The 72,089-nt window shown below is 43.3% G+C and overlaps 3 protein-coding genes across 4 annotated transcripts in view; 1 reads left to right on the top strand and 2 right to left on the bottom strand.

The window, feature by feature from the left end:
- shc1 (SHC (Src homology 2 domain containing) transforming protein 1) overlaps positions 1–11,958 on the bottom strand; it is a gene marked incomplete at its 5' end in the record, with an annotated part of 20,491 nt that extends 8,533 nt beyond the window's left edge. Inside the window, 3 exons of one of the 2 annotated variants that reach the window (XM_079227652.1) lie at positions 343–413; positions 652–843; positions 11,931–11,958. In XM_079227652.1, coding sequence (XP_079083778.1) covers positions 343–413; positions 652–840 — 260 coding nt within the window. Of the gene's footprint in view, positions 1–342; positions 414–651; positions 1,273–11,930 lie in introns of those variants that run through there. The other variant, XM_079227651.1, reaches the window with a different exon arrangement.
- A 2,102-nt stretch (positions 11,959–14,060) lies between these two features.
- Positions 14,061–20,178, top strand: flad1 (flavin adenine dinucleotide synthetase 1). Its single transcript, XM_079228175.1, has 10 exons — positions 14,061–14,133; positions 15,427–15,595; positions 15,976–16,353; positions 16,763–16,876; positions 16,954–17,221; positions 17,500–17,647; positions 17,965–18,063; positions 18,231–18,420; positions 19,495–19,568; positions 19,676–20,178. The coding sequence occupies exons 1-10, from the start codon at positions 14,084–14,086 to the stop codon at positions 19,809–19,811; spliced, it is 1,626 nt and encodes a 541-aa protein (XP_079084301.1). The 5' UTR covers positions 14,061–14,083; the 3' UTR covers positions 19,812–20,178.
- Positions 20,179–30,900: 10,722 nt separating this feature from the next.
- On the bottom strand, positions 30,901–59,733 carry efna4 (ephrin A4; the record flags this gene model as incomplete). The annotated part of the gene is made up of 5 exons (XM_079227295.1): positions 59,620–59,733; positions 41,204–41,502; positions 37,150–37,218; positions 31,612–31,638; positions 30,901–30,983 (listed from the first exon to the last, which is right to left on the bottom strand). The coding sequence occupies exons 1-5, from the start codon at positions 59,730–59,732 to the stop codon at positions 30,901–30,903; spliced, it is 591 nt and encodes a 196-aa protein (XP_079083421.1). The 5' UTR covers position 59,733.
- Positions 59,734–72,089: the final 12,356 nt, after the last annotated feature.

The following is a 72,089-nucleotide window of genomic DNA, read 5'->3' as shown; positions in this document are numbered from 1 at the left end:
AACATCCCTACGGAAACCAGAAGAAAACCACCAGGATTCCAGAACATTCTAATTTAGGGGCTGCGAGAGCTGCAGGCACACACAAACACACACACACACACACACACACACACACAGACACAGACACAGACACACACAGACACACACGGGAGAAACAAGCAAGCGAGGAAAAGAGAGCAGCAGCGGGACAGAAAGCAAGGTAAGCAGACAAAAATATAAAAGAGGTGAGTGCTGTTTCTCTAAGTCTGAGCACACTTCTATCGTCTCGCCCCCACGTGCAAAACTCAAGATCACATGAGAGAAATGGCAAGCCAGCAACAGATGAGCTGTGTGCAATCTCACCTGGTGACCTGAGTCCTGGTGTTGAAGTCCAGCGCTCGCATTGACTGCAGCACCTCCACGCAACCCATGTACTGCACAGGAAACAGGAAGGCGACACATTAGAGTCAGACATTTCCTGCATCCCACTCCATTGGACAGATGGAACACAACAGAGGAAGAAAGCAAAGACTGTTCTGTATGCATTTCTGCGTCGGTTTCTAAAAATGTGAGAGGAGGGTGTATATATGCAAAGAAATTGTCTGGAAAGAAGGATGTGTAATTATGTATATTAGTAAGGGGGCTTAGTGAGAGAGCGTGCCAATCACTTACGCGGACACTGTAGGAAACGCCGGTGGTGCTGACCACACCGTCGGAGTGCAGCCAGCCGCGGGTGGGCTTGTTGACAAAGGAGCCATGGCGCGTCCACTCATCTCCTCCCAGCTGCCCTCCTTCCACCCGGGCCTTCCTGGACGCCCCTTCCGCCCGGGCCTTCCTGGACGCCCCACCCAGCCGGTTCATGTCCTGCAGAGGAGGTCGGGGAGGGGGAGAAGGAGCGGTTAAAGGGGGAACTGGGTGATGAAGTGGAGGGGAGGAGCTGGAGCTGCTCCGGTTGTCGCCAGAGAACTCAACAGGAGTGTTGGGCTGCTGCGGCCTGCTGGAGGCCTTGAGTCCTGGGAGAAGAGTGGCAGAGACACCCAGGCGAAGGGATCCCATCCTGGGGAAGAAGGAGCAGAGGGTGGTGGGGCTGTTCTCAGCCGGGCGGGGAGAAGAGGGGGGCAAGATCGGAGTGAGAGACGAGGAGGAGAGAGAAGAAGGTAAACCAGGGGAGGGAGTGAGCGGCGTAGCAGGACTGGAAGGAGGGAACGGTGATGGATTGGAGTTTGTGTCATCAGTTGAGCTCAGCGACTCACTCCGAAAATGGGTGTACTTGGTTTTTGGGACAAGCTCCATAATGAATCTGCAGTGTCCGTTTTTTTTTTTAATATCCGCACAAGTCCACACGGGCTCTAGTGATTCAATCAAAGTCTCTTTGTCTCAGTATTCAAGGTTTTTCTCTAAAAAGGACACACAGCCATCTGTCTGTCTCCCTCAGTGTAAGAGCTGCATCCATCTGTCTGGTTGTCTGTCCTCCACTCATTACCAGGCGGCCAAAACCAAACTGCTTTAAAAGCGGCTTCGTTCACAATGAAAGCAGGATGAGGAAAGGCGCAGAGGGAAAGTGGGGTCTCCCAGGTAATGGTAGAATGCAGATGAACAAAGTTTTGTTTTAGTGCACCAGGGCCGATCATGTTGTCCTCAGTTCACTTTTTAAAAATCAGCATTACTGTTCATTGTGTTCCCAGGGACTGATGATGAAATGGTGTTTTTAGCTCTCAACAAAGTGTTAATTTTGCCATAATGTAAAACAATATCTGGGAGTTTCTTGTCCCAACTTAATAGTAAGGGCCAGTTATCCAGCTGTCGACAGCACCATGGAGAATCAACACAAGTGATTGTCTCTCAACGCCTCCACCCCCCCTCGCATGTGTCTCACTGCACTGAGGGGTGCGCTCTTGTACGTGATGTGTTTACATGTGTGTGAGGAAGTCTAAACCGTCCCTGCCCACAATGCTTCTCAGATTATCCGTGTATGTGTGTGCGCAAATGTGTGCATGTGTGAAGCGGCTCCCCTGGGCAGCTCTATCCGTCTTGACGTGTGCCCATAAAAATCCTATTAGCGGCCAATGAGGGGATCGCAAGGGGGCTGCACGCACAAACACGGCAGCAACACACACACACACACAATTGCTCAATACTACAGTGAGCACCTGCAGAGTTCAATGAAGCTCAGAACTGCTAAAGAAGAGAGGCTTACTGATGTATGGCTCGTATCCAACGCAGCACACTTTCTTTAACACCTATCTTCTCAAATCTTTCACTCCCTCTCTCTCTTCCTCCAAATGATTTCATGTCCTCTCTGAATGGCTCTCGCCGTCCCGGCGTCTCCTTCTTCCTCGTCTTCTCTCCTCTTCCAGATCACTTCTGGTACTTTCTCTGCACTCTTTCCTCCCTTGTCTCGGTCTCCTCTCTTCTCCTGGAAGCCCTCTCTCTTCCTCCACACAATGTACTCTGACAATCTCTGTCTCTCCAACGCCTCCGCCCTCTCCCGCGCCACCACTTCCTCTCTCCTCTTCCAGATGATCTCTCCCTCCCCCCCTCCCTCGTGTGCCCGCCCGTTCTCCAGGCTGTCCTGTTTAACACTCCCTGTCTAATGTATTAACGGGGATCCCTGTCTGTCTGCCTCCCTCACGTTAAAGGATGGCTACAGCCTAGGCATGGTCACCTATATAGACACCAGTAGAAATCAGAAAGACAAATAGTTAGTACTTAAGACTGGGCCGGCAGTGTTGGGCCCGTTCCTGACAGAAGTTCCTGATATGGCTAAAACAAGCGAGGTTCAAGTGCGTTTCCTCAAACTGGCCACCTCGGTTAAGATATTGTTTTTTTCTTTCTAGAGCACCATTAGGTAGTGATAGGTTGAGTCTGAGATGTTGTCCGTGTCTGGTACAATGACACACACTGTAGTAGCACAGTAGTGATGCAACACCGGAGAATGTAGGTCATTGGCTGATGACGACTACCGGTGGGCTTGTTGTGATGGTAATGAGACCTGATTTGTCGGTTTTGAACTCCCAACCTAGGGTTCCCTGAACGGTGCTGGATGCTCAGAGTTGAACGTGAACTCACTCACCCAGCTGGAAAGGCTCAAATAAAACTGCACTTTGTTGTTATGCTGATCTCTCTATGCACCTCTCTTCTCACGCCGTTGCGCGTTTACTGCCTGGTTGAAATACCTGAGAGAAGAGCGTTGACACAGCGCCATGTGATATGACCAAGCCAAGTGTTATACTTTGGAACCGCTTCCTTCCTCATGTAAGGCAGGGCTTATCAAGCAGCAGGTTAGCTCTCAGTTCTATTACAAACTACTCAACAGACACCGCATAACATCTCATATTCTGCATAGTCCGGCCTAGAAGGCAAACAACAGTCTGTTGACAGTAACAGTCCCAACGTAGCACAACAACCGTCTGCAACCGTTTGACCTCAGTAGGAGGCAAGGCTACACCTACAGTCCTGGAGCGAGCACCGAGGCCGACACCTCAGTGCCGTTTAAGCACTCGTCTTATTTACAATCTCTTGACCTTTACTCCCTCACAGGAGAGCCAGGTTTACACACACCTTTCCTCGACCGCTTACACAACGTTGTAAATTTGGCACCGAAGTTTCAGTGACGCAGAGCGAGGAGGTTGATTTTTCCCCGCACACTAACATTTTAGAACATAACCCTGTCTGAAGTACAGAAAACCAGCTTGTAGTGGGCGCTGGACGCATGAAAAAGGAACAGTCGCCTCCACCAGTCTAGCACCACAGAGGGACTTGTCTAGCAATTCTAGCTAGTCATCCATCTGGTCTTGGCCAAAAAGCACCATGGAGGATCCAGTCATACTCACATGCTGCCAGACAGGCTGGGATGATCTCCAGAAAGCTGGAAAGAAGTATGGCTGGAAAAGTCACAAAAGACACCCGGTATTTGGACAATCAAAGAGCATGTAGAACAAACAAAACAGTCACACCGCTAATAAAACCAGAAACTAGTCTTGAGAAGGAATTAGAATTTTTTTTAAAGGCAAAAGATCCAACAGAAATGGACATCAGAGAGGAATATCCAGGTGTGTTCTCATACACATGGGGGCTGAAATGCTCTTTGTGAAGAGTTAACCCTCTCCCTGCCCGAGGATGCGTTAGTGCACAGAACACAGTGTAGGTCAGGGGACTGCAGAGGAAATGACCCTCGACATGAGGAGAAATCCACACACAGACGGTAAAAGGAACAGACTGTCCCAAACGTAGCACCTCTAGCAGAACAGAGTGATGGGTACAGGTGAAACCAGTACGATAATCTAATTTATCCAGTCGTTCCTGATAATGGCACATCAGCTTGACTGATGAAGATGGTAGTTGCCAGTGACAAAAGGTGAGATGAGGACAAGCGAGGCTGCGCCGCCTCACACAAGACTACACAGAATGGGGAGGGGGGAGACAGGTGACCTGAAACAACCCTGAATCTCAGAGTCTGCCGAGCTCCGCATAGACAAAGACCGTCTAGTAAAGAAAAGAGCAACCCTGTCTCAAGGAGAAAGTCTAAAAACTGCACACAATTATGGACTTAACAAGTCTACCGCTTATTATCTACTAAATATATACAGTTACCTAATGGAACAGCACCGGTTTTAAAAGACAAGGGGAAAAAAAGGACTTTACATCTTGTTCCGTCTGCAGCTGCTGCCCGTTGCTATGGCAACAGACATTAAAAAGAGATGCCTGCGGAGGATAAACACGGAGAAGTCCTGACAACTGCAGAAATCTTTAGACAAAGAGATAACTGCTTTGTCAAATCACATGACAGCAATTAGTTGCTGCATCAAAGGCTCCACGTGAGAGTTTTTTTTTTTTTTTTCAGACAACTGCAGGAAAAACTAAAAGACTAACAGAAAGATCAATAGGTTTCAGGAAATGATCAAAGTTTGACTGGCGGCGCGCCAGCAATAAAACCCAATCAATGTTGACATCCCAAGACGGCTGCATGCACTGACTCCAACTAGGGAATGTCAAACTGGACGTCTGATATTATTTAAAAAGTACAATAGTCACTTTTCTAATAACAGTATAAACAACAACTACACTCACCATTTACTTCTAAAAGACAACACCATGTTTAGAAAACTTGCAGAAAACCCTGAATATTCTATGCAGCAGTTTAACAAAGATCAGGATTGTTTTACATCCTGCAGAATATGCACTTAAAGAATACAAAAATCAGAAGTCACAAAGAGAATCTATATTTACAAAAAAACAAAAGAAAGTTATTTCAATTGTTTGGTATAAAGTGAGTCTAATCAATTTCCATAAGACTTTTTTTTAATGAATGGCAAAGCATAAATAGTTCTCGTTTTTGGTTTAAAAAGCATACAGTTGATAATCCATGGTGCTTCATCTAAAGCTGGGCTCCATGTTCACATGGGAACACGTTAATGTTTAAACAGCCTCAGACTGTCCGGTCATCCGTCCTCTCCTTCCTCTTTCTGGCTCTCCGTCCGTCCACTCCCTTAAAAACGTGCTTCTCCTCTGATCCTCTCTTCTGCTCGATTAATTCACAAAGTCACTGCCGGCAGCTCCTCTCCATCTATCCTCTCCTCCGTTTGGCTGCCTCCTCTTCTCTTCTCTTCCCTCCTCCCTCTCTCTCTCTCTCTCTCTCTCTCTCTCTCTTTCTCTCTCTCTCCCTCCCTCTCTCTCTCAGCAGATGGTGAAATGGCAGTGCTGCCAGGATGGACAATGGCACTCCTTCATTGTGATCCTCTTCTCCCTTCACGTCTGTCTCTCATTCCCACTTTCCTCACCTCTGTCTGTTAGAGGGACGGGCACGCTGTCTGTCCTCCCCTCCTCCCAGTCTGGGTGGGTGATGCTGCCTCCCAGTTTCTCCCTTACCGCCTCTCTCTCTCTCTCTCTCTCTCTCTGTCTCTGTCTCTCTCTCACACACACACACTTCTGCCTTCCCCACCTCCTTTTCTCCCATCCTACCTCCTTCCTGTTTCATCCCCTTCCCCCCACTTCTCTGCAGCCTCACTCATTTAACAGTGTACATGTGTATGCACACTCCTGCACATTAATGCACACACTCCAAAGGGAGATGGAGATGTGGAAGGAGGGAGGGAGGGAGGGTGGGGATGTGTGTGTGCGTGTGTGTGTTGGGGGGGTTATTCAAGTCTCCTCCCTTATTCATGTTTGGTAACCTGAGAAACAGAGTGAATAAGAGAGAGAAAGAGGGAGAGGGAGGATGGAGACAGACAGAGGAAGAGGGTTCACCCTCCCTCTGGGCTGAGCAGAGTGTGACATCAGGTCACTCTATAACCTTGATGAAAGTGGACAAATTAAAAGAAAGAAAAAGATTGTCATTCACATGATAAACATTCCCTACTGGTTGTTACTACAAGGCTAGAGCTCTCTAGGGGAAGAGGACAGGTTCTTACCAGGCGAGCACAGCGACAACAACAACAACGGAGTGAATCTAAAGCAAACAGAAAGCAGAGATCCCACTGATAGGTCCCGACATTCAAGCGTATCTGATGTGACGGCAGCGCTACGGAAAGAGGAGGAAACCACCCATAGAGTGACACAGGAACACAGCACAGTCGATAGCAAAGAGTCCTCAAATGACACCCCGGGCACACAGTCGCTGCAGTACCACGTTTGACCACTACGCCGCCATCATGTAGTCGAGTGGTGCACTCAGGGGTGTTTTAAGGATAAAAATCAGAGAACTGCAGAGAGTGTCATTCGAGGTAACATCACCGTACGCCACACTGGTATGAGAATGAAGAGACCCGTAACTAGTGAAGCATTTGATGGCACACTATGGCTTATGGTTGAAAATAAGATCATGTTGTATTTAACAATTTCATATATTTTGGTAAGTAAAAGATATATCAAAAATCTGATTGTTTATTCGGTACATCCTGCAGCTGATGCAGTATAATGCAATCAATTGAAGCAACATTAGAGAACACTTGTAAAAGACTGCAGAAGTTTTAACCAAGTGTCCGTCATAAACTAATAACCACAATACATTTACATGCACACGGCTGCACGATCATACACTGGGACTTCAGCTTTCAGTTGGACATGACTGTAGAAGAAGAGCCATATTTATATTTCAGACTGCTGCAGGGTAAAACTTTTAAATGGGGAGTAAAAAGGGTTTGTTTTCTCAAATCATCGACGGGGGTGCAACAATATAATGCATCATACTGTATGTGCTTGACTCCATACTGTGCTTTGTTCAGAAACTGTTGAATTATATGCCCGTTTTCTGCTGTTGCTGAGAATCTTAATGGAGCACACAGAGCTCCAATATATATATATATATATATATATATATATATATATATATATATATATATATATACACGTCTCAAGAGTATATTTCATGATATCTTCACAATGAATAATAAAACTGCAGTCATATTCGAAATAACTAATTAAGAGCATTTTTGCTGTGATCGTGCAGCTTTGAATTTACATGTCATTAAGTTAAACACCAATATTTAACCTCTCACGAACATAAGTGGGAGGGTAATTATATCTGTCCTCTCATGAATCTCTAAATACTAAACAACTCATTTACTTTCTTTTTGACATTATATTGTGGGGAGAAGACGCAACTCCTTTGCCAGGCCGTCACACTGTGCTTTAGATTAACAGGTCGTATCATTTAAATGTCTTACCATGTACTCCATTGGCCAGCACAGGCTGCCTGTGAGTCTGTAACCCTAAAAACACCAAACTGCACATCAGCATACTGTATACACAAAAACTGAAGGAGCCAATCACAGCACGCTCCAATGCCGCCCTTGCAAATACTTGACTCCCAGCATGCTTTGCTCCCAGAATCAGCCGTGGAGAGAGGGTCACGGGACCTCCTTGATATAAAACGGCCCCGTTGGTTTATCACACAGAAACACAACGCTGACGTAAGACGGAGAGCGCGAGATTGAGGGGTAGAAAGTAACAGGAGCGAGAGAAGAGAGGCAATACTCCAGCGTGCATGTCGAAACACACTGAGGAATGAAAGGAATTAACTGAAAGGACAAACATGTGTAGGATGGTTGTGTCTCGGCTTGTCCAACGCGAGTCAGCCAGTGAGCAGGAGATGGAAGAACTGTGGGAGCTGCAGCGAGTCAGTAGATCATACAGTCAGAGACTAGACAGAGATCTGGATCTAATGCACACGCTGCAGGCAGGGCCATGTCTGGTCTTATCCTATGTGCGTGCGTGTGTGTGTGTGTGTGCGCGGGTGTGTGAGTGTAATCTGATTTGACCCGCCTCAGTCACCCCCTTAGGTACACTAGGCCAAAGACATTTGTAAACGGGCCTAGTTGTCACTGACCTTTTCCCTTCTGGACTACCGCCAGCCTGAGACACTGTCCAACATCAGTTCACATTATGGAGACAAGAAAAACAATAATGATGACGATGAGCACAGAGGGAGAGACGCGTGACGGACAAGAGAGAGCCTCCGATTGGAAAAGACGTGCAAACACACACACACACACACACACACACACACACACACACACACACACACACACACACACACACACACACACACACACACACACACACACGTACATACGGACAGAAAAATGGCAATTAAATTTTAAAGAATTAGGGGTGAGGGTGAACATTAGATTAGACAGGCATTCAGCAGGAGGCCTTTCTGCTGGTTTCATAGCTCACCACGCACACAGCAAACATGTGAGCTGGCTATTTTGGGTCGTGCCAACCCCCCCCCCTCATCCCCTCCTCCTCCACTGCCTCTAACCACACTCCCACATCTCTATCTCCTTCCATCATTCTCTTCCTGTTGCCACTCTCTGCCTCCCTCCACTTACAACTTCCCCCCCCGGCTGCGGTTTATTTGTCATAAACCGTGTCGTTTCCAAAGTTCCCATTTGTACACAAACACTTTCTGAGTAACAATTGTGTCAATAGCATAGAGTAGTGAACTGGTCAAGTGCCAAAAAGTTGGAATGGAATGCTTTATCGGGTCTTGTTGACATTTATCTCTGATTAGTTATAACGTTGCCAATTTGATCCTAAGTTTTACTTTTCGTGCGGCGGCTTGTGGTAAAACATTACAATGTGTTGTGTTTAGGAAGTTTGGCTTGATTTGTAAACAAAAAAAAAAATGAAGGATGGCATTAATGTTGCTCAAAGCAAGATATAAAAAAAGTACATGTTTGGTATAGTTACAAAAATCTGCGTATATTTACATCACATTTACTCATTTCTGTCCGAAGCGAAGTGCAAAGGAGGAGCAAACTAAGCCACAGTGGATCAAGGAGATGCCGTGCCTCAACACTGCGGTATTGCATTGGCACCGGACCCGGTGTGAGCCTACTTCCACATTAACTATTAACCAGGCTTTATTTTACCAGGTTGAGGTGAACATTAACATAACTCAAAGAAAACTGAAGGGAAGCGGTTTCTGTATGCAACACTAAAGCTAGCAAAAAAGTAAAAGTCCCAGTTCTGCAAACAGAAAGAAAGTAATTCAATAGCGGGATTCTTCGGTTTTTGCCATCCTACACACTGCTTACATCTTTTAGATTGTGTTATCTCATTTAAATACATCTTGCAGTATCCCAGATTTCCAAATATTTTTATTTTAATAAAAAAGGCTCCAGACCTGATATTGACCAAACCCTAAAGTGATCGTTCTTGGCAGAGGTACAACTTCAGTCTCACACCCAACACATTAACTACGGCTAGACATGGGTGGAGGAGCCCTGATCTGCAAAAGAGAGGTGAACTATACAATTACAATCTTCGCCAGACATCAAGACACTTTCAATTTAAATGACACTACTGGTTCATACGTATAATCTGTGTGTGTCAAAACCAATTATAAACCAATCAAAGCCAGCCAATCCAAAAGGACCATTGACTTGAGGTCTGATTTTCTTTTTCTTCATAATTTACACTCATTTCTCCTTTTTAACATTGCAGGACAGGATTTAAATCAGACTGCGGTTAACATACTGTGCAGAACACTGAGTGCAGGAGGACGCACAGCTGAGGCTCCGTTCCATTGTGTAGAGGGAGAGCCGGACAACCACATGCTACGACCTCAAAAACAAACTCAACAACTTGCTTCCAGAACACACAGCCAGACACAATCAGAACATACAGCCAGACACATCCACCCACACACACCCACCCACACCCATCCTGTCATCAGCCCTGACATGTTTAAAGCAGCTTAGTACCTCACCACCGTGTTTTTATCAATAGCCAAGTATCACAAGACTAATTCAAGGCTAATATCAGCGCTAACATTCACCTCTGACAAAAAATGACTGTGCTTGTCTGAGGGCGGGTGTATGGCCATGTGCATAAGCACGCACACACACACACACACACACACACCTGTCAAAGAGAAGCTGTAACAATCACAAGTGTCCCGCTGTGCCGTCACTCTGGACGAAAGCTTTCACCTCTGACTGATACGGTTTGAGCAGAACTGGACAGATCCAATTTTAATCAAGTGGATTTTGGATTGTGCCAACGGTGTGATAGAGTGGCCGAGATGCTTCGCTTTGACTGACAGATTGCGTCTTGGACTGTGTGTGTGTGTGTGTGTGTGTGTGTGTGTGTGTGTGTGTGTGTGTGTGTGTGTCTTGTTTGTCTGGCTCCTGACACATGTCTGGTCTGAAGCTACCATTTTTTCGAGATCAGTTGTTGATTGGACCTTCTCTTCTCCTCCGTTTCATCAGCGGAGATAACTTCCACCATATAATATCATGTCAGGGGCTGCTGGTCTGAGCGGTGTGGCTGACCCTGATAAGAGCTCTGAGCCCACTCCTTTCAGTCGCCTCAATCATCCCCAATGCCCTCCAGCCCGATTCCATAATAGTCTGTCTGTCCTTCACTCGTTCGTGGTGAACTTTGAGTTACAGTGACCTTGTTTCAACACATCTGAGGTGTGTTTTGCTGATCAGTCTCCATGGACACGCTCATCAAAGGAGGAAGAGAGCAAAACTGTAAGTTTGCTGCGTGCTTGTTTGCAGATCTGTGTGTGTGCGTGCATGTGTGTGTGCGTGCATGTGCGTGTGCGTGTGTGTGCATGTGTGTGTATGTGCACTGATAGGCTATTAGGCCTGTAGCTTACCTCGCTGACCATTTACAGCAACTTGGATAGATTCAGCTCGACTGACTTGTTTTCATGAGTATTTCCATTATCAATAGATCTGACAATTACGTGCTCAATCATGTTGTCTCTATAAAACTAGAGAATAGAGAAAAATCTGGATATTTCAAAAAAGGTGACTTGTTCAAAACACTTTTTTTTGTCTGATCAGCAGTCCAAGATTAAATGTGACTATCATTTTTAAAGAAAAGCAGGAAATCTTGACATTGGAGAAGATGGAACCAGCAAGTGTGTGGCATGTGTGGCTTTAAACAGTTAATTGATTATCAAAAATGATTGCCAATCAACTTTCTATCATCGATTAATCATTTCAGCTCCGACTCAATCTGAGGATATTCCTGTGTAGGAACCAAAAGGCTCGTTAGTGAGCTTTCCTCTCTTCATTTACTGAGAGGCATCAGCTCGAGGCTACTCAGTTGACTTTTCATCATTGCCTATTTTAAACTAACTACAGTTATTCGACAATGTGTCGCAACTCCTGAGACTTCAAGCTCAGATGACGAAACCTGAAAGCTCGACTGACAGCGCGAGGACGAACACTAGTTAAACATTTATGCTAAATTGCGCTGAGAGCAGTCGGACCATGAGCAACATGTTCTTCACCGACAGGCTCCACGCCACCGTCTTCACGTTACACCGGGCGGAACAATGCTTCCCTGCAGCCACCGCCGAGCTACGCGAACTATCTCCTCAAACTCTTCATATGTGCAATAACTGCGGCACACTGACGTGCGCGCGCACGCACGCAACAGAGCTCAAACCATGCCCAACAAAGTGTGGTGAACTTTAACGAGCAACTTACCAGCTCTCTTCCTCCCTTTCCCTCGAGTTGCCCCTCCTGCCCACAAAGCTGTTGCTGCTCAAACTTCGGCCTATTTTCATCTATCAGGACACAAAGTCGATGGTTTTGTCCGCCAGGCGCCTCGCAGTTGTGATTAACTTCATGAGAGATTAGTAAACTTCTTCTTTCCTCTCTCTTTCCTTCCTCCTCCCCCTGCCTCCCCCTCCACGGTCACGACAGAAGCCACTTCCGCGAACAAATGGCAACGTCATCTGGCCGCGGATCTTCTGAGTGTGCGTGCGTGCGTGTGTGTGTGTGCGTGTGTGTGTGACTGTTACGCACCTGGCCCATTCGGTGGAGATTGCGTAAAAGTAGAAAACCCAGACCGTGAGTCAAATGCATTAACACGCAAGTTACCTTAAATACATATCACATGCAGTGTTTTGTTTTCGCCGTGAGTTACCACAAGACTCCAATTGCCTGTAATAATACAAAATTAAAATTAAAAAACACTGTTTTATCATCAACATTTTTTGTTTATCTTTAGCAGCCCTGACATATTGGACACATTTACATTTTAAAATATTAGGCATAAACTTAAAGTTTATTAGGTAGACCTATATATAAATAGTTCAGTCTAATATAACACTTATGCAATAGTTGCAATTATTTTAGAGAGTTGTTGATTCAACTGTTGATTAGTTTGTGGGATGTAGTTTCCGATGCTGTTGCATCATAAAGTTCATTAACCTCCTCTCACTGCTACAAATGGAGTGGACAAAATTCATAATTTAACAATTGTGTCCTTCTATGTTTCAAACAAAGCTTGCTTGTATCAGTAACTAGTTCCTGGGTCTCTTCATTACCATAAGCACTGTTTTGATGGAGTTTTGATTTTCATATAAGCTCCATACATTTTTAAAGTTATACTGTAAACAGTAAAATTACCAACAGGTAAACATGTCCATGAGAAAAACATTTGACACAATCCCAATGGCTCCTGCAGACCAGCTCAAATGCACCCAGGATAGGTATTTACATATACATAATAGGCCCTTTGTCACTGAACACATTTGACGTCCCAGTCAGAAAATCGCAGGTATAAATAATGAAATAAAAGATGTCGGAATTCCTTTTAGCTGCTCTGGTTTTATGGTCCTGGTATTAGTGTTGGCTCACTGTTACGGCTCACTGGGACACTTGAACAGACAGAGCCACTGTTAACGTTAGTCACGCCTGTGCTTTCACTTTTCAAAATACATTGTCTGTGAGATAATGTAATTGTTTCAAATGATATATGTAATATATAATATGAATATATAATAAATTCACTTATATCAGAGGTTATTTTGAATGTTGTATTTGATATTTGATAATATCATTTTCATTTTCTATTTTCTTTTCCGAGCAGAAAAGGGCTTCTATACTTTTTCTTGCAACTAACCGTATCTAAAAAAAATACAAATACAAGTAATAATAATATTACACCTTAATGTTCTGACAGTTAAACATTATATGATTGCTTGACAGTGGACATAAATGCACTCCTTGTGCAGGATGCTTGGCATGATTGAGAACTTCAATGTCTTCCTTTTTATTCTTTACATATAATGTAACTTAAACCCCCAATGCATTCTAAAGCCAATACATTATTGTGGACTATAAGCAGTCCACCTTCACCTTGTTTCAACTGCAGAGCATCGCTGTTCTAGACATGCCCACATGCGCCACCTCTCGACCAGAACACGAACAGCACGTCCTTTGGCCGGTGGAGGAGGTTGTGCTCCTCCAGCCAGCAGAGGCAGACGAGTTACAGAGACGCCCATCGCTTATGATTTGGAAAGTAGAGAAGAAGACGACGACAAGGTCTTGGTCGCTGTTACTACCCTGCTATACGCCATGAAAATGGTGCAAAGTGAAAACTTGCAGATAGACGAGTTATCGATACCGTGCTGATCAGCCTACTAAACGGTACTTTGTCCAGAGGACACGTACTGCTCCGCATCGCGTTTACTCATTCTAGCACAACAGGATCATACGGATATTTGAGTTACTTCCGGGTACATAAAGGCTGACCGTGAAGACAGAATTCCTCAAACCTGATTGGCGGTCGGACCTCCAGAAAACCCGTTCTCATTTGTGATTGGACGGCTCACGAAAACGTCTTGAGTGACATGTACCCACATACAGTTGGATACGCAACGAGGTCATATGCGGCTCAGGAGTAAGTTCCCTCAGTTTGTTTACCAAATTAAAGAAACAATATGTTGTGTTCCTTCACAGTACGCGGCAGCCGAGTGCATAGACAGAATAAAGTCTACCATGAAAGTGTACTAACGTCAGGAGACACCGACAACGTGTTAAGTAACATAACGATAGCGAGGACACTCGCTAAGATGTGACGTAACTAACGTTACCTGACGCTTTGGTTGACGTTAAACCATCATTTGTCACCAATATAATGTGCAGATAAGTAAAGATAACAGTATGCTCCTGTAACTCATATAAGCTATAGGTCCTTCACATAGAATACGAGAGAGAGAGAGAAGAGAGAGAGAGAGAAGAGAGAAGAAAGAGAGAGAGAGAGAAGAGAGAGAGAGAGAAGAGAGAGAGAGAGAGAATTGTTAACATGACCTCATTTGACTGCTCAACTCAGCTGTCCATTAAACTTGTGTTCTTTAAGCCAGCTTTCTCTGTTTCCTAATTGTTTTGGCAAATCTTCACTTCATTTCCATGCCAGCCAATTTGTCTTCACGCCTTTTAACACATTTTCACATTATTTGTTAATCCGCCACATCTGCTTCAGACAATTTGCAGACAGATCAAACATGCAATGTCAGCAGTTTACAGTTAGCTATCCAGAATGAAGGTGCATCACTCTCAGTGTCCTGGATGCATATGTGGCCATTGTGGTCTAACTATGCACTATTGAAAGTACCCCAGACTTATTAAATATAATTGTAATACTTTTCATGGAGATACATTTATTATAATATAATCCCAGTGCAATATGATGAATACAACTAATCAGTTCTTCAATCTGTTGACATATTTTAAGAAACAACTAATAGGAAGTCATTTTTTGTTGTTGAACTGTGTGCTGCTGAAATCCACAAATTGCTCATGGGTTCTTCTAATTTTCCACTTCTTTCTTTCTCTAATTTGCTCTTTCACATGTCTCTTTCAAGATACTTCCTGGTAGGAGACAAGTTATGAAGGAGAAAAGGTCCTGAACTGTATTGAAACAATTTGGGAAACTCCACATGAAGCTTCATGTTGATGTAAGATTCAAAATGAACTTTACTTATAGTGTGAGTCCAAGCATCAAAAAAGTATATTTTTAGAACATTAGCAAATTTAAAAGAGCATTTAAGCTGCATCATATTTTTCTGTTTGTCAAGATAGAGTTGCTGTTGACCCGGGAGGTTCGTGGCTTTGTTCAGACAGCAAAACAAAACATACATGCATAAAGAGCAAATGCTGAATGAAGAGTGAGTATTTTCCCTTTGTCTTCTAGCCTTGCTTTTCCCAGACTGAGTAGAGCAGTGGTGCGTGTGAGGAAACTGGCGGCTCAACTCTCTAAAGCAACTATGTTCACAAACAACCAGGACTCAAATCCGTCCTTTGCAGCCAACGGGGATGCTTCCACTGCAGCCATTCTCATCATCGGAGATGAGATACTCAAGGTGATATACTTGTTGTACCTAGAAGCTGTATTTGTATGACTGGCAGTATCCCACAGGGAATCCTTGAACGTCTGTGGACTTGAGAAAATCTGCGCACTTGACTGCATGATTATAAATTCTAACGTGACACCCTAATTCATCAGTATGCCTCAGCTCTCTTTATCGCTATGCAGTCCAGGATCCACATTGCATATTATCCACTGGAAAACCTTGTGATGGCTATTTGATGTGTCAGCAGTGCTCTGTCTTCAAACGACAAGTCTTTGTCCAATGTCGTGTCTCAAAACATGCTCACCACGAGTCATTGCATTTCATCATGCAAGACCTTCGACTCATTGTGAAGTGAAACTGACTGTTTCTTCTGGTCTTTCGTCTCCCAGGGTCACACACTGGACACAAACAGCGCCTTTCTGACGCGAAAACTAAGAAAGCTTGGAGTGTCGGTGCAGCGCATAACGGTCATACCCGATGTGCAGGAGGTCATTGCCAAAGAGGTGGCCCTGCTTTCACCCCAGTTTACACACCTCATCACCTCGGGGGGCATAGGCCCCACCCATGACGACGTCACCTTTGAGAGTGTTGCCATGGCATTCCAAGAGGAGTTATTCCCCCACCCTGAGCTCGCCCGGTTGGTTGAGGAATTTTTTGGGGTGACGGATAAGAACAGTGCCGCTATGAAGCTGGCCATGGTGCCTCGCTCGGCCAATCTCAACTATGGAACTGACCCTCAGACCGGACAACTGCTCCGCTACCCACTGGTGAGTGACGGCAGCATGGAGGAGGAGTAGTGTAGTTCTTTTATCAAGCTACAATCCTAATTAAACACAAAGGTAGATATACTTTTCCTTTTCAGTAGGCTTTTGTGGGAAACGTTCGTTTAGCTGACACAACTTTCAGGACTCACAGTTACTCAATTGCTCTCTCTGTTCCAACCTGTTCTGTGGTTGTTTTTGGAAGACAGATTGCAACATCAACTGCTTAGCAGAGACTGCAGGAGGGAAAAGTGGGCAAAATTGCATTGAACATTTGCAGAAAACAGCCGTGTAAGGGATACACGCCTGCAAGTATGTGTGTTGCAGTTAGCTGAGATCCAAACTTCCCTAAACGCAGCCGGGCGGGTCAATATATATTCTTTCAGTCCATGACGTGTCCATCGTCTTCCCCCAGGTCAGTGTGCGTAACGTGTTCATCTTTCCTGGGATCCCGTCTCTGATGGAGAGGGCCTTCAATGGGCTGGAGCACCTCTTTGCTGGTTCAGGGACAACTTTTCACACCCGTGAGGTATCACCATGACCGTAACTATCATTTACAAATCCAGTTGGATACAGAGTTGTTATAACCCAATATCTTCATATTAGGTGTTTGTGGATGCAGATGAAGCAGAGATCGCCCCTGTGCTGACAAAACTGCAGGCTGGTTGGTGTCGGAAGGTGGCTCTCGGCTCCTACCCTGACTGGTTGAGCAACTATCACAGAGTCAGGCTGGTCCTGGACTCGGATAGCCAGGAGGAGGTGGACAAAGCCCGGGCACAGCTGCTGGACGAGCTGCCTAAGGGTAGCGCGGTGCCCTTAGTGACGGACCCGGTGTCTATCGCCACTGCTGAGGTGTACACACTGGCCAACAGCGGTGAGAGGGCGGAGGGGGGGTGGAAGGTGATCGTTAAAGTCAACTTCATATATAGATAGTGAATATTGCAGAGAACTCTTTATCTCTACACACATATTGGGACCAATAAAAGAAGCAAAAAGATTAAAGTAATTATCATTGTAAAATCATAGTGAGTTATAGAAAAGTAATATAACTGGCTTATGACTGAACAAAAAATGGAATAAACGTATCGAATTATCGTAACTGTCTATATTCACTGTAAAACATCTGCTTGCTGTTGATTTCGTTCCCTGCAGGCACACCGTTGGGCGAGACGGTTATGTCTGCGCTGAAAACGATAGAGGCTGCACTGGATCAGTATTCGACGGAGGAAGTCTGCATCGGCTTCAACGGAGGCAAAGACTGCACAGCGCTGCTCCATCTCTACTATGCAGCTCTGAAACGGTAACAGGAGGGCAGAGGGCGTGAGGCAATTAGTGGAGTGGATGATTTAAACAGGACCAAATCAAATGACCTGAGAGAAGAGAGGCAAGAGAGTGAAATTAAAAACATAATGATACCACTATTGCACAGTGGGGCATCGCTGGTAAAAGTAAATGAAGAAGAGAGTGAGCAGGAAGCAGACTGAGACAGACTACTGTTTGGACATTTCTTGATTTGTATTGGACAGATGTTGGGAGATAGTGATAATGGTAAACATTTAATCTTTTCCTGTGTCCCTCTTATCTTTAAAAAAACAACAACCCTCCTGTCAATCTCAGACGATATCCAGATGGTAAAGACAGGGTGAAAGCCCTGTACATCCGTATTGTCTCTCCATTCCCAGAAATGGAAAGATTCCTTCAGGACACGATAAAAAGGTGAACCACCAGTCTATCTTATTGCCGACTGTTAATACACACATTTCAGCTGATTGCTTTTTGCAGATTTATGTATTTCAATTTCTTTCTTTTATCTTGTAAAAAAGTGTCCTAATCCCCCATGTTGGTGTAGAATAATTCATTAAACAGGGTTGTTTCTCCCGCAGATATGACTTGGAGATATTCTCCGTTGAGGGCAATATACGGCAGGCGCTGAGCGAGGTGCAGGAGAGGAGGCCGGAGCTGAAAGCCGTCCTGATGGGAACCAGGAGGAGCGACCCCTACTCTCACACACTCTCAGCCATGTCTCCCACTGACCCCGGCTGGCCAGACTACATGAGAGTCAACCCATTACTGGTGAGACACACTGACAATGTAGTTGAACTGTTTCATTAAGTCTTTGTTTTTCTCCCTTTTTATTGTATTTTTTCTATCTTTGGTGCCACAAAGGCATATCATGTAAGAGGGTCTAAGACAATCCACTTAAAAACTAAATCAACCACATCGGATAAGTGAAAAATACAGACAACCTTAATCTTAAGAGCATTTGCAGACATAACTAAAAAAAAAAAGAAAAACCAAGCAGTCCTTTAGTGTCCCCACATTTGTAAAGTGTGTGTATAGTGCTTGAGGAAAAACTGCTTTTTGACTGGTAATACAAATCTGTTTTCACTGCTCTAGCCAGGCAATTTCCCCTTGTTACACTTAATGTTATTTGTCATCTTGACTGAAGTTTCAGAGTGCAGATCTACAGAGTGTGAACAAAATAACAAGATACCTGCACAGTTTAATGCAATTCAACAGCCCTGAAGTAATGGCTGGAAGAGATTATATGAATATTGTGCCACACACACACACACACACACACACACACACACAAACACACACACAAACACACACACACACACACACACACACACACACACACACACACACACACACACACACACACACACACACCTGTACAATATAAAGCTATTCAATATAACCACAAAACAAACGGGTGATGCGAGTCAACACCTCTGTGACACATTCTCAACAAATATTTAACATCAAAAGCTTCTCATAATAGAAGCTATTGCAGGTTTTTATGACACCCTATGAGTCCATCTTATGCCGGCAGCAACGTCTGATTTTGTCTCTCTTTCATCTGCTCAAGTTAACTTAAAAATATATGTTAATAAATGTTTATTTGGGATTTAATAAGGGTTTAAGAAAAGGCAAATACTTTTGGAATGGCTGTTAACGGTCATGCTGTCATAGATAATAGTGCAAATGGCGCATCCAGGAGAAGCACACCAGCTGATCTCATTGTACGGTAATTCATGTTGCCCTTCATCACATTAGTGCATCTCAAAGGGATAATCGTTTGCACTAATCATGACTCAATCCCAAACCAATAACAATGCATGTCTTGCAACCCCTCTACAGGACTGGACGTATCACGACATCTGGTCGTTCTTGAGGACGTTGTACGTTCCCTACTGTATTCTCTACGATAAAGGGTGAGAATACATTTCAAACTGTGAACACTTCCTGCATCCTCCATTATTCACAACATCACCGGCAAAGTGCAGAACTCTTGGTCTCAAACGTCTCTGTCAACCTGCAGGTACACTTCACTTGGCAGTATGGACAACACCTGTCGAAACGCTTCCCTCCAGATGGTGGATGGGAGGGGGGTGACGCGGTACAAGGCGGCCCACCTCCTGGTGAACGAAGACGAGGAGCGAAACTCCCGTGCCTGACGTGGTCTCACTTCTCGCCCGGACACCTGTTGCTGATTGAGCCTTGTTTTCAACCCCTGCACACATGGAAACATGGCCGTTTTGTTGTTGTTGTTGTTGTATCAAGTCTTCATGTGAATTTTTTTCCGAATATCTGCAGAATGAGATTGTAACGGTGCGCGAGTGCGCTATTTGTTTATACATGTGAGTCTCGGCTTAAGTAACGGCTCTCTGTGCTGTTGAATAAAACATAAATCTGCGGCATCTTCATCCAATGTCATGTTACTATTTTACAGTCGTGCATGCAGATGGGAGCGTGCATTGCTCTTGATTTATCTTATTCGTGAATCTATTTGTCATATTTTCTTAAACCAATAAAACAAAGACAACCTCTATCAAAAATGTATCGGTGAATAATGTGAAAAGGTTTTCTGTCGAGGTGAGACGATCCGGTTTTAGAGACCCGATGTGCAGCAGCAGGCACAGACTACTGAAGGTCACCCGACAGGCTCATATTGACTCGTCTGTGTCTCTCTGAATATGTGCAGACTTGATATATTTAACGGAGCGTCTCTTCACTGGAAAGCCTGCACCCCGATGCTGCAGTTCTCTTTGAGCACCTCAAGGGCGCGTTGTTCTCACTTTTTTTTCTCCATTTTGCACACGTGATTACAATGAATTACCCTCTCTGTTTCCAGACATGATTGAATCCCAGCTCATCGATTCTCTCTCTACCCCCCTCTCTCTCTCTCTCTCTACCTCTCTCTCTCTGCCCCTCCCCCCCGCCTGGAGATTAGTCAACACGGATCGATACCGGCCGATCTAATAAAGCGGGTCGCTTACGAGGCCACCGCAGGGTAGCACACACTGTTCCAGCAGTAATTACCTCCAGCCCGGGCCCCCCCAACGTATCTGTCCGGGCTTCACGGCTTGCTTGATTTATTAATAATAACAGTAATAAAAGAGGCAATGAGCAGAGGCTTCATAATCGCAGATATGTAATGGTGTGTGTTCTGGTCTTGTGGTAAAAAAACAACAACACCGGAACATTGTCTGGAATAAGTGTGGAAGAAATTGATCCTCATGAAGTGTGCTGAGGTCGGCTCCCTGTGACCAAACTTTGTTCTGCTTGCAGGTTATAGTTAAGTACATGTTTAAAGTTGATCTCTAATATATATATTTATGTTTAAAAATATATATATATATATATTTATGTTAAAAAAAAAATATATATATATATATATATATATATATATATATATATATATGCCCTCTTACAATATGTTACTTGACTCATAATATACTCTGATGTAGTTTTTCTCTATCTGAGTAGGCTGATCACTTTCAAGAGGCTACATTAGTTGAAAGCATCTAATTCCATTTTGACATTCTCAAATATAGTGTTGAGGTACTTGAACACTTTACTTTAGTGGCAATTTGACTTTTGCAGTTTGATAAATGTATATTCTCCGTCTATTTCCCTGTCGGTACTAAATTAAGGTTTAACATCTAACTTTAGCGTGTCATCTTATTCAAGGTTGACAAGCTAAAGGTTAGTGAACTTTGTCTTTTCAGTGACTTTATAGACATTTATCAGACGATCAATAAACGTCTATTATATTAATTTAGAAGTATATACTTATTTTCCCCACGGTTCAGTTTAGCCATTTAATCTATACGTCTTTTAGATGTTAAATATATAACACTGATATCCTATTATAGTCAAGTCTTTTATTTTTTTCAAATGTTCGCTATATTTGTATGTATATATATATGTATATATATATATATGTATATATATATATATACACACATTTAAAATACATTATTAAAGTATTAAAATACACACAAAAAAGTATGTACGTACATAAACACAAGATATTAAATTATCTATATTTTTAGATATATCACATTGACATTGTCATCATTTGTTGGACCTTTGGTTGTTGCCAAAAAGTTGCAATAAAAAAAACCCAACGTTGAATGATAGTAAACAAGTGCTTTTCACAAATAAACAGAACTTAGCATACACAACACAATTGTCCAGGTCTTTAACTAACAAGAACACATATAGTTAGTGAAGTGGACAGCAATCTCACTAAGCTGTTGTCATTCAAAGGTAACATTGGTGTCGGCTGCACGGTGGTGTTGTGGCTGGTCACCTCACATCAAAAGGGCCGGGGCTCGATCCCCGATCCCGTAGGTCCTTCTGTGTGGAGTTTGCACGCTCTCCCCGTGGCAGCGTGGCTTCCTCCCACAGTCCAAAGACATGCAGCTCAGGTTAATTGGAGACTCTAAAAATGCCCGTAGGTTGTGAGTGTGAGTGTGAATGTTGTCTGTCTCTATACATGTGCCTTGTGATCTGGCGACCTGTCAAAGGGTGAACCCTGCCTTCGCCCAATGACAGCTGGGATCGGCTGACCCTAAATCGGAGAAGCGGTTTGGATGATGGAATGTGACTTTGGTGTCAAGACAGCAGGGCAGATGTGTGTCATCAGAGGTAAAAGATGTAAGGGTTGAACAAAAGGGCTCTCTGAGGTATACTGGATACCAGGTGTATAAAGTCATCATAGTGTAGAATACACATATATGATTGATGGTAGATGAGTGACACCACATGAGGGGAAGTTGAATTTATAGTCTTTTAACTACTGGTTCTGGCTGGGTTCTGCTTTAAATGGCAAGACATCTAGATTTAAACAAATCCTTGGATTATCTGTCATTATCTGTCATGTAAAAAAGAAAAGAAAAATGTCCTTGTAAAAAGATATAATTAACAGTTAAGTTAAAGCTTCTCCTTAAATTTATACGGCTGGTGTTGGCACCTCTCACACACACCAGGCGTTTATAGAACTGAGACGGATTGTTCGTAGCATGTCATTTATTTTAGATTTGGACTCAAACCCTTTGTTAGGCAGTCTTTGATTCATCTAATAGGCGTGATTCAACAGTTCCATATAACTTTGGCCCACCACAACTCTCTGGCTGGGAAAACCATTATGGAAAGTTGGATGAGGGTGATGATTATGAATGAATGCGGTTGGTGTAAGGGATGTGAGGATGTGAGGTACTTGTCGTGAAATCCCACCTTCCGGTTCTGATCCTCAAATCTAACGTCTGTGCTGTCTACGGTGCGAGCTTCTTAAACCTTCTCTGCCCAAGCTTTTCCTCAGAAGTATAAAATTAGGCACCAGTGTATCATATAAGGAACAGTTGTTCAACCCTACAATTGATAGTCTTTCTAAACGATGTCCTTACATTTTAAGTATGAAACGTTTCAGATGAAATGTGCATAAACCACTTCCCCCATTAGACTAGTAAACGTTCCTTTAACACAACAATACACTGTGGAATCGGTGCATATGACAAACAATAAAGTTATACCGTAAATGCGGGGGCACGCAGGGTTTATGTTACTAGTTACAGGCTTTTCAGCATTTTTAAATATTTAATGATGTATTCTTAAAATATGGGCTTGAAGCAATAAATCCTGGTCTATGTAAGAGCTAAGCATGCATAGGCAATAAAATGATGCCAATTGTTCAGTGGTATGTTTACGACATGACTATATCCAAGAGAAAAAAAAGACTTTTTAGTCCACTACATTTATCTGGCAGCTATAGTTTCAAGATTTTACACATGAAAAAGCACATGATTATCTCATAAAACACAAATTATAAATACATCATGGTTCCCAACCTTTAGCTTGTAACCGCTCGTCATATTTCAGTTCGCAGTTCTACTCGAAGTTCCTCCCCACTTAACTTCTCATATGGTTTAGTAGTATAATATATATATCAAATATTTATACAAAAATAATTTAAAAATCCCCCAAAAGAGTTTTTATTCCTTTTTCTTGTATCTTGCCTCATTAATAATGTATCTTTTGATAGGGTACTTTCGAGGGATTGACCTCTCCACCTCCATATACCGCAGTAAAAGATCTGAATATACTTCCACCACTGCATATGCTACCGCTACTTGATACCATATAGCTGAATTCATTTTGACATTTGTATATCTCTCTAAAGTGTATTTGCTTTGTCTTTTTGTTCCATTGTCTTCCATCTTCATCCTCTTTCCGTTGACACTCCATCACTCTCACGTTCTCGTTTCATCCTTCATGTCTGTTTTCACTACTGTATTCACCCGCTCTCTACTATAGTCATCACACCACTTCCTTCCTTTCTGCCTTTCTTGTGTGTTATACCTCTGGATTCGTGTTCACTTCTCCTTATGAATTTCAAGATGATGTTTTGATTTTGAAGACTGAGTCAGAAAAACATTGTCTTGGGTGACGAAGTGGGAGGATATGGATATTGACGAGGGCCCTAAAAGTATCTGGACTAAAATACTTTTTTGTGTGTTTGGTCATCAAATGCATATTTATGAATATCTTATTTTGTTTTAATTTCACACTGCTGTGCTTTTGAAACTGGGTCTGTTTGAATTCTGCAAAAGTGCAAACAAAACACTCCTGAAATTTCCGATACAGCAACTTTTGTGTAATTTGAGACAAAGTGGAGCAAGCAGGAATAAGAAAGAAAAGCGCTATTTCTTTTTCCTCCTGTGCATATTTAAACCTAATTGGCTCTCCAAAGACAGACTGTAGGTCGGCTGGTGGAAGTATGCCACTAAAGGGGATGTGAGGATGAGAAGCACTGGGGTGATCAGTTATTTTCTTCAAATCTCTCAGGTGGGACTCTTAGCTAAACCAGAATCCACAGAGTCAACAGTGTGTGTGGTATGATCGAAGCATGACTGGGTTTCAGACTTTGTACAAAAAACATGAACCAAGCTTTGATATTGGAGTGAACTATCTGGTTTCAGATGCTCGGATGCGAGCCTGCCCATGTGACTGCGATGCTTTTCTCTAAAGGAATATCTTCCTAGTCCAATTCCTCATCAGCTCCTGCAGTGTAAAACGAGACTTGAAGCAGCATGAGACAGCAATTCAGGCGATGTCCTCGGAGGGATGCTTAACACAGAGGATGAATAGACACTCCGTTGTCAGAAAGCATCAGGAGAGAAGGGAGACCTTTGAGTCGATGCAAATTACCAACCCATCTGCATGTAAAGGCAACCGACCAGAACACAGGAAATAGGATGTTCAGTATCAAAGTGTCACACATTAAAAGTGGATGAAAGTAAGAGAGAAAGAAAGGAAGGAAGGGAAGGAGAATGAGGAAGGAGGTTGCTTTGCTCGGCTGCCACGTGAAGTGTGACTGGCTTTAACTCGTCTGTGTCTGGTTTTGGTGCGTTCAAATAAAAGGCAGTCTCATAATCCTGAGTTTGTCACAGCTCGCAGTCCGGTAGACGGGACCAAGACCCCCCGCTTGCAACCGCACACATGCTATGCATTTAGAAACGCCTTTCGCACAGCGAGCCTGCTTTAATGTAAAGGGCCGGGGTCTGTGGAACGTCAACCAGCGAGCTGGAAACTGCTCAGCTCAACTCAACTGGAGCTCATTTGCACTCAACAGCCATAATTCAAACATGGTGCAGGGTGTGAGAAAGATGAGAGATGTTTAACACTAGAAAGGCCCGGCTGATGTCTATGGATTCTTGTTATTAAAGATACTGCATCCATGAAGTTAAAGTTTTCTGAAGCCAATTTAACGTATTAATCAATGTAAATATCATGGGAATAATCTTTCCCTAGATGATATCTTGGTCATCCTTTTAGTAAAAAAAGTTGCAATGCTTTTCAGAGCGTCTTTGGGTTATGTACAACATGTGAAATGAAGTGATCTGAACGAGAACTAACATTTTTGTTGTTAGTGCTCTTGCTGGAGTTTGGCACCATAACAGTTTATTTGTGTTTTTCCTTCCTTCGTTATAATCGGGTCCATCCATATTCATCACATTTTGCGTGACACACTAGATGTTCTTACTTTGTGAGCACACAGAAGAAATAACTGTGCTGTTATTTGGCCGCCTGACACGTGTGAAGGGTGTGAATACGAGTGGGCCGAGCAGATTTTATTTAGAACAAACAAACTCAGCTAATGCCCAAAGAGGAAATAAAAGCCCTGACTATTATTCATTACCTGGAAATTAAAAAGCAGACGAATTCATGAAGGCTGCAAAATTATTCAATGATATTCCTCCGAGGTTTTCTCAACCCAAAGTGTCACATAAAATACTTTAAGCGACACTTGGGACCTGATCGGGAAACCTTGAGTTGTCTTTTTGTTGCTTCCAACAGAACTTTAAATTAGTGTAACATAAAAAATAAAAAAAATCCGATTTGTCCAAAGCTTGTTGTGTGCATGTGTTGTGGCATCTTCAGGAATTAATGTGCTATTTAAATTGACTCATTTATTTCAGGTGACATTTTGAATCTGCAAGTTGATAAATTATTTGAAATATGTGATTTTCATTGTAGGAAGTTTTGGGTCGTGTCATATTCACAGTCACTCTTTAAAACTAGCATAGTCATAATAAATATTGACCTGACGACAGCTTCAAAGCTTTTAACTGGGTTTCTGCATCTGACTACAAACACAGTGGAGCTCTAATCAAGGCAATATGTTCTATAATTGTGGCTGCACAGCAACTATTCCTGTTTTACTTACATATAAAGCATGGTATATGATTAGCCGTTGAAATTATTCCTAGATGTATTACTGGGAAAGCAAGTGAAGTGAAACCTCCCAGAATAAATAAAAGGGCTCTTCTTAAACTGGATTTTGAAGACTATAAAGCAGTTTATATGGCGGGTCTGCTTCACAGATTTACTGTAGCGTCTTAAGTCAATCTTTCACTCGGCACTGCATGAAGGGTCAAATATTCACCCGGGGAATATATACGCTGTATCTGATTATAAAGTATTGGAAAAAGTTGACGCAATATGTGCAAGAGATATTGAGTGACATTCAGCTGATTGGTGGAGACTTTAACAAAATCCTTGAACTTGATAGTATTAGAGGCTCTTTTGCAGGAATGTGCAAACAGCTCAGATATTACCTTGAGGAGAAAACAGCACAGCAATGCTGCTTATTGATATATGGGAGCCATGGCACACAACAGAAAATACCAGGACAAGACGTTTCTGCCAGTTCTCGCAGCTTCTGCTTGTTCATGCTAGGAGATGATTTATGTCCAGAGCTGTAAGGCGGAGAGGTCAGGAGGTTTCAAACTAGGATTCAGGCCCACTTACTTGATACTAAAAGGTTTTGGAAATTGGCAGAAATGACAACTAAACAATAGAATGGTGAGTTGGGAAGATCAGTGAGCTTTGGCCCCGTTACAATACATTGTATAGCCTTATCGCTGTGTAAACAAAACAGCCAAAGTAGTCCAAAAAATCCCTTAATGACATCATCAAAAATAAAAACAGGATCTTAACAAGATTTAGCTCGTCTCAAATAACATATTTAAGGTACAATTTCAGTGTTGACTGCATATACCAAGGAGAGAAAGACAGTTTGGCTTTGTGTCGCTTCACCTACCAGAGGATTATGGATGTTGGGGCACATGTTTTCTTCAGGACCACGTGATCTTATTATTTCCTCAGGTTTTCAGAAGGGCTGACACATTCCTCTCCTGTCGGGAATCAACAGAGCTGCCCTCTCACCTTAGTTGACCTTGATTCTGAAGTGTGTGAAATATATGATGAATGCTCCTGATCACGGTGTCGATTACACGCCGAGAAACGCGGAACTGACATCCTTCATCCTTCCAAAATTCAAGTGAAAGGTTGGAGACGCGTGTGTCCAAGACATCTACTTCTCACTAAATCCCTACACTGAAACGAAAGGAAAAACATGTGACCTTGCAATAATTTAAAACCATACAAGATAGATTGATTTCACCAAAACAGCAAAAATATATCCTTTCATTTATTTCAGCAGGTACATTTTTTGCTGTAAAATGCATTCAAATATTTAATAAGAACTAATTGTAACCCCTAAAATATGTTGACCTGTGAGTGCACCTTTAAAAAAAGATCCTGATTCAAGTAATTACAATGTAACTATATAGACATTGTTTGCTTCTATTAATGATTTTGTATCTCTAAAGATGAAATCGACACCCGCAATCCGAGCCTTAAATATGCAGCTGATGTCCAATTAAATATAGACCAACTTGTGGCAAAAGAACCTGCTGTGTAGAAGTATGACACGGTATAATTACAGAGCCATTGGGGGAAAAGGAGTTTCAATATGGATATGCAACAAGGATTGTTTTTTTTCTTTAGACAGACAGATAGTTAAAAACTAAATTCGTCATCTCAGAAATTGTTTATGATCCTAGTCACCCCAGAGAGCCTCTGAGGAAGCTTTGACGTGGGATTTTCATGATCTTCTAAATTTATATAAGATGGCAACATCTGTCCATAATTATGGCGTTTATTTTGAAGAGCGAGTTCAGTTGCAGCTTTCGCACATTGATGCCCAGCACATCAACATTGTCAAGTTCAAAAAGATTCAGAAAATATCAGAAACGTTTGGGATGATTGTTCAAGCCTTTCCTGTCTGGAATCCAAGATAAAACATTAAAAAAAAACTCGATATCACACAACTAAATAAAAGCGTTGGTTTGTGCATGCTTCTGCTGGAATAAACAGCCATTCAGTTCTACTCACATCAAATGGAAGTGGACACAGGCTCCCTCTTTACTGTTGTGGCCTTAAGTCCTTTTCCTTTAACGGCAGTCTGAAAGTGTCCCCCGTCTGATTTCAGGATGCTTACTTCATCATTCACAATGGAAAAAGAATGAAAACATGGGCTTTGGAAATTTCTTCGTGAAGGTCAAAATCGAAGCCGGCTCATAACATGCCTCAACAGTGACAAACATGTCATCAGAAGAGATCATAAACCATGAAATAGAAGCATTAGCCCTATTATCCAGGAAATTGCCTCTCTGGCTTCACAAGAGGCTCTACATTACAGCCTACATAAATGGAAATACATTTACGGCTTATCTGGATGTACACTTATATATAAATATTATGTAAAAAAAACAAAAAAAACACCACTTCTTGCTCTGTATTCACTCACTGAAAATAAAAAGTTACTACTTTAAGGTATTATTTATTGCAGTGATGCTTCAGGGTCTATTAATACCGGGAATCTATTGGAGTCTTATCAGACTTTTGCTGCCCAGAGATAAAAACTCAGCTCAATATTCCACTAAGTTACTCACATTACAACGGCCTCTTGCACCACAAGGTCATTTCAAGTCCCTGAAGTCTCCTTATCACCATACACGTGTATCACACTTGACGCGTGTGCTCCGCAAATAAAGTTGTGTGTGTGTTCTCACAAAGACTTGCGGTTACATAAAACATCAATACTTTCAAAAGTTAAATGACCATCGACTCGAAGCGTTTAAATGCAATCATATTTATTTTTGTCGTCTTGCCGCATACAAAAAAAAGGCTCAGATTGCAGTTGGCTCTTCACAGAAGAAGCTACATTCTTCACTAAAAAGTGAAAGCAAAACACATTACACACGTAAAGAAATGAAAAAAATAAAGTTCTAGTTTTACATAATTGTAAAAGCCTGCATCTTCGAAATTATTCTTTATTTTCAAACATTGGTTTTATCACCCATTTAGGAAATAGACGTACAAAAAACACGACTTTAAAAAACAGCATGACTGGTGTGATTTGCAGCATAATACAGTGCCAACAATGTAGTCTTTTTTTTTTAAAAGACAGAATACATTGTTTAATAAATGAAACAATTAAACTATAGATTTTCTGTGCTCAAGTCACGCAAATGGTTGAGAAACAATTATGTAAATGTATACTTATATAAACTTAATTTAATATAAATGAAAAATACACCTATATTATCTCAAATTAAATAAAAAATAAAGCCATGAATTGTTAATTCATTGATGACATTTTCTTAATGTATGACAATCAATCAATGCTAATTTGAGCAATTTCTGAAATTCTTTTTTTGGTAAAAGTCATCAAATCAATTAATTTGAACATTGAAAATACCACTAAATGCATATATATCCAGAATATAAATCATTGTTTGTGTATGTCAGACTTTTGCACTTAATTTGATCAAAATGTTGAATTATATAGTTAATACGTCTCATTTTGTAGAATATATAAACTATACAGTAAAACACAAAATCAAGGATTCTGTGTAAACACACTTGTGTGTATATCTGCACACCTTGTTGGTCACCAATCAGCCTCCTCAGTGGTCCGCAGTGGGTTCATTGGAGCGAGGCGAGCCGATGCTCTCCATTTACCCATAAACCCTTCTGTTCTGTGCTTTATTTTGAAGCAGCGAGAGGGTTGAGGAGGCAGAACAACAGGGGGTCCAATCAGAGAGGACAAACTGTCCCAGGACCCATTATTACACACAGCACTGGTCTAGCCGACGTGTCCAGTTCATGGCCAACCCAGTCCAATTCCAGTTCAACCAGTTTAATCCCAGTAGGGGGCGCAGCAGCCCTGCTTGACGAGTCCAGAATATTCCCCAATTGCTCCTAAAACACCTTTATTTCCTAAATCTAATTAGTTAAAAACTTTTTTAAAAACACATTTATCTTAATCAGATGCGACTAATACAGTTAAAATGTGGCAGTTTTGAATGCATCACCATGTAGAGAAATAAAGCTGACGGACCTCCAACCTGAACCAGGCCAGCAGCTCGTGTTTATGTGGCCACTTTTTAACACAACGCAGGCTCTCAAAGAGAAGTCAGTCCAACCCAATAAGTAGAAAATGAGAAACAGAGATGAAAAAGTGAGAAAACCTGCTTCCCGGCAAACTCATTGTTCTTCTGGCTCCAGAGTGAGCTCTGAGTCTTACGACTGGGCCAAGCTCCATGTGAAATATTCTGTGTTACTGCTTACACAACTGGCGGGAGGAGAAAATTACAAGAAATGAATCACTGTGAGTGAGCGTGTCGGTCCCTGAGTGACATTCTGGAGAAGAAACAAGATTATTTCTGGAATTTCACAGGTAACCCGTCCACGAGGTAAGAGGAGTCATTTGCAGGAACTTAGCATAGATTGCATCGCGTCATTCACTGTCTGAGTGTAAGATTGCATTGTGTACTTGATGGCTGAGTAAAAATCTCCCAATCTGGGGGACAATGGGTGCGAGGTCAGCGGTGAGGACGGATGAGGAGGTCAGGTAGCCAGCAGTAGGAGGACGAGGGTGAGGAGGAGAGGAGGTGAAGCCGTCCTCAGGGAGGAGCCGCTACGTACAGTTGCTGGAAGAGAGAAGGAAACTTTATCAATGAAATAAAGTGTCTCACTTTTGGTCTAGCCGCTTTAATTTCAATTTATGAAAAACATAAGGTTACAACATATAAAGATATCATAGACAATTGTATGCCTCCTAACTTTGTGGTAACAGTTTATAGAAGGTCCTTGGTTTCTGAGGTTGGCTTAGCCGGAGAAGAGCTTTGGGATGAATTAGAACACAGAGCCTTATTGCTCTATATGACTAATTCTCTTGTGGCTGAATGGGAGCAAATCCCTGCAGCCAGGTTTCAACATCTTGTGGAAAAACTTCCCAGAAGAGAGATGGTTGTTACAGAAGCACATTAATGAAATGTGATTTCCCACTCTCACATATTTCTGTGTGTGTTTTAAAGCTTTTGGCCACGTGGAGCATTTTCCATTTGCACTACTGACTAATTAAAGTGGATTTGCATGCAACATTCTCACGACCATGTTTTGATACAGATGATGTGCCGTGTTATTGCTTTAATCAAGGAATGCATAGAAACCACATTTGAACTTAAAAATTTAGACCGACGGGCAGAGAAAAAGACTCGGACATCATGAAGATGATGGTGTTTAGGAAAAAATTGGGTTTGAAATCTTGCAGCTCACCTTGTATTTGTTTTGAACCCTCTGACGCTGTGGTAGGAGAGAGGACAGAGAGAAGATTTAGATAAAGTTGAAGCGAAGAAACAAGATGCTGATTAGTCATTTTTGTCTGCTTAACTTTCTCAACAAAGCTCCTGCTTTCTGGAACAAAGGGGAGCAAGAAACAGACAAATGACCAAGGGAAGGTATTTACCATTACTCAAAGCCTTACGCCATGAAAAATGAGTACTGACTGGCTGCGCAACCCTAAATATGTCCCCTATGCAAATTCTTCTAAAGGTCGGATAAAAAAAGCGCTTGAGAAGCATGGCAACAGGAAAAGATAGTGTTATGGAAATTAGTACGAGTAAGAGTGATCGAGATTATACAGAGGGGATACAGGAAATGAAAGGGGGGGGGGGACATGCACGGAAATTCAAAATGACAGAGCGAAACCAAGAAGTGGACAGAAGATGAAAGAGCAGGGGAGATCCGAGTGAGAAAGTATGGCAAAAAAAAAAGAAGGTTGGAAAGATTGAAACAAGGTCAGACAGAGAAAAGGGAGGGAGAGAAAGAGACGGGATCTGGGGGGGTGTTTGTGTCTGGACGTCACTTTCTCAGCAGGGGGCGGACTAAAAGGAAATAATGGAGGGAAGGATGGTTGGGATGAAGGGATAGGGAGGGGTGGGAGAGCTGGTGAAGAGAGGAGGAAAAAAATACAGGTGGTGAGAATAAAAAGCGGATATGGTTCAAACCGCTCACAAAAAAGGGAAACGGCGAGTAGCGTCAGTGAGAGAGAAAGGTCAGGGAACGGGGGATGAGGCTGCACAATTGCAGCCGTTATTAAATCGATATGGCCTTGAACCCACCTCTGACACTGCAACCTCAAACAAACACACACACACACACACACACACACACACACGAAGACAAAGTGTGTATTGATGTCTTCAGGAAAACCACCACCTATCCACATCCCATTGCGACTGGCAGTTTATGAGAGAGGAAACGGGACACTCTGAGCTCATCTGCTCTGCAGTCACACAGAGGGAGAAAGGATTTATTAATGAGGGCTTAGTGTCGAAACACTGTTTTGTTGGAATATCCGTCCCGTACCTACAGGTCTCTGTAGCAACACGTCGCTCCGACAGACACGAGACACTAAATTACTCCCAGGTCCTGTAAACTAACGACCGTCTAGGGGTTAACGAAGCATTAAATAGCATGCTGGGTCGGGGCCTCGACCGAGCCAGTGTGTGTGCATCTGTGTGTCTATGTGGATGTTTGGAGTGAGAAAAGCAAAGCAAACAGAAAAGAGAAATGGTCAGATTTTTTGGGCTTTAAAAAGCACTGGCGTAAATGCACAAAATAGAATAAAAATGTAGAATTTCTGCCATCAACCAATGTTTTAATGCTATTTAACGACCAAAGAATATTTATTAATTAGCTCTCTTTTGCGTATATATTATTTTGATAAAAAAATAAAAACATTTAAAATAAATTAACAAATTAATTTGTGATAAAAAAGAAACGCTGGTTTTATAACTTTAGCTCCTTCTTGACTTTTATTATTATTTATTTAGATGCGGCAAACGTAGCAATACAAAAATAATTATATTATGAAAATAACAAATATGTTTTAAAATCAAATTTAAAATGTACTTAAAGAAATTTACTTAGCACACACGTGTGTGTGTATGGCCGTGCGTGTGTGTGTGTGTGTAACGCCGCGCCGCACTCGTAAACTAAAATCTTAAATGCCTTGCGTTTACCCGGCTGTGTGTGATATGCATGTTTTGATCCGTCCTTAATCACATCATTTGCACAAAAAAACGAACACTGAGGACCACAGGTTTGTGTCAACGTCATGATTTCAGTCTTGTTGAGCTCCGCCACAAAATGGCGTCCATGATGGCGTGACTGCAAGAACAGTGCTGTCTCTGCACTGCAGTCAGAAACATGCAGCTTGTGTAACTGTACATGCACAGCCATGGCTAAGTGTGTGTGTGTGTGTGTGTGTGTGTGTGTGTGTGTGTGTGTGTGTGTGTGTGTGTGTGTGTGTGTGTGTGTGTGTGTGTGTGTGTGCGTGTGCATGCGTGCATGTGTGTGTGTGCATGCGTGCATGTGTGTGTGTGTGTGTGTCTCCAGCAGGCAGAACGCCCCTGCAGAGACAGACACTGTTCCACCATCCCACCTCTCCTCTTATGCCGCCATTTTACACATGCAGGAGCTAATGCTAACCAACCCTGACCGTTAGTACTTTTACTGAAAATAAAACAAAATAAGCGAAAGACGGGAAAAAAAAAATCGAACGCGAACGAAAAACGCGAAATGACGAAAGTGGTAAAAGTCAAATTTGAGTTTCGAGTTTGGGATTCGAGAGAGCTCGGCTGGGCAAGCGAAGCGCGTGTGTGCGTTCGTATTGTGTCCTTGTGTGTATTGAGTTCAGAGGGTACAAAGGTATTTGGGGGAGAGAGGAGAGGGGAGGAGGTGGAGGGGGGGGGGAGGGGGGTAAAGGAGGGCAGCGATGTAAGAAATCAAAAAAAAAAAAACTAGCAGGAAAAAAGAGAAGGAAAATGGGGAAAATGGTGAAGCCCTGCACACTGAAATGAATGCAATGGGCTGCTCACAGCGGGACAACGACAGAAAAGAGAGGAGAGAGACGGAGAGAGAACGGAATCAATTAGAGAGAGGGAGGGAAGTTGGTCTAAAATGGTTTCTCACAGTAGGACGGCGAAAAAAGAGAAAGGAAGAGAGGCAGAGCGACAAGGTGAAGAAGAGGGATAAACAACAAGAGGAGTTTTAGGGAGAAGTTGCAGCCAGAAAAAGGTAAGTATGGAGTGAGAGGCGAAGCGTGTCAGTGAGAGATGCAAAAGATGGCTGCAGGGCGGCAAAGCTTTTACATGACACCAGTCTGCTGACGATGACGATTCAGAGCATTGTTTTCTGAGGCTGAAGCACCTTTCGGCAAAGCACTTTCTCTGGCAGGACTCGTGACAGGAACACAGATCACTACGCCGAAAAACACAACCAACACATACAAACACCTACAAAACCAAATCATACTTTACACTGTTGTGAGGATCCTCTCTCTCTCTCACACACTCACACACACACACACACACACACACACACACACAAAAAGGATGTCATTAGGAGCTCCCTGCGCCACTGAATCTGTTCTGCCTGCTCTGTTGTGTTCTTGGGTTAAATTAAGGCGATAAACACACACGTTCACACACTGGAGAGGAGACCGAGGGACTGGCGAGTGGTAGCTGACCTTGGAGCAATGACAGCGTACCTGACGGACCCTTTTACTGTCATCACTCTGTCCTTCAGACCTGTGTGAGGCAGGTGTGTGTGTGTGTGTGTGTGTGTGTGTGTGTGTGTGTGTGTGTGTGTGTACTCGTTGATAATGAATTCAAACAACATGGTATCCCCACGTGGATATACCATTTAATCCCATGCTTTTTTGAAGAATACAAAAAGTTTCGGGAGACAAGGAGGTGCGTGGTTTGAAGTTTAGATACGAGATAAGATGCAACTGAAGGACAAGAGGCTGCCATCACCGAGGGCCACACACACACACACGCACAAACACAGTGCGCTTTGCTGCCATGCTACCTGTCAGATAAAAGGGGACCTGAGCAGGAAGAAACCAGAGGGTATGGAAGGTGTTACCACAGGGAACAACACAACAACAGCTGTGGTAAACCGCCACTAATGGACAGTCAAAGAGAAAGCGCAAAAGAGAGAGAGAGAGACCCTCCAACTCCCCTTCATGTCCTCTCTCATCCATCTCGTTTGCTCTTCTGTCTCCGGCCTCATGTATTCTCATCCCAACGCACTCGCCGCACAGCATGCGCACGACAGAGATGGAGCGGAGCGAGGAGAGGGGAACCGGTGAATAACTGTGTGGTAGATATGGAGATACAACAAAGACATAGAGAAGACACAGGGAAGGTGGAGGAGGAATTGGGTGGGGGCGGGGCGGAGTCAAAGGGGAGGGAGGAGGAAGTGCGAGAGACTGCCATGGATGGTGCCTAGATTAGTTTTGCTCCAGTAGCGAAAGATCATAAAAAACGAGGAAGGGAGGAGAGAGCTGAGGAGACAGAGAGAAGGGGAGGATTAGTGCCACTTCAGGAATGACAGAAGACTAGAAAGAAAGAGCGGGAGGAGTGGAAGACAACGAGAGGGAGATCCTGACATTTAGTCGGGATTAGTTTTGGTAAAGGAACAGGATGAGAAAGAGAGAAGAAAAGAAAAAAAGGAAACAGTAGATGGAAGTATGTGAATCGTTCTTGGTGGAAGTCTTTCTCATGTAAAGTAATGGGCTTTAAGGGTAAAGTCAAGTGTGTGTGCATATGTCTCCCAGCATCCAGGTGATTCTAAATAGTTTGATTATTTCTAGCTCAGATTGGCTGATCGGGGGAATACTGTCAGAAGGTCAGAAGACTACATTAGCATTTTCTCACTGAACACAACCATCTGAGGTATTTCTAATTAATGACAGCAGGATAATTAACATTTAAAAAAAGTCATCAGCCTTCACTCTGGAAATAACGCAGCAAATTACTCCCCGTCTCGCGCCGGAACAGTGATGGCATTTAAGAATTCATTCGAGACGGATGGGGCTCTTTTTATACTGGTTTTTAATATTTTTTTCCTTTACACAAAAGTGACATGAATTTAATCAAGGCGGCGTGGTTGGGAGGTATTCGTTAGAGGACATGTAGAAATTAAGTGAATGGGTCTCCCACACATGCAGACACACACACACACACACACACACACACACACACACACACACCATCTTTCCTGCGTGTTAGTTCAGCCTGGGACAGCGCAACAAACCCCCTGCAGATAGCACTGGGATGGGAACTGGGACAGACGTCTCGGACCATATGAGGGGGGGGGGTCAGAGACGCACACACACACACAAAAGGGCAAAAGGGCGCACGCAAAGGCTCATAGACCCATGCAAAAACACACAGAATGGTCATCCACGTAGAAATGCTCACACACACACACACACACACACACACACACACACACACCAACAACTGTACAGGGATTCCCACAGTGACTGGGCAACATTCCCAATCGGAATGGGCAGCTCACTGGACTGGAAGACTAACATTGCTCTCGGCGCGCTCTGGATTAGATCAACTCTGGGAATCTCACACTGGGACAGAGAGATGGAGAGTGGGAGAGGGAGGGAGACAAGGGGGAGGGCTGGAAGCAGAGAGGAAACCAATGCTTAATAAAAAAACACCTCAATCCAATTAGGTTCAAAAGCCAACGTGAAGTGGAGAGTGTGGTAAATGTAATTCTACAATGTTAAAGATATTACAAGATTCTGAAGGGTAAAGACGGATTTAGTTTCCTTGATAAAAATGGAGAATGACAGCGTTACAGTTCTTCAGAGGAATAGTAGTGGCGGTGAGGAGTAGTCTTACTATCATTCCCTGGTAGTAGAGAAGAGAGAGCCAGAGATGAGCCTCCTGGTTTACAAAGAGGGAGCATGAAAGGAAGAACAGATGAAAAGAGGAGTGTACTCACTGGACTCACAGCACACGGTGACACGCAGCTTCATACATGGCAGAGGAGGGCCTTCATCTGCGGGTAGAGCTGGAAAGAGTGAGAGACACAGGGAGAGGTTTTAATATGCTGCTTACCTATTAAACCCAACAAACGGTTAGTCACAATGCTAACGTGTCAAATGAAAAGAGAAGTTTACATATGCTGCTAAAATCTTGCCAGCAAATCTACTCTGAGAACTCTCTTGGTACTTTTGAAGAACGCTTATGACAAGAAAAGCTAAAGAGCCGCGAGGATGTTTTCCTGGTTCTACCATATCAATACAGCAATATTAAAGAATCACACCATCTTCCTGTCACAGGGACACAATCGGCACGAAATGAAATAAAAACAATAAAATACACGACTGAGAGTGCAAGCATAAAATAATGTAACTGCTCCGATATCAATACTGATCACGGCTCTCAAGGGAAAATGGGCAAACATCAGCTTTATCACCTGTCACCAGCATTACTTTTACAAAACAATTCCGTCTGGAAACTGCAGTTGAATGGCTTTACATTTGAATTATTCACAAACAGCTGCTAACTCTACAGGGACCCACCGCACAAGCTGAGTGTATGATCGCTAACAGTCTGTCCCACTTTGTATCAGCAATTTCAACTGATAAGACACAGAATGGCAGAGTCGCCGTTATAATGCCCTATGTACTGTGGCTGGGAAAGCGCAACTCATAGACAAAACCGCTTCACCATTTTGACAGCAAATGTGTCAAATTTAGACAAGAGCACTTTCACCAAACTACTACAAAATGTACGAGCAAATATATAAATATTGCAAGTCGTACACAACACAACACAACACAACACGTGAGTTACAACTCTGCACAAGTTGCACAGTTTTACCTGCAAAAGGCCGTCTGCTGAGAGTTCAAAATCTCAGTTTAACACATGCGAACGAGCAGGATTTTGTCACATCTCTATTAGTTAGGAAGCCAATCATGGGCTAGCATGCAGCTTTCTAATAGCCAGCAGGGGGCGACTCCTCTGGTTGCAAATATAAGTCTGATTGTCGATGAGAAAATGACCCGACTTCTCACTTGAATTGTTACCTCCGTTCAAGTTGTAAACATGAGTTTATGGTCTCAATTGAATTGACTCATTTTAAGTCTTCTTCAATAAAACATGATGCTCATTTAGTCAATTGTGGCCCCATTTAGAGTAAAATAGACCATAAAGCTGCGTATGCTTTAGGGTGCTGCTAGCTTGTGACGGGCATGTCGTTACCGTGCGGTCTTGGTGTTCGTCTTACAACTTTAACCCTTTCACAATGTGTTTTCTGTTCATCACAGGTAAGTGTACCCTTTTTGGCCTCACCATGCGATATTCTGCATTCGGTTGTACTTAGCTTCATCCACTCGTCTCACTTTTGGTTCCAAAAAGCAACGATGGCGACGGGCAAAATGCCAAACTCAAAGCTTCAAAATGGCAGTCCACAAACCAATGGGTGACATCACATTGACTATGCACACTTTTGGATATAGTCTGTGGTGCAAATACGGTGAGAATTAAAAGAAGGAGACATCTTCTCTCCATCCAGTACATCTGAAAGAAGTAGTAGTTTTTATATATATATATATATATATATATATATATATATAATACAGTTTCAAAGTATTCTTGTAATTCTAGTTTAAAACGTGTTCTCAGGGAAGATTACTTTTGTCAAACTTAAAAAAGTTGGTGCCTTTGACCAATTACTACTGCATTCTTCAGTTTTAGTTGTCTCCTGGGAACTATCCTCTCAAATGGTTCCATGCTCGGAGCTGCTGACCATCAGAGGATGCTGAGGTGTTTCCCGTTTGTCGGTATCCAGAAAGGGAGAACTAGCGAGCGTTGGTCAGCAGGTCAGGCAGAGACCCAGAGACAGTGGTTGACAGTGTCTGTGGGAGCCGTAGGGTTGAGCCCTGCTCAGACTGAGCCAACTAATGCCATTAGTGTTTCTAATACTATTGTACTGTTCTCCCAGGCTAATGCCATTATACTGTCTCCAGTGCCGCGGGCCCTTTCAGCACACAGGCCCCCGAGCCAGACATTTGGACCAAGTTTACGCCTTATCTTTGATGTGGACAAAACACACACAATCGCTGTGAGCCCAATGTGGCCCGACACAGGGAAGGGGGGCAGCCATTGTTGCTTTTCTCTGAACGGGCCTGGACAACCACAATAGCCCAGTGTGTGTACATATATACATGTGTGTGTGTGTGTGTGTGTGTGTGTGTGGAAGCACTCTCTCATGCACTCACAATGCTCCATTGTCCCTTAGACCGCAACAGTAATTTATGTAAAGATTCTTTCTTTCCCTTCGTCTCATCCATCCCTTTTCTCCATCGCTTTTGTTGCTCTCCCTTTTCTCTCTCTCCAATGTGGATTCCTCTCATCCGGCCCCTCTCGTCCCTTTCTCCCCCCGCCCCTTCCTGTACTGTCAGACTGTGTCCATCTTCTGCTCTTTCTCTCCCTCTGTCACTCCTCCACGCTTCTCTACCTCCGTCTGCTTCTCTGCCCCCCCCTCCCTCCACACAGTCGTCGCGTATTGATCTCCATTTCTTCCTCCTACACTTCGCCGTCTCTTTGTTGTCACCCCTCCATACCATGCATTCACTTGACTCTTCCATGCTCTGCCTTGTTTCATATCATCCTCCTCTGACACTAGTATTTGTAAAAAGTCAAAAAAAAACAGTCAACTGATTTTACAGCCACCTTTTAAAGTCTTTCTCTTCCTTTTCTCCCTCCAGTGGTTTGAGATAAGTGAGTGAGGGGAGGTGAGCACAGGGGAGTGTAATGGAGAAAGAAGATACCATCACTAAAATTGTTTAACAGCCTACGGGTTTAAGAAAACATAAAACTATTGTCATGCATCGTGAATTTATGGAAAACATTAATGCTATAAGCTGCAGTTAGCCGACGCTCAACGCCTCGTAAAACACACTCAACCTTTTAATTCTCTGGCTTCCTGGCCACCACACTTCCTCCAACACAGGTGTCTACTCAGAGGCGAATACATTGAAGCAAGGAATGTTTACATCGTTTCTCTTTTTGAGAATAGAAATAGAATGAACGGAAATGTTTCACAAGAAAGAACGTGATATCGCTCTTTGCATATTAAAAAGGCAAATCTTTAGACATGTTTTGAACCCCAGTACTGTTTGAGATATGACAGAAAATTGATCTGCAATTAGAAATCAACTACTAATTATTATCAATAAGAAATCCTGTTGAAGCAGATTATGTAAATTTACATAATTATTATCAATAAGAAATCCTGTTGAAGCAGATAATGTATGTTTAGTGTTTAACTTCTAGTTATGGTTAAACTTAAATTTTTGCTAACTAGATTTTGAGTAATGAACATTTAAAAGTGTTTACAATTTGGTCACATCTAGCAGTGATGTTGCAGATTGCAACCAACGGGAAAACTTCTCCTGTGTGAAGAAGAATTACGGTGGCCGACACAAAAACATGAAATCCTGAATGGTGGCGTCTAAAACAGGTGTTTGGTTTGTCCGTTCTGGGCTACTGTAGGAAATGGCAGCCGGCTCCATGAAGAGGACCCACTCCAGACAGACGGATAATTCTCAGGTTACAAATACTTGATTTTCAGACTATAGACTAAAGAAAACATGCTCTATAAAATTATATTCCATTTCTGGAAATAAATCCCCCAAAGGCTACACACCATTCCTCTAATGTGGAATACTTCAAATCCTAATCCAATTTTCAAGGGCTTGCTTGAAGTTATTTTTTCCGCTTCCTAGTTGAAAGGATAAGACACTTTTCTTTGCCTTATTTTTTGTCCTGTTGCACAAAACAAGAAACTTGAGGGTGTCATCCTTAGTTTTAGAAAATTGAGATGGACATTTTTCCCAATTTTTGATATTTCATAGACAATTAATGGATTCCTTCATAGTCCACAAATAATAAGTATTTTGCAGCCCTTTCTAAACTGAAATGAGTCTTGTTTAAACCAGAAACATATGTTTTGGAAGCTTTAGTATGGAGACACATCCTCTACTCACAGCTGTAGTAGTAGTGGCGCCCCGGCAGAAACTCAAATCCCAAAGAGAAGGGGGTGAATCTTTGGATCTTCTCAGAGAAGCGCGCTGGTCCAAACGCAGCATGGGGGTTGTTGCACTCCCACCTCTTGATGGCCCCTTTGGTCTCCACACAGCCCTGGAAAGAGGCCTCTCCCACCAGGTAGAGGGCCAGCGTCTCCGGCTGCCCGGGGCCCTGGGCCCCCTGGTCGGAGTAGTGTGGGCAATAAATGTCGAGGTAGTCATTCAGATTCACCTGGATGGACAGATCTCCTGCTGTTAACCTAGAAGGAAGAACGACAACGACACGTAACGATTATAGAGTACAGAGTAATACATGACTGAGGGGGAAAGAGAGGCGGTGACTCAACACCGAGAGAGAGAAAGAAGACAGATGACAGGTATCCCATAATTCCTTTGTGCCTGAAGGAACGTGGATAGTTACAGCAGATGGATAGTCCATCAATATTACACAGTGATAAAGCAAAGTTGTACAGGTCTTAAAAACAATGTTTTACACTTCCATATATCTCAATGGAACGAGTGCATTTGACTTCCAGACCAGCAAGGGAGCGGTGTTGAGCGAGAAAAACAATCCCTCATATGCTAATTGAGACCACTGAGGGGAGTTCAGTGTAAAATAGACTTCACTCTCCCACCACACAGCACAAATATACACAGGCGTGTGCAAACTTATGCGGACGTGCATGTGCATGTGCAACCACGTCGTCAGTCAAGGCTGATTGGCTTTAGGAGGAACAACAACTCTGGACAAGACAGCATCATTAGGACAGAAGAGCTGCATAATGTATGCTCCTCCAGACTGTCAGCTTCAGAATAAAGAGTTACCCGTGGACGAGCTAATATTGGGAAGAGAAGATGTGAGAAGGATTGAGGGAAATCGATGTAGGATAAAGTAAGAGAAGTGAATTCAACAGGAAGAAATCATAAGACTCCGTATGAAATCATAACAGCATGAAGAGACAAAGCAGCAGACAATAAATGAGGAGAGAAATGTGTGACAAATGGAGGGAAGAAATGTGAGTGATGAAGTGACATGAGACCCAGAGGAAGACCGATGGAGAGACTGATGACAAGAGAGCTGTTGAGACCGGTTAGGGCAGAGGGACGCAACGCACACAATATGAAAGCACAAATAAGAGGAAAATTGGATGAACAGGTGAAAAAAAAGGAGTGGCATAGAGAGAAAAGAAAGTAAAGTGTTTTAATTAGCGACCCCAGAGAGTCCGAGTGCAGACACACAGAGAGGAGAACAACGAAGTAGAAGAAAGAGAGGAGACGGCCTTTAATTGGGCTCCTCTTCGCATGGAGTGCAGGAGAAAAGAATGAGGGGCAGAATTTGGCTTGGGCAGAAGGTTCAGGTCCATCAGTGGGAGTCTTTTTAGAGGGGTGACAGAGCGGAGAAGAGAGGAAGGGAGTGCTGGGAGTCAGTGAAGGAGAACATGGGAGGGGGGAAAAAAGAACGCAGAATGGGGAGGAGAGGAAGGCGGTGGACGGCACGGTAGTCTTAAGCTAAGTAGGCGGACAGAGAAGAGACCCAAAGAACAAATGAGAAGAGGAACGAATGCGGAGAGGAGGAGGAGACAGAGCTGACGAAACAGTACAATGAAACAGATAAGACATGACAGGAAGCAGGAGACTGAGATGGTCCAGCTAGCCAGCGGAGGGTGTAAAAGATGTATGGAGCAGTGAGAGGAGAAATGACAAGAGACCAGAGAGAAGGGAGGCGTTATGGCACGGCTAAAAATGTAATAGACATCCAAGTTCTTTGGTTAACTTAGAAGCTGAATGTGGGAGCCATGGTGCATATTTCTGAGTGAGATAATAGAGCAGACAAGTGTGTGTGTGTGTGTGTGTGTGTGTGTGTGTGTGTGTGTGTGTGTGTGTGTGTGTGTGTGTGTGTGTGTATCGTGGGGATGCAGGTGAGACCCTGGAGGCAGGTCTCACCAAAAGCTGCTTTCTGCTCAATAGCTAGAGCACAGAATTGGCGATCTATCAACGCGACAGGACACCATCGATCTGGATCCCTCGCTCAGGACACACACACACACACACACACACACACACACACACACACACACACACACTTCGCTGATCAATATCCCCTCTGAATGTGTGTGTGTGTGTGTGTGTGTGGCCACGTCCCGATAGCTCTATTATCCGTGTGTGCTAATTACAGCCGAACAAAAGGAACTTGATTGTCTGGTTAAGGGAACACAAAAGCAGATAAGCCAGCATAAACACACGCGCGCACGCACACGCACACACAAGCCCGTTTACTCTTGGTACTACCTGTGGTGCTTTCTGAGGCTTCACCGAGGCAGAGAAATGTTTACTTAGGCACTAGCTGCGGAAGTGCGTGAGTGTGTGTGCGTGCGTGTGGGCAATGTGTATGTAATTGTAGACGTGTGCTGTGTCAACATGCTGCACCCCTGTTAAACATGTCATTCAGCTCAAACTTCATCTGCACCGCTCAGGTCCCCCCCCCCCAAACCTTGGCCAGCGCCATATGCACTCCAGCAATTAAAGAGACGGTGTGCTCTACTGATGTCAAACTGTCAGCCCTCTTTCTATCCCATCCTCCTTCCTCCCGGTTCCCTTTCTCTCTCTTGCCCCGGTCGGCTTGGGTATACGCCCTAATTACACCCAGCATCCTCCCCTCCTGCCAGCCACCGTGCAGCAGAGTGGTGACAGCACTGGGGCATCATGGGAGCACCAAAGGGCTGTGGGTGCAGTGCTGGAGCAGCCTATCAGCGAGAGAATCCTCTGGAAGCGGGGGAGAGGATTGGTTTGGTCCAGTGCTGGAGCAAAGGGGAGAGGGCAAAGGCACTGATTGGCACACACACACACACTCCCACACGAGTGTATGTGTGCACATGTGGGCGTGAATGTGCGCGCACACACACACACACACACGAAAGTACTTCAGCAGAATAAAACATGCTCCATTCCTCACGCCAGAGGGGGATCGGTGACACCCTTCTGAGGACTGGTGCAAGCTCTTGGTTGATAAAGAAAACTCTCAGCGAGAAGCCGAATCAAACACAACACGCTGGGCGCTTCAATGGAGAACTTGAAAAAGGCGAACATTTAACCCTTTTATAAATTGCATGAACTCACATTTAAAATTAAAAAATTGAACATAACGGTCCTCCCAAAGTGTGTCGATGTTAAGCTGTGTGTGTGTGTGTGTGTGTGTGTGTGTGTGTGTGTGTGTGTGTGTGTGTGTGTGTGTGAAATGAAATGCAGAGGGTTGACTGTGGCAGAGACCTTTGATCCTTTAATATGAGAGAATAATTAAAGGAGCAACAATCCCACAACACGGCTTCAGGAATACAGAGCAGACACTCCACCACGCAGAGCAGCTGCGTACTATGCATACTGAATACACTTGGGCACTTAACGCATGTACTGCACATAAACATGCTGGGTACTAATATTCCACTACAATGAAAATGCTAATGACATGCTTACACTGTACTATGCATTTCAAATTAATGTGTACTGTAGGTACTGTAATTTTAATAATCACTTTCATGCCTGTGATGGAAGGATAACACGCCCACAGTACATAAGTCTGTTGGTTCCATGTGGCGGCGACGGGAGGCCGAAAGGCTTGGTGGAGCCTCAGTTCTTCCGTGGTCAATCCCAGCAGGGTGATCGCTAACTCTGCTCACTCTGCTGACTGGGCACATCCCGCTGTGGTCACTGTGCCTTGGCGGCATAGCATGACACCGCTTCAGCCTACAAGGTGGGGGCAGTTACACTCCAGCTGAAGTGAGAGGAGGACTTTGTGAAATGGTATTTTGGTTTATTTCCGATTTGGGTTGGATTTATGAGGTGATGCCAGATGAGTAGCTGTCAGGCGAGTCATTAATCTCAATGAATAAAATGACAACTTTGACATCCTGGTGGCCTTAGTATTCTGGGTGCCACGGTTGTGTTTTGTTAATCCAACTCGTAATAGGAACAGTCACACAAGCATTTTTAACAGCCAAGATTCAGATTATATGACACGTCTATTCATTTAAAAAAGGTAATTGCTGCGATCAGTGGATTTGCTTGCCGAGACAAAGTAAATCAGCACAGAGCTGTCACATTGAGTTTCATTCTGGGGACCTTTGAGACAAAGCTTTGCGCTGCTGACCAACTTTAACCTGGATTCATAGAGAATGCTGCAGGAATGAGTCCTAAAGCACAAAAATGTGTCCGCATGTATGCGCTTCCAGTTGCTTTGTCTCAAAGTATATGTTTTTTTTTCCCCCCATGGATTTTTTGTTAGATGCCAGAAATGAGGTCTGTGGTTACCACAAACTGAAGAGAGCCTAACTAACTTAGCCTAACTTTAGATTTTTACTTCTGCCGATTGCTTTCAGGCTTCAAAAAAAGTATTCATGTGTGAACATTTTATTGCAAAACAAAACATGTTAGTATCATAAACTTTTCTGCAAAAATTATTGATGATTAATGATTGAAAAAAGATGATAACTAAATCACAAAGAATTACAGGCAAATATATCTCAACACAAGTAGAACAATGTACACACCTAAACGCCAATACATGTGGATGAATAAAGCCAGACTTTGGAAGACTTTCAAGGGGAAAACATTGCTGTATTGTCGGGGAGTAATTGATGGAAAGTATGAAAAATGTATGACAAAAAGAGCCCAAAGACGGCGCAGGAGGAAAGCGGTAACAAGGCCGAACTAAAGAGAGCATTCTCTCTTGATTTCTCCAAAGCCTCAGTGACCTCCTTCTCCACAGGCTATCCCATCTTCAGAGGAAGAAAGAAAAGGAGCCATACACCTGTAGTGCTTCACCTACGATTCAGACAACGAGAGAGAGAGAGCTCATCTACGTGCTACTGCACCATTTCCAAGAGTTTTTTGTTTCCGATTTCCTCTCCTTGCTCGATCTTTCTGTGTGGATGTAAAACAGAGCAGAATCAGGACCCCCCCCCACCCTCTGAGCTGTGGCCCCCCCTCCACGCCCAAACAAGGCCATGCTGTGTCCAGAGCCTAAACACCAATGTTGTGTCTAACCTGGTGCTTACTTCCCTCAATGCGCACAAACAAGGACTTCACCCCCCACCTCTGACCATCTGGGCCCCCCCACCACATCATCCCGCCTGCCTAGCTGGCAGAAAAATCCCCCCTCCAACCTCAACACTCTGCCGACCCCACGTCACTGTGGCCAAAGACGGTGATCAACCGCTCCTCACCGAGAGGAAAGAGGGACTTAAGAGGAACAAGCTGTTGCTCTGATCCACTCTTTCCTGTTTTGTATGCCTATATGAGTGTGTGAGTGTGTGTGTGTACATGTGTTTCCTTCAAGGTCAGCAGGAAGGATATTCCCCTGCTACACCCGACCTTTCGCTTTAGTTTCTATGACTCCTAATCTCCAAATGTGGACGGTATGTGAACTTCCCTCGTGCTTTTTTTTTTTTCCAGTTCTGAGCACACACACATTGTAATAACATGCATTAAGATCTGACTGGCTTATTAACTCTGCTTAACACGTCCCTGGGGAAGCCCTGTGCTGTTAGACAGAGATAATGCCTCTGCTCTCATACGGGTAGAAGGATAAAAGCATAAGTACACACACACACACACATTGCAAAGCATCATATATCAATATGAATTTGGTGCATAAGCCTAGATGAAGTGATTGGTTGCACCTTCCTTGCCCTGCAGGCTCCATTAAATGACCAGGAGGCACCGGGCATTCAAACTGTGTGGGTCAGCAGGCCGCCTCGTGTCCCCACAAAGACGCACACCTGCTGCTTCCGGCCCACAGGGATTCTCAGCCTCAGGTAAAAACAGACCCTATTTTCTGCCTGTTATGGCATAGGCCCTCCCTTGTGTGTGTGTGCGTATGTGTGTCCATTTTGTGGGACTCAGCAGCACAACAGGATGTATAGCCACGGCCGTCAAAGCTGAGGAAAATTGCACGATTTGGGCCCACAGGACCCATCAGTATGGAAACCAATCCATCGGAACCATTTTGATACGGCTGCAGGTCGACAGGGACCATCACCCCCCTTTGTGGCGGAGCCCTGTCGTGCATAGGCACCGCTCTCCATGTGTGGTCGAGTTTGATCCTAAAATAAGCTTTCCAGCGACTTTTCTGGGGAGGTATGAAATTACTGTCCACAATATAAATGGACAAGAGTGCAGTCTCGCAGTCTACGGCTCGATTTTCTTTTTCGCCGTTTGACCAAAAACACTGGAAACGTTGCCTCACAGCTTGCGGCAGCTGGAAGCGTTCCGACTCGACTCTCACCTGCTCAGCGTGGAGGCGGCCAGGAGTGTGAAGGGGGGGACAAAAAGGGCACAAGAAGAAGAGTTTCAGCTCTCACTCAGAAGAGTGGCGGGGAAGGCACACAGCAAAAGAAATGAGCACGGGTGAGATCGGAGCGCACGTACGGCGAGGGGTGTGCGAGGGGGTAAATAAGGTCAGACGTGCCGTTGCCAGGACAACGACCAATCCGGAGCTGGGATTGGTGCCAAACCAATGCCCCGCCCATCCATCCTTCGCTCCATCCGTCTTTTTTCCTGCATCCCTCGGTCGGGCGGCCTAAACCTCAGAGTAATGAGTGCTCTCCATGTTTCTGCAGTCTAAATGGAGCTGCAGTGTAAATACAGGGCCGATCTGTACAGGTGCCAGGCTCGGGTACAGAAACCTGAATATAGCTACAGCACCTCGCCGCTCAGACACTGACAGCGATGATGGGTGGACACAAAAAGCCGGGATTCAAACTCTTTATGAAATCTATCAAAGTGCATTGCTACAAAGTGGCAGCTGGGCTGATCCACTGTGTCAACATCATTTATCTCGTATTTATGTGCCAACTTTGCTGTTTGGGCCCTTCAGCGTCGCAGATACCGTCACAGCAGATGAGTCTCGCTAAATAAAAAAGCTGTTGTCAAATTAATGCTAACTTTGAAGTAAATATCACAAAAGGTCGGTCCCATTGGGTTCATGCCAACGGGGCGGCTGAGGAGGAACCAGACAATCTTTTTTTCTATTGATTCTGAAAAAATATTTGGCAACCGGTTTTAGACTGTAGATGTCAATCATATATTGTATCTAGGGGTTTAAAGCTGTAGATTTTTTCTTTGTTTGACATCATTATAGATTACAAATATTTGAGATTTCAGCTGATAAAATGTTCAGTTAATGATATTATAAAAATGTATAAGATGTCATTTTGAGCTCTGGGAAATGTCATAAACCAAACAATTATTCAGATTAATCGCAAAATAAAAACAATAACTAGTTGCAACCTTAAATTGGCTCTGGTCCTTGGTTCGGTGCAGCTCGTCTGTCTTTGTCTGTTCTGTGAATTTTGAGTTTGTGTTTCCCTGTCGAACTACACACTTTTTTTTCTCTTGTTGGGCAAATATGATTTGACCCCTTTGCAGCGGTCAGTTGCTTTAAAAACGCATATTAAAGTGTGACTAGCAGACTTCTTTTATACACAACAATCATGATACATCAGTAAAGTGCAGTCGACACATAATACACCACATAAACCGTTTTTAATGCAACCCTTGATTTCTTAAAAAAAAAGTTATTTTCTGTTCTTATCTCATGTCTACAACCTCATCTAATATAATAACTATACTAAACTACACTTATGTCTTTCAGCAAGGCCCACCTGTGTAAGTGGGTTAAAGAAGACATGCGAGCAACACCCCTTAAAACACAAACACAAACACACACACACACACACACACACACACACACACACACACACACACACATACACACACACTCTTCACTACAGTAAAAAGGTTGCTCGCAAAGCAAATACGCTCAGCCAATAAATCACACTTGGCTTTGAGAATCTATCATTTACTAAGTGGGTCACACGTCTGATGCCGTAGACACTCTTTCCTTTCCAGTCTTGCACTCTGTGTTTGTCTCTCTCAATGATGTGAAGGTCAGTGTTGGATAAGCAACAAACTATTCATCCCAGGTGTGCATTTTCTCTCGCTTTCCCTGTCTGATTGTTTGCTGGTTGTTAGTGGAGGAATGGCCAATTGGAGGGCTGAAGCTGCCCTTCAGTCAGTCTCACACACACACACACACACAAAGCTTCCCTAATACAGCCAACAGGCCTGAATTATTTAAACAGAGGGAAGGAGAGGAAAGGAGAAGATGGAGAGAAAGCGATTGAAGAGGCACAAGAGTATAGGAGGAGTAAATATGGCCGCGTCCTGTCCCTCTGACTCCTGGTGAACTTATTTCAAAACTTCTATACTTGGTTTTCCTCCCATCTGCTTTCTTTCACCTCATCTTCAGCAGGTCTCATTTCCTCCCCCTGTCAGCATGCCTACACCTTCACGTCCTCTCTTCCCTCCATTGCTTCTTCCACCACCATTTCACCCATGTCGCCCTCCCTCCTTCCTTCCTCCGTCTTTTTCTCTGTTTATCTAAGCACTTTCACGGTCACTGCTTTGGAATCCCAGGAGCCTAAACCGGCCCCCTCTCCATCCCTCGCAGCCGATCCATGCTTCTCTCTCCATCTTTCTCCGTCACAACGGTTAAGATTCATATCGCTCAATGCATCGGGGGAATGGAAGGTCCCCCTTACTCCCCCTCAAGGCAGCCAGCTTTGTCCTGTTCTAGTCACGCACAGCCACACACCCGCCCGCCTGCCCCCTGCCCTCACACACATGAACACATATTCACACCAGGGCACTGAAGTCTAGTACCAATCAGCTAGAAAAAATGACAAGAAATAAAACTATTGAGAAACAATATCCATCCACTTGGCTTTAAGGCTACTGAATGAGTGTTATTTATAAACTCAATACAGCATATTTAGCTCCAGTACATTAGCCCACCCATTGCTTTGCAGTGTGTGAAATTAAATTCATCCTTTCAATATTTGGGGTGTTATAACTGGATGCCATTCTCTGCCCTTGTATTTCTTAGAAAGGCCAGTTAAATTCCACAACACTGATGAAGGGTTGAGACACAATAAGAGGAAAGGACGGGGGCTGGATTTAGGAGCACAGGGGAAGGAAGTGGTGAGGGTCAAGGGGAGAAGTGCAGACAGCGCTCGGCCATAGTGTTAACAACAGCCTCAACTGGAGTGGGATTAACTGATTAATTTGGGATTAAAAATGACTGGTCTCTTCTTTAAGTAATGAACCGCAATGACCCGAAATTACAAGATTGACACGCAGTAGTGTACAGTGCAGGAGAGTGGGGGTGAGTGTGTTTTTATCATACTAAAAACACACAGGCCACTGTCAATACACTGCAAAGAAAGCATATACCACAGAAAAAAACACTTGTTTATAGTCATATACATTCAAACTATTTTCCGTTGTGAAAGAAAATCCATCAGGGAACCTCCTTAAATGAATAAAAGTAGTGAGTAAGGGATTTTCTGACTTTCATGACGAGGCATTTGTCACCGGGTGTATTTTGGGAGAACATGCAGATTAATTCCACAATCATAAACACGCAGTTTCTGCTCCAGTGTTTTGAGAAGCGTGCTGCGTACAAGAACCCCATTTGCAGCTGAATAGGAGAGCAATGAGATTCATGAGTTCTCCTGCTACAAGGCCACGGCTATGGAGATTTGGGACAGGCCTATTTCCCCTCTTTCATTCAGCACAACATTACCACCACTAGTCTGGATGCGCTCAGACTGTGAATTACAGCCATCTGATCATTTCTGATGAATAGAACAAAACATACTTTTGGACAGGGACAGATAGCAATTCATCAAAAAATGTAAAAAAAAAAAAAAATGTAAAAAATAAACTAACAAAATGTAATACATTTAGCCCCTAAGAAAGGAAGGCTTGTCGTTTGTACAGTACCTACTTTGCATACTAACATGTCAGCAGCCTGTCAGTGTAGTAAATAGTACGAGCTATCTTAGCGTCCCACAAAAGCAATAGCATATGCACCATGCTGCAGGTTGATCAAAGAACTCATTCTGGAAAAAAAGAAAGTCCACATTCCTTGAACTTATAAATAAAAGATTTGATTGGAACAAAATGTTGAGGGAAAAAAAAAAAAAAGGAGGAGGAAGGGCAGAAAAAAAAGAACAAGGAAGCAGAGAGAAGAAAAAAAATAGCAGTCAGAGTATCAAGAGGCAGGGATCAAGCTGCGCATTACTGCACACCCGAAGATCATGTGGTACTGGTTATTGCTACAAAAATAACACATCCCAATATGCTGGCACGCACACACACGCACCCATATCTCATCAACTTAATAAAAGCCTCAAAAGACCTGGGTGCAGGCATGTTTAAATAAGCATATGATACCACATTCCATTCATATTTTGTCCTTTTCTTACTCAGGTAAAGAGACTCTACTGTAATTTCACAATATGCATACAATACACAATATGCGAAGTCAGCGCACACACACACAAACACACAGGTCTAAATGGGGTGTGATTCCTACTCGGGCTTTCCCCAGAGTCCGAGCAGCCGTGTGTGAGTAGGCAGGGCAATGGTGCTATTGGTAGTAAATGTGTCTCTCTGTACCACACCTGTACACGAGCCTGCGTCACAGAGTGCGTTTGTGTGAGCCCCTGTGTGTGTGTTATGGCAAGAGGTGAGGAGAGAGAGAGTGTGTGTGTGTGTGTGTGTGTGTGTGTGTGTGTGTGTGTGTGTGTGTGTGACGGCAAGAGGGAAAGAGTGTGTGTGGGGCGGGGGCTCCTCACGCCTGCTTGTGACAGTGATAGTAATTCCTGCTGACATCCTTTCTTCCCCCTCTCCCTCTCTCCCTCTCACCTCATCCCTCCATCCCTGGGGGCCTTCCCGAGCTGTTTTGGGAGTTGAAATCTGTTGACTCTTTCCCTACCATCCTCTCCTTAACGCATTCTCCATCCCTCGCTCCCTCCACTGCAGGTCTAATGTTTTTACAATCTCTTGGGGCCAACGAGAAAAAGGAAGCAGAGAGGTACTGTGTATATTCATATGTGGGGTGTGTGTGTGCGCGTGCGTGCGTTTGTGTATGGGATGTGTGTGTATGGGATGCGTGTGTATGGGATGCGTGTGCCAGCCCAAAAAGAAACAGAAGAGGAACGCGTGTGTTTCACATCACTGGGGGCTGGAAAGTAGTCTGTGGTGCCGTTCTACTGGGAGGCAATGGCAAAATAATATTAGTTTTTGTTCCACCATGGAAAAGTCTCGCATCAAAATATCTTCATGTGTGTCATGTCATTCATCTCCTCCGGAAATCACAAAGCACGGGATGAAAGGATTTTTTTTTTAGGAACCGACAATATCGCTGACAAAAAGTCTTACTTGAAGCTCTTTTTATGAGAAGGTAATTCTGATAAGCATAATCATAAAAAGGTATTATTCACAAAACGTATATACCCCCCTAAATACACACATACTCACGTTCACAGCTCGTCGAGTATTTTTTTATCTAAGTGTCTCTTTGTTATGTCGAGATGAAGTGTAGTTGAGCTGTGCTTTCGCGCAGGTTTATTAGTCCATAAAGTTTGTTCTGGTGTAAAGACAGCCGCTCATGTCTCCCCTCTGTTGCTTCTGGATGCTCACCGTCTCAGTTAGGACCCACTGGACTGCGGCGAGCCCGTGACAAGGCAACCTATGTGCTCCTCACATGGCAGGAGGTAAACACCAGCAGCTTCCAGAAGCAAGAGGAGGATTATTGTCATGTATTTTCTGCTTTTTCCCCCCCCATCAAAGGATGTTTACATTTCCGCCAGTCCAGCACGGAATTGTATGATTTTATTAAAAGAGAAAAAAAAATACTTTGTAATCCTTCATTATGCCTTTTCCATGGCAGAATGCCAACTGACATTATTATAATTTATAGATATTCTAGCTTGAACAAAAAAAAATAGAAAATTAAAGCTACTTCGTCTTTCATTGGAACAATTTAGGTTCCTTGAGTCGTCAGTTAAACCCAGTGACATACTGCATCATTTAAGGCTTACAGATATGCATCTTAAACACAATCCCAAAAAAACAAAACAAAATCCACTCACACGGACACCCAAGAACTGTTTCTCCAAATCTGTGGAGTGTAAAATGAAAATCAGATTTTTAAAGATTCATGACAATTTTCCTTAAAATTTTAGAACACTGATGTTCTTTCCTTCCCGTCTGCTAACGACGTACGCATAAATATTCTTCATACGTATAAACTGTGTTTCTTCACAGGTTTCATCAGGTTTGTTGAGGAACATAGATATTCACATCTAAAAACATGGAATAGGTACAAGTTCTCTGAAATAAAGGAAAACTGCAGCAACTATTGCACATACAGGCTGTAAAAAGCTTTCGGAGTGACTTAAGCAGCTTTGAAGACTTGGGGTGTGATGGCAAACATGTCTCATGTCCTCCTGGCAGCAAGGAGCTTGTATGGTACAATAATCCAGGTCTCTGCTACAGCCTTTTGCTCTGCTTGGGTCAATACTAATTCAATTTCTGTCTCTGGGAATTCCCAGGTTGCCTCTTGGCAGAATTTCTGAGCTGAGTGGAAGAGCATTGTGTGAGGTTATATGTACTTGAGAAAGTGTGTGTCTGCCTGTCTGTGCGTGCGTGTATGTGAATTTTTTTAAATGCATGTATTGGCTAAACAACCAGCAGCCGGTGTTATTTTGGTCAAGCTTAAGTCGATAGCGCTTCCCACATTTTGAGTTTACATATTCTCACGCTACAATTTAATTGCCGTTTTGTATGTTAAAAAAAAAAAAAAAAAAAAAAAAAAAGAAAAGGTTGGCCCGACACCTACAACAATGGCAGCTCATTGTGTGCCATGAATCAATGAATGTGCTCCCGCTCACCAACAACCCTTAACCGCCATAACCACCCTCTTCACACACATACGGCACAGCAGCCATTTTGTGCCAAAGCCAGGCTGTGCTGCGCCAACCGAGCAGCAGACAACACTGAGCCTCATTTCATTCCACAGCTGTTCCACGCCACCTGGACACAGTCGTACAATCCAACTTATTACAGCTTAATGCGACCTAATATTGATGTATGTGTGTACACAGAGAAACGGGGCAGCGTAGGCAGAGAAATTGGGAAAGCGACGGGTCCAAATGCAGTCTGGTGATAATGCGAGAAGCCGGCGATAATATCTGGGTGTTAAATTGGTATCGATTGACTAAATATCCTGGACCAGGAGGAGAGCGCCGCCGTCCTTTCATGCTTGTAGACCATGTCTGCTCCAAGCTGCACTGTGACTATCTGATCCATTTTAATACAGACATCCTCACCGAGGCCTCGGCCGAAACCTCATTTGCAACACAGTGTGCTTGAATCTTCCCGGGCGTGTGTGCATCTCGGCTTTCAATTCAGTTGAAAAGATTATTTTTGCTGTGAAACTTTTATGTTGGTTTCACTCTTGGGTATAATATAACACTAAACAGTAAGCTGGAAGACGACTGATTTCACACAGATATACACACACAGATAGCAGTCACCTATATCTGTAAAGTAGCACCTGTAATACTTTACAAAATGAGGCCTTGTGACACTTTGGCGCAAACAACATGGTTGCACAATACTCTATCTGCATGCCTCACCTTTGAAAAATCCTGGCATCCAAAGGCAATAACACGCCTTTTCCCCTCGAACATTTCAGTCACACCTAAAATCAACTAACGAGTGGAAACAAAACAATGACCTATTTAGACGAGAGGCCGGCACAGCGGTTGGTAAATGTTCCCACAGACGCACACCGCTGGCCGGAATTCAGAGGTTTTCCAGTCAAAGCCACTTTCACTACTTGCTGTGAGCGGAAGAGAAATCTCAAAAACTTGTATAAAACATGAATCATGTGTGTTTTAATAGGGTTGGGCATCCGGGTGCATTTCTGGGTTTTGTTTTTCCAGAACTGAAATTCAACACTCAACACCTCTTCTCGAGGAAGCAAAACGCTCTCTTTTACACAAACCAGCAGGTCAGTGTGTGACGTCAAACACACACACACACGTTTTCCGACAGAGATGAAGAAGCTTGTGTGTACACATCCACAGTTTACCTCCAGATAATACACTCAATACCACAAACAAATCCCATATACAGGAGACAGATATGGTACACAATCTCTGGATCTACACAAACCACCGCGCAGCAGCGAGTGCGACAATAGGCATTGACACAGAAGGAGGGAGACACTGATACAGTTAGATGACAGATGAGGAGAGAGAGAGACAGAGAGAGAGAGAGATTGCTTTGTTAGCAGAACAGGGAATAAAGTGGTAATTACCTCACTGTGGGTTTGTTGATTATAGTTCAGCCAGGTTCTCCATGTTAATCATTTACCAGGGGAAGACAGAGATTAGTACAGAGACAGACACAGTGAGGAGAGATAGCAGGTAGTATGAGAAATGCCTTCATTTGCCTTCATTTGCCTTCATTTGCGCGCACACACACACGCACACACACACACACACACACACGAAGAAATAATAAAAAACAGTCTGGAAGTGCAAATATCTCCTCTGACAAGACACAATTACAAACACAGTCTGCTTTCACTTTACTGTACACTGCATGTGTGTGTCTGCTCGCCCACAGATCAGAGAGTGTGTGCGTGTGTGTGTGTGTGTGTGTGTATGTGTATGTGTATGTGTGTGTGTAAGGTATGGCATGCAGAATGTGATTTACTTTGGTATTTAAACTAGATCATTCATGAGTGCACACAAAGGGAAATGATGCATAAACAGAGCAGAGATTACACGGAAGACTTATGAGGGCTGCTTTCAATAAAGATACAGAAAACCAATACAAATCTTCATCTCCTCACGCACCGTTTAAACACGCTTCACTGGCTTGGAGCTCGCCCTGAGCCCCTCTTTTGTCAGAAGAGGGGAGAGAGACACAGAGTTCAGAGGGCTCTGGTGTCGTTGCAAATCCTCTACGGTCTGTGTCCAAACTTGTGAGTTCCAATGTGAGCAAGAGACACGGAAACAGGTAAGAGCTATTGTTTCTAACATTCCTATTGTTCAGTATCTCTTTTTGAAAAAAGATCTCTAATTGACACCCAGTGCCACTATGCAAAGAAAAGAAAAGAAAAAGAAAACAACAGTTTGGAGCTATGATCCAGAGGAACTGTTGGAACAAGTTTGCCTCCTGCCATGTCGGATAAGAGGGAAAGCAATAGCAAAAGGTGCAAGTCAAGACTAAAAGTTCAGGTTCGGGTGACTTTTATTCTTCTTACAGATGTATAAAGAACCCTTATATGGATGGCAAAAGCTTGTTTCAAGCAATCTCGTGCAAAAAAAGAAAAAGGGAATCCAATGCTTAAAGTGTTGGTGCTCTGTGTAAACTAGCTGACAGATCCTGAGGGGATTTATGAGGAAGAATGCAGCACACGCAGGCACTGTTGTATCAGCAAATAGGCTGGTCAACTTATTTGGCCCAACAGGTTTTAAAGCACACCATGGCTCAGAGGAGGGGGCTGAATGTACCAATAAACTAGTCTGAGCTTGCTACTCAGGAGGGAGCTGAGGAATACTGTCAGCACACACTTGAGCGCCATGGTTATAATATTTTACTAACCTCTAACTGCTCCAGGAAGTAAAAAAATAATTTCTCTAATAAGGAACTATCGCTCTGAGAGAAACACCGTTATAAAACCGAGAACGATCGTAAACGCTCTTCATAAAATCATAAAAGGGCAATCGACCCTCTTGAGCCCCACAATGAGACAGACCAGGGTATCGTGATGCCACGATGTTCCACGCTGACCCCGCGGTCGCTCTCTCACTTCCATTTTTCAATCTGGAGGGTGCTAAATGTGTGCCAGTTAAAGTGCTTCACCGAGCCTTTGTTACAGCCATATTAGCCAGTGAAGAGCAGAGCAACAAGGCCCGTCAGTCTCCACTCCACTGCCCCAGCTTCATTAAAACCATGAATCTAGATGTCGAAAGAATGGTGATGGCCAGAAAATGTCTTCTGTCATCTGTATTAAAGAGATACCGGTTCGGTCTCCAGCTACAATTATGTTATATACGAGCTGAGCCTTTAAAGTAATGGCTGTAATGGCAGCTCGCTCCTCTCGAGCTGTTTTCCCAGTGTCAGAGACGGCAGGAACAATTAATTTCGTATACGTCAGCAACATTTACAAAGGAGGTTGAACAACCGGAGAACAAATTCTGCTAATATGCTCAAATAAATTTAAGATATTATATATCAACCAACATTAACTGATTTTTAAAAACACAACATCGCCATATTAGCTTGTATAGTTGGAGTGTTGGCAGCAAACAGTTGCCCATTTACAGACCTAGCAGACACAGTCCAACGTTAGCATTTCAAGTCATGTCTCTGCAAACATGATGTTCAAAATGCACGCTCTTCTATGACCAATATTTGTTGTTGTGTTCTCCACCAACTTCTGAGGGAAATATCTGGCTCTTTAAAACTGTAAAATGCTCCACTAGTCTATAATTGCTGTTTGGTGTTGACCAGGTTGCTCATGTGGCTTTATGAGATCTATTTTGCTTTAAACAATGGTGAAGCTGAATCAAAAGCGTAAAGTGTCTGGCTCTTAAACCAAAACAATGAGCTGGAAGATGCTAAAACGCTTCCTAGAGCTGAGAGGGAAACTGCAGAATCAGAAAATAATTTACTTTGGGAAATCTGGTCTATTGTTGATGTAAAAAAAAAATACTGATTGGAGCAGCGTTAAAAAATGAAATAGCAAAAATGAAAACTATGACAACATTGTGGACAAATAAACAAAAAGCCAAATGTGCTTATTTTGCGACCGAGAGTGCCATGGGCACCACTGGCATCCTGGACTCTGCCGTGCAGCGGCATGCCAACAAAAGCATCACTCACCCGTCCCTCGCCAGGCTACATTTACAGGCCTCGGGACAACCTGGCTGACTGGCTGGCTGGCTGCTAATCGAAAATATGGTATGGGAAAATGACTGAGGCTCAACTAATCACACCGCCAATATCCATCACTGGGCAGGAGGGAGTTGTGAGAGATAAAGGGGGTAAAGGAGGAGGGGCGGGGGGGAGCAGACAAAAAAATGAAAAGAAGAGCGGGATGCAACAAGGGAGGTAATGAAGAGTGAGGAGAGAGGAGAGGAGAGGAATGAAAAAGAGTCCTAGTGGTAAACCCAGGGGATTCTGGACCGGGTGCAACATCTCGGCTCCGCTGATAGCTTTGTGATTGGGTGGTGTTGCTGATGAGAGTGATTCTCTGCCACAGTGGGTTACCCTCCGCCATGATGCTGATGGCATTGTGATTGTGTGGTGTTGCAGCCAACTGTGTGGCCCTGCCACAGACTGTGACCATTCATCCCTGAATCCCTGGGGAACAAGAAGGTGCTTCCTAATCCTTAGTGTTCCTCCCCACCACATTTCTGTTGGATCCCAATTACAGGACTGGGTTTTACCCGCTTGGACACACAACCTCGGCTGACTCCAGTATGAGTCATGCAGATCTGACAAAAGGAGCCCATGGGGAAATTATCTGTCCCAGAAGGCATAACTCTCTACATTGGTGGATGCATACATGTAAAATACAAGACACAACAGTCATTGACAGAGTGGTCTCTGTGGCCAACAGCTATTAAGTAAAAAAGGTAATTCATCTGAAACCGTGTTTGGGGAATCAGGGCCGGCGGAGAGAGTCTCCAAATAAGCAAGTGAGAGGCGGTGTTGTTTTGGACAGCAGCCCTACTGGTCCCGCAGGTCTTCCACCCAAACCCTTCAATTAGCTAGACTGGAACACCTGGATCAGCATGTGAGCCTCACGCTGCCTTGCTAATGGCCCCAATCAACTCTGTTACACACACACCTTCCCATTATCCAACTATATTCGCTCATGCACAGCAGCACTTTGGACTTTAATATCCACCTGTGTCCTCAGAATGCTCTAGGACACTATTTAGAACAAACACTTATGGAGAAGCCCTTACTTCGGGCATGCTATAAGTGGAATAATAACCAACTTCAAAAGCCAGTGGACAGGTGAAAGCCAGTAGAAGAGTGTAGTCATTATGATCAAGATAGCTGCGGGGGGGAAAAGGTGAGATCAGGCCACTCAGGGATCCTCGTTTAACTAAAATTCCTGTCCAGGCCCAGCTTTTGGGCGAGTGCAGGCTTCAGGTAGTCATGCCTGCTCTGCGCTCCTCGCAATTAAGTCAGAGGACGTGATACCGCATAGCAGAGATTCTTCAAACCAACAAACGTCTGACTCACTTCGCAGGAAGTATTGTGGTCGTTGTGCAATAACATGGCAGTCCAGGTTCCAACCAGCTAACCTACGTTTGTTCTCCAACATGAGCCCCCATGTCTAGCTCTTCACATTAAACCTTCATTTCAGCCGGTAAAAGCAACAGTGTTTCTCACGTGCACCCGGAGGTGAGCGTCATTTGGCGCACAGTTGCACTCACCTTGCGTTGGTGGAATTCCAATACACGACGTGCCGTTTGGCCACAGCAGCGGAGATTAAGTTAAAGAAGAAAATCGTGGCTTTCCAAGCGGGCAGCGCTCCCGGTGTCCCCATCCTGACCGGGAGAGGCTCTGCGCCGGCTGGGAGTGGCGCGCAATCAGGTGAGCAGGACCCCGACAGAGGAGCTCGGTGACTAAACTTTCCCCAGCAGCTTCACCAACTCATGAACACACGTCTAGGTCATGTGCTTCTGCAGTTTCGCATGATGCATTAAGATAAACTGATTAAAGTAAAAAAAATTAAAAAAAAACAGGTTCAATCACAAGCTGCAGATTGGGAGGTGTGAACTTCCACAGGGAAATGTTCTACTTGAGAGTGTCTCCGAGTGGATCCGCATGGTGGTTATTAATTCTCGATCTCTTTCTGAAAAAGTAATAAAACATGTACTACACCTGAGTTTAAAGGTCAGGGTTTCAAGTACATAGGCATGAGTGAGGATAGCAATTGAAAATGCAAGTTGGTTTGGCAGCAACAGGCTGAGCAGCGCCGAAAGGGCGGATCCGCTGAGCTGAGGGCGGTGCCGGGGAAACTTCGGGCCAATCAGAGGACAAGGGTGTGGTGACGTGTGAGACTGAGCAGTGCAGTGGTTAAATCCTTGAGAGGTGCGCCGACTGGTGTGGGGAGCCAGGCTGTCACTGTTCCAGTTTCTCAGGGAAGCCCGGGACCCCATCTGCCCCCTTGACAAGATGACTCACCTGGAGCCGAATAGTCAAACTTATTTAAACTTATGTCACGCATGAGCTCCCACACACCATTTTAGAGTCCTTGAGCAGCTCCTCTGCAGGGTGTTTGTCCATAAATACTCCAGCAGTGAGGTGCGATTGAGCAGCTGGTTCACAGATGTCAACAAGCACACTTCCTTCTTCATTCCCTCCTCAACTTACTTCCAGGTTTAAGCTTTTAGGCTAGTTGGGCTACTACACATTAACAAAACAACATTACATGCTAAAATGGTGCATTCAGGTACCCAACACACAAGATAATCAAACAGTGGGGAGCCACATCGGCCCTTTAACTTGGCTGCATGAGGTGTGTGTGTGTGTGTGTGTGTGTGTGTGTGTGTGTGTGTTTTGATAAGTATTATTTATTCACTGGTTGTTGTCAGACGCCCCAGGGGAGGTTGTAGTGACAGTAATCACTATGCCTCCATGGGCCAAAGCCACTGGTGGTCCTCTCTAATTATCTGATTCTCTTAAGTGTGTGTGTGTGTGTGTGTGTGTGTGTGTGTGTGTGTGTGTGTGTGTGTGTGTGTGTGTGTGTGTGAGAGAGAGAGAGATTACTATTGTTCCAGTGCTATCACTCATCCAGACACCGTTACATTGGTAGCTTTGTGTTATTAGCTGCTGCAACACATTTGGCTATTTCCCTTCTTCTTCTTCTTCTTCTTCTTCTTCTTCTTCTTTCCCCCTCCTCTTGCATTCTCTGTCTTTTATCCTGTGTGTGTGTGTGTGTGTGTGTGTGTGTGTGTGTGTGTGTGTGTGTGTGTGTGTGTGTGTGTGTGAGAGACACTAGGACTCATTAGCTCACTTCCTGGAGGTCCTGATCATTAATTTCCCATGATGCCTCAGTGTTCCTGTGTGGCTAATTTGTCCCTAGTGAGCTAGCGCTCCCTCAGCAAACGTGGAGGGGAACACAGAGGAGTAACTTTCTCGGCAGGGGTCTCTCTCTCTCTCTCTCTCTCTCTCTCTCTCTCTCTCTTTCTCTCTGATTGATCTATAGGACCAGACAGAGCCTATAATTTTGTCAGAGGTTAATACTCGCTTTGTGATGTGTTCGGTGGCCCTGCAGCTAATTCTTCTGTCTCCGTCTATAAATTGACCAGTTTCCCCCCTTGACTCAGATTGGAGAGAAAAGTGGTCTCATTTACCTCATGGGAGCACCAATTGAAATGTACAGTTTTGATGCACTAAATTAAGAGCTGCGTTGATTGCAGAGCTGATGGATTTTGCACGTACTAATGGCCGTTTTAACTAAACAAGCAGAAAAAGAAATCTTGTAACTTTAAAGCTTCTCTTCACCCTCAAGTCATCTCTTTCTTTTCCTCTTCTTTAATATTTGTTTCAAGTCCTGTGTGTCTGCTATTCATCATTATCAGCACTCTTTCCAAAATCTTTTTTCTTCAATCTCTATCCATCATCCTAATCTTCCCTCTCATTGATCTTCTCATTACTGGTCCAATATGTTTTTCCCCCACATCTCCTGGCACAGTTTCTCAGCAACCATTTTCTGTCCTCGTCCCCATACCACTTGTTTATATACGATTCACATCAACCTAATAAGTATTTATCTATTGCATTGTTATCAATGATGTAATATGCAACAATTCAAATGTAAGTTATCTAACATGCTTAATTCAGACTGTGTGGGTGTTTGATCAGATTTGATTGACAGTTCTGTATCAACATAAGAAAACAGTGCCACAAATGACATCACATTTTGATTAAAATAGTCCTGAACCACACAAGTATGGGACGTTACATGTTTCCATCTGAACTCTTTCCACTTCAGACAAAAACACAAATACAGAACATTTTTCTTGTGAAATAACCGCAACAGTTTTTTTGTGTGTTTATGTAAGACCACATACCTCAAGACTCTGATGAAGAAAACATGTTTTCAGGGCCTTTAAAACCCACTCGGCTCAAGCTAAGATAGTTGTCTGCATATTTTCGGGGCTGTTTGTATTATGGAATCTGAGCAGTGGTCAGCAGTTATTTTTCCATGTGCGTACACAGATTCAGAAGGCGACAAACTAAAGAAAAGATCAAAAACAAAAAGTGTATTAATAAGGAGGGTAAGTAAGGTAGGGCTGCCCTTTATCACCGGTCCTGTTCGTGACCTTCATGAACAGGATATCTAGGCGCAGCCAGGGGGTGGAGAGGATCCGGTTCGGGAGTCTCGGGATCGCCTCTCTGCTGTTCGCGGATGATGTGGTCCTGTTTGCCTCCTCGGACCGTGACCTCCAGCATTCACTGGGGCGTTTTGCAGCCGAGTGTGAAGCGGCAGGGATGAGAGTTAGCGCCTCCAAATCTGAGGCCATGGTGCTCTGCCGGAAACCGGTGGATTGCTCCCTCCAGGTGGGGACAAACTGCCTACCCCAAGCGAAGGAGTTCAAGTAACTCGGGGTCTTGTTCACGAGTGAGGGTAAGGTGGAGCGGGAGATCGACAGACGGATCGGTGCGGCTGCAGCAATAAAACAGGCGCTGTACCGGTCCGCTCTGGTGAAGAGGGAGCTGAGCCGGAAGGCGAAGCTCTCCATTTACTGGGCGGTCTATGTTCCAACCCTCACCTATGGTCACGAACTCTGGGTCGTGACCGAAAGAACGAGATCTCGGATACAAGCGGCCGAAATGAGCTTCCTCCGTAGGGTGGCCGGGCTCACCCTTAGAGATAGGGTAAGGAGCCCGGACATCAGGAGGGAGCTTGGAGTCGAGTTGCTGCTCCTTCGTGTCGAAAGGAGTCAGCTGAGGTGGTTCGGGCATCTAGTCAGGCTGCCTCCTGGACGCCTCCCATTTGAGGTTTTCCAGGCACGTCCAACTGGTAGGAGACCCCGGGGAAGACCGAGGACACGCTGGAGGGATTATATCTCCCGGCTGGCCTTGGAACGCCTCGGGGTCCCCCAGAATGAGCTGAAAAGTGTTGCGGGTGAGAGAGAAGCCTGGGTCGGCCTGCTTAACCTGCTGCCACCGCGACCCGACCCCGGATAAGCGGCTGATAATGGATGGATGGATGGATGGATGGTAAGTAAGGCTCCTAAGCCTCTGATTTGAGGAATGAACCCAATTCTTCCTAAAGATATTTCCTCAACTAGTGTTTGGCTTGGGTTGAGATCTGGAGAAGGCAAAGGCCATAGCATGTGATCCATGTCTTTTTCCTTCCAGTGGCCTGTGTGGAAGCTTTGGGTGGTTCACTTAGCAAGGGTTGTCACCCATTTGTGGAACTGATTTTGAATGATATAATTACTTATTGTTGTATGTCATACGCCAAAGGCATTTTCAGAATTCAAGGGGAATATTCCTTTAAGTCCCTTTTTCTTTTTCCATCTCCAGCTGTTCTTCCTCTGTCGCTCTCCTCACCATCACTCCCTCTTCTCTCTCTCTCTCTCTCTCTCTCTCTCTCTCTCTCTCTCTCTTTTGTACAGTAGTGTCAGTAGCCTCTTAATCCTGTTATCTCCACATATACAGGCTGACACCAAGCCACTCGCCGGAGCTGTAATCAACTACCCTACACACACACACACACACACACACACACACACACACACACACACACACACACACACACACACAGCGGTACTGGCCCCATTCTCCGTCTCCTCTGTAATACTGCTATTTTTAGTCTCTTACTATTTTGATCGGCCATATGCCTGCATGTTTTATGCACATCTTGGCCTGTCTATCACTCATCATTTGAGCACTATGCTTCCCATAAGATATGTGGTATTCGCCTGTCACTCTTTCCATTCCTCACTTTTACTCTCCTCCACGTCCTCTTCTTCTTCTCTTTACATCCCTATCTCTAGTCCCTGCAGCATTCATACTCCAGTTAATCAGAGAGATGTTCATTCATTTGATTTGGCTTAATAATCACCTAGGATTATTCAATCTTTTGAACTCACTCCCCCGACACAATCACTTACAAAAGAAGCCTTTTCACTACTTTCTCTTTTCCTTTTATCTTTATCATTTTGTTCTTTCTGAAGCTGTTTCCCCCCCTCAGCCCGTGCCTTTCCTCTGCACATTTGCAACAGTGCCAATTTTATGGGGTCATCACTTGAGTTGTGTGTATTTTTTATTCTCACCTTTTCCTTTTGTGAAAGTACATTGTGTGCGGTTCTTTTTTGTGTGTGTACCTTTGCTCTTTTCCTCCCCTTCTCTCGCTGCATCTCAGTTCCGTAATTACAGCTCTGGACTCAAGCGGTGATGGTAAATGCTTTTCTATTCCCTTCTCTCCATCACTCCCCCTCAATCTCCATCTTTTTCTTTTTCTCACCAAGCAAATTACATCTTGGTTACTATAGAGACGTGTTTATTGAATGCTTTTCGCCACACTTTCTTACTTCCCCTTTGCCCTTCGCCTCTCCTCCTCTCGTCTTTCCTCAGCTCCACCTATCTCTCTCTGTGTTCACTACTTCCTCACACTTCGGTGTATTGATGAACATCTGTCTCTTCCCTCATTTCAGCTCCCTCTTTTGTTGTCTGAGGAGCCACTTCAACTTCGTTGGTGACTAATAGTTGCCATTTGTAAAGGAAAAATTAGAATTGAGTATGTCGGACAGACTTTCAATGCAATAGTCAGGGCTTTTGTGGTCGACATGCACTACATGTAAGCAGATAAAGAATGCCATGTCTATTCTACGACATGTGCTATCCATTACTATTGACTGTGTAAGTGGCCCTCACTGAATACAGCTCTTTAGATGTGAGCAATCCGATTGAGTCTCTTCTTTCTTTCTCCTCATCATCACAGGCACAATGTCCAATCTGCTTTTCTGTCTTACTCTATTGGCTTTTCTCTATTTCTGTTTGTTCATCCATCTTTCAAAGCTGCTTGGTCTGTTCTCCTTATGTTCCCTCTCGCTTCCACCCCTCTCTGTCTTTGATGGAGGTGGGAATCAAACTTCAATACTCTTTTGGTACTGACTGACACATACTCAAAGCTAGCTTCACACGCTTGCACAATTTCTGTCCTTAGCTTCTTCTTCAATCAGACAGTTACCTACTTAAAGGAAAAACGTTGTTTTTCCAATCAACTGCCAAGCAAATTAAGCAAACTTTTGAAATGTGGCAAAAAAAGAGAGGAAGAAATGAGAATTAGGTACATTTCCAATATGATACATCAAAAAATACATTTCTGAAACTCGGCGTATGCAACTTTTCCTGGAGAGGGGCCATCGTGTCCACAAAGGACAATTACGAGATAATGGCCAATGCTGAAAAATAGTATCTTATAAACTCAACTTTTAAGTTGTAAGAGAGAGAATGTGTTATTTCTTCCATCAAAAGCTCCATACTCTCTCACTTTAAATCAGAATTTTGCCAATTTTGATCAACTATTCACATTCAGAATCGACTTTATTGCTCAAGTATGTCAGACATAAACATAATTTGAGTCTGGTTGTTAGAAGAGTACACATACTATACAGATACAATAGTAAAATAGAAATATATGTAGTCAAAGAGATAAAGCTATAAACTTGTGTGGCTATTACAGCCAGGCATGCATGTTAAACTACTATTTTCAGTGTCTAAAACTAATGTTATCATTCAACAGAGTACCCAAATAAAGGTTAAAGTTGAACTTAAAATTGTTTAATATACATTAGAGTATGTGGGAAAATGCATTGTTGCAAAGCTGAAAAAGACCTGCTTTTTATGAGCTCATAAAAAGTTAACATTTTGGAGATACGTTGGACATCGATGATGTTGCTAATGCTGCAGCCCTGTTAACACTGTACTGGACAAGCAGTGCAAAGAGTGCTGGAAGCAATAAGTTACTTTGACTTGATACAGACAGGTGGTTTATCTATTTCTACTGATGGACAGAGAGTCTGTGCAGCGTCAAGTAGTAGAAAAAGAACAGGTGTTACCAATAACATTAACGAGGCTCAGTGAGGCTTTAGCCATCATTAATGTGATTATTTACACCTGTGCTGTTCCTACTGTGCACGTCAAAGTGTCGACCGAAAGTAACATTATATTATGTACATGTTTTGCACAATGATTCTTTTATGATATTATCATTTATATGATGTGTACACAGTACTTTGGCTTTTGATAAATGGAAAAGGGACTTTGTAGGAGAACATTTTAATATTTCTCAATATGATGTATCAAAAAATAAAAAAAGTATCGTCTCAGCACTTGTATCAAAGAATTCCCCGGTCTCTCCTGTTCTCTCTCCTCACCTCTCGCCGAATGTGTGGATGATTAGTAGAGTCAGACGGAAGCAAGAGGAGGACACGCGGCCGCTCTCCATATTCATCTGTCCTTCTGTTCCTGTTATTCACTTAGCCCCTCTCTGCGGCCTCTCTCTGCTCTCTGTCCACTTTCTCTCCGTCCTCTCTGCTGCCAGCAGTCATTCTCTCCCCCCGAACACCTTCACAATTTCTCCTCTCCCTTTCTGTCCCCTACTGTACTGCGTCTCCCTCCGCTCCTCCTCTCCATCCCACATGCACACCAGTGAACCCTCTGTAGTAAAATTAACTTTGAGATGAACGAGGCTGTGGCTGTTTGCGCATGCAGTTTGATATTCTGCCAAAAATTCAGTGAAGGTTATGTCTTGATCTATTTACTGCCAAGACACTCCACTTATGTGACTTGCAACTTTTCCAAGTATGCTTGCTCCGGTGTCTAAAAATGAACAATTATTTTCGGTGCCAAAAAAGAGATTTACCTTTAGTACAGCAAAAGAGGAGGCAGCAGGGCAGTCTAGTGGTTAAAGTGACGGTCCCATCGCAACACATCGAGGTTTGAACCCAATCAAAGTGCCTTTGAGGAGAAATCCCTCGCCTGCTCAGTCATGTTGCTCTGAATGAGATAAGAGAATAAATGAATATCCATCTTTTTTTAGCAGCGGCGTGCTTTAAAAGGAGAGGCCAACACCTACACGCACTCAATTGTCACTGTGTGTTTTTATAAATGCTTGCTTTAGATACCAATATAGAAAAGACAAAATGGTGAGAGTGACACCTTTTGATGTAAAGTCATAATCGTACACATCTACATTTAAGTGGATCCACTCTTGTAGTGGAAAGGCAGATACAAGTGTCGTACAAACAAAACTCCATTTAGTTTTTGTCTTTTTCTAACCTCTGTACAGTACATTCATTAGTGTCTTGCTGTTGCAGTGCTCGCAGCTTTCTTCATTAAGTGCACACATACGAGTGCTTTCCAGTTTGTGTCTTTGTGTCTGTAATCTCGAGACTGTCGGTGTGTGTTTTTGTGGGCAGCGATCTGATGGGGATTTGGCAGACATGCTTATGTGGTAGGAACTAAAAGCAAGTTAATTGTTCCCACAGGAAACATTCAAACAGGCCGGACCACTTAGAATTATGGGCTGAAGATAAAAATGCAGATTTTTCTTTTCTTTTTTCCTGTCAATGACTTTTTTCCCCATCAACGATTTTTGCTGTGAGTTATTACTGCGGAATCAGACACTAGCTGTGTGTGTGTGTGTGTGTGTGTGTGTGTGTGTGTGTGTGTGTGTGTGTGAGAGAGAGAGAGAGAGAGGAAGACTTCTCTGTGTGTCATAAAAACAACTCTCCTCTGTTTTCACATCACAAAGTGTGACAGGTTTACAAGGAATACCTGCAAACATTCAATTAAATCGGAACATGTTTTCCAATAATCCCACTTCATGCTCTCTAGTTAACTCCGCATTCACTTTACCTTAATTGCTCTCGGAGTACACATGTGATAAAAGAACAAACGATATGCTAATACTACTTAATTACCTTGATATTTACCTCCAATGCAGAAACAGAAAACAAAATGAACAAGAGCGTTACGTTTCTGTAAGCAGGTTTTGTAACTCCCACGTGTCGATGAGGTGGCTGCTGGTTGTGATTTGAATTATTAATTGCTAGTTATTGTCTTATTGCTCGAGGATGTGGGCTCAGGCTGCATCTGTCTGCTGTGGCGTTCCTCTCCTCCTCAGAAGATGGGTGAAAGTGATATCTTCTAATGATTGCCCTCTCATTCTCCCCTCACCGCCTCTCCGCCTCTCCCTCGCTGTCTTTCAGTAAATGAGGGAAAGTGATATGGTTCTCTAATGACCAGTGTGAATAATTGCCATCCAAATAAAGGCTCTGTTTGGTGCTTGAAATCTCCTAGTTTGTCTCTCACTATCTTCCTCATCCGCTCTGGCCCACTAGCAGATACCTCTCCAGCTTTGTCTCATTCTGTTGATTTCACATTCTACTTTTTCTTATTATCACTGTGTATCTTACGGCCGGAGTGCTGTCGCTCTTTCATCATTGATCTTCTGTTTAAGTTTTATTTATTTTTTGGGGTCCCATGCTTTCCTCTAACCAGATAGTCCATCTTTTATGTGCTTGTCAGTTTCCACATCCCCAGTCCATTACAGCTGTTTGGTGTGTGCGTGCATGTGTATTCTTTCCTCCACAGATCAGAGAGGAGCTCAAATTGACATCCATTTCGCCTGCACGTTTAGCTTTTATATCCTCAGCCGGAGTGAACGGTGAGAGGAACCGGAAGACATGAAAGAGTAGGAGAGTGCTGGGGAGATAAAAGAAAAGCACTAGAAAAACCTTGCTGTCTGTCCGCACGTTTATTTTGTGCTTACTAAAGTTCTTCTTCTCGCACATTCTCTCTCCCTTCGTTCGGGTGAGGAGGAGCTGAGTTATTAAAACGCCAACCTTTCCAACGAGAGGCAATAAATCAAACTAAATATCCAGGGGAGAGAGAGTGAGAGCGAGAGAGGAGAGAGAGAGACAGAAAAGTAAAGAGAGAGAACATGGAAATGAAAAATAGGGAATGGATAAGTCTAGAAGGGGGATTTGATGAGCAGAAGGCTTGGGAAAGAGGGAGAGGAGACGCAATGAGAGAGCGGTATTATAAATTGATGTAAGGGATGAGAGGAGAAGAAAGTAGTGAGGAAAATAATGAGAGTCTCATCCGGCCGGTCCGTTGCCTGCCCTCGCCTCATCCACTTTGATTACAGACAGACAGGCCGCCCAATCAGGGTTAATTCACCATCACTGAAAATCAGTCAGTTAGTGAGCAACTGATTTTCAAGGCAACTATAAATGTTTTCCGTGGTTGAATATGACTTAAAAAGTAGTGGAGTAATGACGACAAAAGAGTTGGAGAATGGAGGGATGGATGGATGGATGCCACACCTTGCAGAGTGATGATGATGAACAGATGATCAGTGAGGAGCTGGATATGAAGGCTTTGCAGGAAAAGTATAGCCAAAGAAAAATAAAAGCAGCTATTAACTCCTGGAAGAGAATCCTGGCCGGTGGACCCCCAAATCCATACACTAATATAGTATGGACTATATATCAATCTTTATTCTGTTTTAGCAGTTAGTTGATCAGAAATCAACTTGCCATTTCATACCAACTGGAAGTTCTCAAAATTGAGAAAAGTGTTTTTACAAAGATTTATACTTTTTTGTTTTTATTTTGTTTTATAAGATCATTCTGAAGCTGTCTCACTAGTAACTGTAATATGTGTTTAAGTTTTGCAGCGCTCACCAGAACATTAAAAAATCTGTCATTTTTCAGCATAATTACTTTTTGGAGTGTCTGTTATTTTGTTACTTATCACGTGTGAACATATTCAGTACCTGCTCAGAATTACATGTTATTGACTTGGAACTTGGCTTTATTGTAAGGTAGAGGTGGATGCATAAAGACAAGAGAGACAACTTATTTACTGAAGTTTAGTTTATCACAAATCAAACCCAAATTCCACATTTAGTTGGGAAATAACTAGCATTACATTCAGATAAAGAACATATCTCATCACATTCTTATATTATTTTCACATTGTCTGCTCAAAATTATCGTTGTTATCTTTCAGTGTACTATGTATATTAATCTAGTAGTAAAGCTGAAAGGATTAATAGATTAAATGGATCATTAGATACAAGGTACATTGATCTGTTCCGAGCTTTGGATCCTATTACAGGGATTTCACTGGCATATGCACTTGAAATGGAATTGTAGATGTTCTCCGTTTTAAACTTGATTTTCCATTTTTTTCAATTTAGATTGAAAGATGGTTTTATGCTTCAGAAAGATGAATCTCTCCTGTGTTTCATATCATTGTAAATTGAATACAATTGAAAAGTTTTGATAGGCGTTTTTCCCAAATTTCAGACATTTTATAGACAAAGCACTAACATCATTATATATTTACAGAATACAACACTGCAATATATAATGATATACAGTTAAACAATGATGGGTCCAGAGGCCATTCCTGAATCCAGAATAAAAACTTACCAACATGGGAAGTCAATTGAGGTAAATGTTGAATCACTGCATATACATACAACTCTCAGCAAAATCTTGTCTCCAATTTTTTTGCCTTTTTGCAATTGAAAGCTAACTTGAAATAAAGATTCTGTAATTTTGAGGCCGAGCCAAATGATTAAATAAGAGTACATGGTAAACCTTGTGCTACATGATCATGGCAATAAAGCAGCTTTGAATTAGAGACTAGGCATTATAGAGGAGACACAGTTTGAGCGTGACATTGAGAGGTCAACGGGGTTAAATGGTTAAATGCTTTAGGCCCTCTTAAGTGGCTGCTTTATTTTTCCTCCTTCATCCCGTGCTCCCTCTCTCTGCCCCATTCATCTTTAAATGCCTAATTTGAGAAGAGAGACATCAATCATAACTTAGACACACTGAGAAGCATACACACTCACACACACACATTATTCCTATCCACATGCTGTATATTTCAACGTGTTCATGGATGTGCGTGTGTGTTCTTTTTTAGATTCAGGAGACTTTCAGGGTAATAGAGAGACTCGGGGAGCGTGAAAGAGAGATGGAGCAATAAAGAGTAACACTCTTGTTCTCTCTCCTTCATCTCTTCCCCCACTGGACCATGAGATGGGCTGTATTTCACTACATGCATTTTAAAAAGAAAGCCATTATTATTTGCCAAAAGGGGAGTAATTATGTTATTTTTTAACGAGCTTCCTCTAAGGACAATGTTTTGTATTTTGAAAGTGTTTGACTTTATAATGTATGAAAATAGAATTTAGGAATGTCCCCGAGAGGTAATTTAAGGTCCTGTTATACAAAAAAGAAACTAGCTGATCAAGACTCAAGTCATGTGACAGTTTGTCTCCTTTAAGAATTTACAAAACGTTTTCTTGTCTAAAATGTGTGGCTGATGATTATGATTATTTAATTCTCTGAAACTTCAGTCACACATAATCAAATAACACCTCCTCAAAAAAAACTGACTTAATTAAATATTATGAATGCTCATCTTTTAATTGAATGCCAAGTTGACTTCCTTAAGCAATTAAAATCAGGGAAAACATAAACCAATTGTTCCTTTCGGTTGGACTGTGATGGCACTTTTCTCGTCTTCTGTTTGTATTTTTAGACTTCAGGGTCTGAGGCGAGAGTTGACCCTTAGAAACGCACTTGAAAGACGATGGCATCATCCTACTGCTGTGAGCATGGAAAACAACTGTGAGCGCATGAAAACAAGATGATAAATAATGGAAAAGCAAACAGAGAGAGCATTAGCCAGAAACTATGGTTAGGCTATTGTTTGCTGTTCATTGTTTGACGTTGTATTTTAAAATCCCCAAATCCTTTATTTTGATTTAGTATTTTTGCCATCAGAATATTAATTTCCTACATGTAGCCTTTTTTTGGGAGGACATTTGTGTATATCTTTGGTATTTTCTCTT

Source organism: Taurulus bubalis (genome assembly GCF_910589615.1).
Source record: "Taurulus bubalis genome assembly, chromosome: 12".
In the NCBI taxonomy this organism is placed as follows: domain Eukaryota; kingdom Metazoa; phylum Chordata; class Actinopteri; order Perciformes; family Cottidae; genus Taurulus; species Taurulus bubalis.
This window is presented reverse-complemented; position numbering and strand designations above follow the sequence as displayed.

What these genes read in the sequence shown, in the direction of transcription:
- flad1 (XM_079228175.1), top strand. Translation starts at nt 14,084, where the DNA reads ATGTACCCACATACAGTTGGATACGCAACGAGGTCATATGCGGCTCAG. An exon ending in AGGTCATATGCGGCTCAGGA is followed by an intron (nt 14,134 to 15,426) that starts GTAAGTTCCCTC and finishes TTTGTCTTCTAG; the next exon opens with CCTTGCTTTTCCCAGACTGA. An exon ending in TGAGAGTCAACCCATTACTG is followed by an intron (nt 18,421 to 19,494) that starts GTGAGACACACT and finishes ACCCCTCTACAG; the next exon opens with GACTGGACGTATCACGACAT.